This window comes from Uloborus diversus, chromosome 2 (genome assembly GCF_026930045.1).
Source record: "Uloborus diversus isolate 005 chromosome 2, Udiv.v.3.1, whole genome shotgun sequence".
NCBI classification, from domain to species: domain Eukaryota; kingdom Metazoa; phylum Arthropoda; class Arachnida; order Araneae; family Uloboridae; genus Uloborus; species Uloborus diversus.
In genome coordinates this window covers 111,980,203-112,052,291 of record NC_072732.1, presented here as the reverse complement: position 1 = coordinate 112,052,291, position 72,089 = coordinate 111,980,203, and the positions used below count along the sequence as shown (strand labels likewise).

The 72,089-nt window shown below is 33.4% G+C and overlaps 2 protein-coding genes across 2 annotated transcripts; one reads left to right on the top strand and one right to left on the bottom strand.

The window, feature by feature from the left end:
* Positions 1-17,148: 17,148 nt before the first annotated feature.
* Positions 17,149-35,818, bottom strand: LOC129217247 (PEST proteolytic signal-containing nuclear protein-like). The gene is made up of 4 exons (XM_054851523.1): positions 35,552-35,818; positions 23,829-23,903; positions 21,933-21,982; positions 17,149-18,003 (listed from the first exon to the last, which is right to left on the bottom strand). The coding sequence occupies exons 1-4, from the start codon at positions 35,795-35,797 to the stop codon at positions 17,883-17,885; spliced, it is 492 nt and encodes a 163-aa protein (XP_054707498.1). The 5' UTR covers positions 35,798-35,818; the 3' UTR covers positions 17,149-17,882.
* Positions 35,819-37,940: 2,122 nt separating this feature from the next.
* On the top strand, positions 37,941-70,913 carry LOC129216488 (serine/threonine-protein kinase Pink1, mitochondrial-like). Its single transcript, XM_054850703.1, has 5 exons — positions 37,941-38,503; positions 54,945-55,107; positions 58,135-58,239; positions 64,743-64,938; positions 70,724-70,913. Exons 1-5 carry the CDS (start codon positions 38,066-38,068, stop codon positions 70,911-70,913), a joined length of 1,092 nt encoding a protein of 363 aa, XP_054706678.1. The 5' UTR covers positions 37,941-38,065.
* Positions 70,914-72,089: the final 1,176 nt, after the last annotated feature.

Genomic DNA, 72,089 nt, shown 5'->3' with positions numbered 1-72,089 from the left:
CAAAACGAGCAAGCTACATTTTTTTATAGGTGGTTTTTGACCTCCTTAAGTGGTTTCATGCTCAATGTTTCTTTTCAAAAAACCATCCTCATAATTTTCGAAACACGTTTCAACATAAATACGGTTATATGGGTACAATGACTGCATTTTTTTTTTAACTGGAAGGAAAAACTCTTGGAAAATATGATGAGCAGTAATCCCGTAGCTTTCACATTTTAAATGTAGCTGTTATCTAGTGATGTGACGGATATCCATATCCGGATCCACGGATATCCGAAGGAAAATAATAAAGATCTGTATCCGTATCCGTTACGTTTCTGACGGATCTTTGTCATTCTTAAATTTCAACACATATTTGAATTTCAAATATTGTAGATATAAGCACTAAAAAATTACATTTGAAACGGATTTATTTCTTATTGAAATTATAAGATGCCATTTTCGAATTTAAAAAGTCAATTTTAACCCACGATGCAATAAGGAAAGGGGTTATTAATTTGACGTGTATATCTGTATGCCTGTCTGTGGCATCGTAGTTCCTAAACAGATGAACCGATTTTGATACAGTCAAGCCCGCCTATTAGAACTTCGGTTAAAAGAATATCCCGTTTAATGTAATACATTTCCAATGTACCAAACCGCTGTTGTATATTATTTCAATGCCGTTTAAGGGAACAAGGGACTTTTGAATTTTACTTTTCAATTTCATAATTTTACACCATGTATTTGAAGTAATAGAACAAAAATAATATTTTCATATCAATATTAGACATTTTAAATGTTAATTTAAAAATTTTAGGGTTAAAAAAGGTGTTTTGTGAGGCATATGGAACGCAACATGGGCAGAATTGAAAACACTCCAGGCGCAATTCATGTAAACGAAAACCAACAATATTTTTTTTCCAGATGTAGTTTATCCGTATGAACATAAATGGGCATTGAATTCAATCTATGTGCGTATATAAACTAGAAAAAAAAAAGCAAATTATGAATAGAATTTTACGTTTTTTTAATACGTATGCTACTTTGCTAACAGCGGATAAATAGTAAATTTTTGTATTTGGGTAAAGTAATGCCCAGTTTTATGAAGTATAAGACTGTTAATGTGCTCAAAAAATTTTGAAGCGATACAGTGAAAAATAATGCGGTGGGAGCATTTCGAGCCAAAAATGATGATTAAAAACGTGTAAACAAAAATCAGCTAATACTTTTATCCCTTTAAATACCACGCCCCCTTTTTTAAAAATGTAAATAAAATGCGTAAAAATCATAATATCGCAAAAATGAAAATGGATTATCAAAGCTGGTACTAAGCTCTATTTTTTTGGCGCAAAAACAATTTTTGTGAAATTTGGTTGATTTTCCGAATGTATAAGGTCCCTTGTCCCCTTAATGGAATATCTCGCTAATTGGCTAAAATAATATTTCGTGGACAATGGGCTATTTCATTAAGCTAGCTCAATTGTAGTTCTTTTATCATTCAATTGGTCACTTGATCGAAAGTCCACAACTCCGCCATTGTTTGAGGAGTCGGACTTATTTTGGGATAAAAGAGTCGGAGTCAGAGTTGACGACCTCAAATTTCTAAGAGTCGGAGTCAGTCCTTTCCCTTCCGTGTCGAAAATTTTGTCAAAGCTACGGAGTCAGAGTTGGAGACATAGAGTCGAAGTCCGACTAATTTTCGGGTACTGGAGTCGGATTCGGCTGCCCTAAAATTCTCGGAGTCGGGAGTTATTCATCAAGAGCTATTTAAAACAAAATTTGTTATTGTTTAGCAAATACACCTTTAAGTTCAAGATCTATACTGACTTTTAATTTCACCGTAAGCGCTAATGCTAAGCGATTTGAACAGTTCAAAATTAAAAGGAAAATTGTTTAAATCTAAAAGATATTTTCAATACTTATTCTTAAAAGAGCTTTTTCTAACAAAGTTTGTTTGAAGCAAATTCGCCTCTAAGTTTGAGATTTATTAACCGATTTCAAAAAAGAAGATTATGATTTCGTCTTGAAGCTTTTTATGTATGTTTTCGTATTAATCCAAGAATACTGGACGGATTTGAAAAATTCTTTTTCTTTTTTTGTTTGGAAGGATATACTTTCCAGATGGTCCCATGTAAATTTTGTCTGGATTTGATGAGGGATCCCGGAGAAATCTAAGGAACTTTAAATTTCATACGTTGTGATTTCGTAGACCAGCTTTCGTCAGCTGCGCAACACGTCACAGGTCACGTGATTTTTGGCGTTAACGGTGCATTTTTTCGACGGAGGAATTTGTCTTGAACAGTATTTAATTCTCTCGCAACGGGACTTTTGATTTTCATGGCGCCGCCTTCTAATTTAAATTATAGTCTTGCTAATGTATTTATTACTCATGTAGCAAATCAGTAAATTAAATGTATTTTGCTAGAAAAAATAGTTGAATTAATTAATTTAATACAAAAAATTTTTTGCTAATAAATAACTTCAATTAGTCATCAAAGTTTTTTTTGTTTTTTTTAATATTTCAGTTTTGAAATATATTTAGTGTTCAATTCAAGGGGAATTGAACACTATCCCCCCCCCCCCACGCTGCCCCCTCTGACGATTAAATTTGTGTCCCTTAATAAATGTATCGTAACAGGTGTCCGATTTCTGAAGTTTGACAAGTATTCTAGATATAATATTTCATGCCACCGTCAGTTTAATTTACACTTATGGCAGCACTAATTGACAGACTTCGTTGGAATTTTTTTATGTACTATGCTCCCTGATTACTAGAAGACTCCTGGACTGATTAGGAAAAAAAAATTTCTGATTGAAACGGTATACTTCTCCCGGTCGTCTAATGGTCTTCATGTCCGGGTATGAGGGGTCTTGGAGAAATCGAGAAACTTCTTCAACTTTCATACTCGAGCTTTGTTGTTTGTAATTCATAATTTCTCACTTAATGAAACGATTTTTATGGTTTCTTTGTTTAATGGATAGGAGTGATCTAACTTAGGTCCTTTGTTTCACCACACTTGTTCTTTAGAAAAATGTTATGGGCAAAAAAACAATATTAAACGATTAAATATGAAATCCATTGTTAAAGAAAGTGCCATAAAACAAAGGTACTTTCTTTACTTAGTGTTAAAGAAAGTGCCATAAAACATTGATATAAAACAGAGGTGCCCCCCTAAAGGCGGGAGGATTTTGAGGGGTATTTTTCCCTTTTAGGGGCTCTTGCTTTGGGAGAGAACCCCACACCTTTAAATATTTCCCCTGCATTTGTAGTCATATCGCAAATTTTGAATAAAGACCCCTCTGTAGCTAACAGGAAATTCATTTAGTATCATTGCTCCAGTATAGTATTTTGATCTTCATATATACATCATCACAGTTGATACTGTTTCTAGTGTGGTGTTGATCTAACGGGGCCAAGTAAAGAGAAATGTGACTTTTTTCACGAGATACGTGACACGTATTATTATCTTTACTAATATTATAAAGAGAGAGGGCGGACTTTTGTGTGTTTATATTTTCGAGGTAATCTCCGGAACCACTGCACCTATTTGAAAAATTCTTTCACTATATGAAAGGTGCTTTCTTACTGAGTAACATAGGCTATAATTCGAAAAAAATCCGGTAAATAGTTTTTTTTTTTTAAATTCAAATATAGGCCCAAATTTCACGTAAATTGCCTATTATTGGCTATTAAAGGGGTGAAAAATTACTTGCACATATTAATATTATATATCGTTAAAAAGGGTAGAATTTTCTGCGTTCTAAACAATTTATTTCAATGCTCTAACTTAACTACGGCGAAAGTAATTTGCGTTTTTATCTCGAACTTTTTTAGGCTTAGCTGAAATTTAGGCACTACTTTCTTAGTTAAATCTATCAGTAAAAAGTGAAGGAATTGTCATACAGTTTTCTTTTTGACAGAATTGGAAAAAGCGAGATTTTTTACTCCAGATCTCTCTCGACATACGACCGAAAAAATTAGCTTCTATCTTCAAAGGAAAAAAAGTTACAAGCGTTTTTAAATCAATTTCGAAATATGTCATTTTGATTCAGGTTTTCAACCATTTTATTTTCGCGTTTCCATGGTTACGTTTTTAAAATCCATCTTTCGCATTTTAATTTCTTAAAAGTATTTTAATATCTGTCGTCATTGTTTGTAAGGGTAATTTTGCATGGTGTTTTTTTTTTCTTTTATGTAAGTTATTCTTTAAGTTATTAAGTTATACTTTTAATTAATTGTTGAATATATGTCACTTGACACAATTTTTGTTCTCAAGGTAGACCGGGCAACGCAGCTCTTAATATATAAAGATTTGAAAGCTACTGTTAATGTGATTTTATACCTTTTAGTTTGTTTGGCGAAACATTTATTATTGTCAAAGAAAAAACATCCGCTTCACTCGCAAAAGGGCTGGGTTCCGGTAGCGTGGTCGCTTGGCACGTTAGGCGCTGAGCAGTTCAGTCTAGGATTATTGTCTTAAGGCAACCGTTAATGTAATTCATTGTTTTAGCGATTTGTTTTGAAAGAAAAGAAACTTTTGATTTGTTTTTATCCGAGTGAAATGTACGACATTTTCTTCTCACGACATGTTCCACGGGATGTTTTTTTTTTTCGTTAGACGGATGGATTAAGTGTAGTTGCTGGGCAAGTTTGGCGATAAACAAGAGTGCTGCTTAATTATTTTACATTTGAAAGATATTATTTGATGTCTTTTTTTGTTTATTTGGCGAAATATTTTAAATTGCAGTAGAAACCGCTTCACTCGTTAAATAGAGTTTTAAAGCAACTGTAAATCTAATTTAATGATTTGACGAAAAGTTTTAAATTCCAAAGAAACATAAACAGTTTGAAAAAAAAAAAGGTGTGTACGCATTTTAGACAAAGAAAAACGACACATCAGAGGGGGAGGGGGCGTCAATTTTTTTTATTCAACGGACTTTCATTAAATTTTTAGCACGGGCATCGCTGTGCGGGTACTGCTAGTGAAATATAAAATAGCTAGGAAAACCATTGACAATTAAATCGTTCTAATTAAATTAGCGTACAAATAAATCCTGGAGAGGAAAGATAAGTTTTAGTGCCAATCATATAAAATGTTATGCGCATTTAGATTTTTTTCTTTTTTTAACTGATTTCAAAAGAAACGTTCTCGATTCGTCTTGATCTTTTTATGTATGTCCAGGGCCTATGTGCAAGGTCGTGCGAGCACGACGGCGCCAGAGCCAAAAAGGCGCCGAACTCTACCGATCAAAAATGCTTCAAATGAAGGGAAAATAAACTCTAGCCAAAAAGTAAAATGGAATTCTTCATTATGTCTAATGGAGGCAGTGAAATTATGCTGCTCATTGAAACAATTAATCTGTCTCGCTGAAAATCTAAAAGGGCAAATTATGGACTTGTTGTATCTAAACCTGGTATTCAAAAACGCTATCTTTTACACTGAAAACAAGTGATTTTAATTAATGCATACTTTAACATTTTCCTTCATAATAAGGAGCCATGAATACTATTTCGGTATGTCTATATGACACAAAGTTGAGCATACGAGGAGCAAGAAATTCGCTTATCCCCATTTTGGATAGTGCGGTGAAAATCTTGTATTATATTTTGTGCAATCAGTCTTTTTCTGATTTTTAATTCGTTGTAATTCCACTGTTTCATGTTATCATACATTAAAAAATACGGTAGTACATTTGCATATTACTTAGCGTAATACATTGTACATTGTACAATGTTTGTAATGTTTGTAATACATTGTTATACATTGTAGACAATAATTTAGGTCAATTTTTTAGTTCAGAAAAGTAACGAGTTGACCATAATTGCTTCATTATCTCTCCCCCCCCCCCTTTTACATCTTTAATTATTTGTGCATTAAATTGAAAAAAAAATTAACTTCGCAGAGACTATGTGTTTGTTTTGGATCTTAAATTCAATGCCTTTTGTAATGGCCGGATTTTAGAATTTTTGACTTTACCAGAAATGTGTGATTTTAGTTTCAGATTTTAAGGGGAAATACTCTCTACTTCAATTTAGAAATCTATTTAGTACTCTGTTGTCCTGTTTAGGCAGGTTTAGGCTTTGAATAATTATTTATCAATTAGAGATATACAGAGCGGTGTTAACTTAGATATTTGAAATATTTTCTTTTTCCAAAAACCCATCAACTGTAGTACCTAACGTAATTGACAACCACCAAATCCTGAGTGAAACACTAATTTAATAAAACGCGCAAGTCTTTAAAACTGAAAATCTCAGTTACGTTAGGTAGTAGTTTATAGGAGGCGCCGACTTCGAACGGTTTTTAAAAATTAAGAGAGCGTATATAATTTGCTAGGTATTAAAATAATTTATCGTATAGTGATTAAAATCAGTATTTCTTTTATAATTGGGAGTTTAGTTTAGTTGATTTTTGTACTAGAATTGTAAATTAAATTTGATTCATACGTTTGGGTAGGAAATCGTATGTAAGTATGACCAATTACTTTTTACTTTTTAGTTTCTCTTTGTTTTTTTTTGAAGTCGGTTCTTTTTTTTATTTGAAAAAAAAATATTTTTGCCTTGGATTTCCCCGCAAGCGCTAACGTTAAGTTTTTTTTAACTGTTCAAAATTGAATGAAAAATTGTTCAAATCAAAAAATGAAAAATGGGAAGAATGAGATATCTTGCGGAAATCTTTCGAACAAAAAAAAAAGGTGTTCGAATCGGACTATTCACTTAGAAGTTATTAGGCGGAGACAGACAGACCGATAGACATTTCTCTCCCATCTCAACACCCTACTTTCCAATTTTTAATTTTTCAATATTTATTACCTTTTTTTTCCGCGATATTTTTAAGATGCATTACTTCGTACTTTTTTTTTTCTTTCTCTGACTTTACTAGATAAATAGGCTAAAAAGCACAATTCCGAAAAAAATGACCGATGCCTTTTTTTTGCAAATCACGACTCATGCGAACTCTGAAACTGTATATTGAAAGTAATCAAAGTTTAATCTTAAGATTTCATTGCCTCGGTCAATAAAGTTGACGTTTCTTTGAACACATTGAATTAAAAAGTCGTAAAGCTTCTAGTTCAAGGAATGCTTTTATTATGCTGTTGAGTTTATACTCAATGCCCTTGACAGAAAATGGTCACAATTGAACTGACATATCATTCCCACGGGCATGGAACAGCGCTTTTTTGATGAACGGTTAAATAAATCATGTAAAAAAATTTTTCTCTCGAAGATGAAAAGTTTTTTTGCCCTTGAAATATTCATTTGATTATTAAAAACTATGAATTCCTTTTTCTTTATCTGCAATATTTGTCGCCCAGTCTGTCATTCCTGTATTTATCATTCAGTCAACAAAGGGAATCAAAAATAAGGAAGGACACGTTAGTTATTTCTAGTCGAAATTAAATTCCGATGGATTAATCTATTAATATATTATTATACAACTAAAGGGTATATTTTATTTCTACTGAATCGTGGTGATTTGCTGTAAATAAGATAAATTAACACGAAGGAATGAAACTTTCCCACGAAAATTGCAAATAGCAGTTCATAAAATTTATCCCCCCCCCCCCTTATACTATATCTTATCTCTGTCTTCTCTACTAATAATGAAGAGGATCTTCGCCACTTCTTCTTTTTCACATTTTCCATATCACCAACTTTTGGAGAGGGAGAGAATTGAAGAGACCATGCTCACAACACACACAAACTAATTTATTTTTCTACTCACTGACACAATATACATGATGGGCAGTCAAGTTGCCCCTTTTCCCGAATAGCGGTCAAAAGATATGCCATAAAGTTCTCCAGCTATTCGGTCAGGAGGTTTTTTCCAGTCATGCCTTCATGACTGTCTATAGCCATATGAACTCAGGCGCTCTCATGCATCTGCGCAGTAGGTAATCGCGGAAAGCCCCTTTACGCAATTATGGAGATCCCAGTTATTAATCTTGGGATCCCTGTCAATTGTTACGCAATGTAACAGCGTGGAGCATATAATTTTTTACAAATAATAAAGCTGAAAATCTATCTGGATCTCTGTGACGCGCATAGCGCATAGACCGTTCGGTCAATTTTCATGAAATTTGGTACAAAGTTAGTTTGTAGCATGGGGGTGTGCACCACGAAGCGATTTTTCGAAGATTCGATTTTGTACTTTTGCTATTTCAATTTTAAGAACATTTTTCGGAGCAAAATTATCATAAGATGGACGAGTAAATTACGAAATTATCATGACGTGGAACCGTAACATGGGAAGAGCGAATGAACATAGCCAATTGGCGAGAAATTCATCATCTATTGTAATTTGTAATTATATTTGTAATATTGTAACTTGTATTCTATTTGTAAATATACAGGCAAACCAAATGAGCTTTTGATTTTTCTACTACGGGCAAAGCCGTGCGGGTGCCACTAGTATAAGAATAAAGTGACAAAAATTATTATGGGACTCAGAGTACTATTTTCAAGCATTGAGGAAAGAGCTTTTTATTTTCAACTCTAAAATTCCATCGACTAAAGCAGCGGTTCCCAACCGGTGGTTCGCGAGAGGTTTTCAGGGGGATCGCGAAAAAAATATTGCAATGGCGAAGTTTTAACAAGGCTGTTTCTGATGCAGTTTCATTTTCAAGTGGTTTCAGGCAAATTTTCCCCTTTTTTTATTAATTTGTCTCTCGCACATTCGGTACTCTTCACATGAAAATATTTTCATACTTCCTGACATATTTTACATTTAAATAGTTAACTCTGTCATTGCAAAGTGCCGGTTTTAGCGCTTCCACTAAAAATGACAGGCCTGAAGCCACGCTAATAAAGCACTACTTATGAGTAGGGGATACCGGGGCAGGTTTTCGAGCGGGGCACGTTTTCGATTTGACTTTAACTCGTTAGCGAGTCGGTAGAGCGAAGCACCGACCAGACTATTTAAAAGGCAGCGCCACTAGACGACAACTATGAGAGTTTCAGTTGAATGGCTGTTCACATCGCTGTGTAACGTCAGTTTCATATGTTTTTATATAGGTAAGTAAATTTTGATGACCTCATTTAAACTAAAAACAAACATATACGTCTTAAGTTAAGTCTTTTGTCTGTTGTAACATTTCGAAAGAGCAACATTTAGGAGCTACCAGTGATGTGCTAGTTTGTCCATAAAATTCTTTTTTTGAGCGTCTGCGTGAACTTAAAGGAAAAATATGTAGACGGGGCGCGTTTTCGAACACCAAGCGGGACATATTTTCGCATCGAAAACGTGCCACGTCACATCGAAAATATGCCCCGCCCGCTTCGATCGCTACTATTTATCGATGTTTATTATATTATTTACTCTTAAATGAGCATAAATAGTTAAATACACATGAAAAGGTAAGCTTTTTATTTGACAACTTATATTTTTAAACAAACTTTGTAGCCAATGCTCGATGTTCTCAAGAACGTTCTTGTCTTCTCTTATTAGACAACCATGAGTCCCATTTATCTGCTGAAGTTTTAGACTATTTAAAAGATAATGGTTTCACCCTGCTTTCTTTCCCACCTCACTGCAGCCACAAGCTTCAGCCGTTGGATCACAGCGTGTATGGGCCATTGAAGAAGCACGTCAATACTGCCTGTGATGCTTGGGTTTGCACAAAAGGCTTATGAAAATATATGATGTCCCATCGTTTATGGCAACAGCAACGCCTCTAGCTTTAACGCCAAACAATATAATGTCTGGCTTCAGGGTGTCAGGGATTTTTCCCTTGAACCCAGATATCTTTACAGATGCCGACTACATGCCAGCCTATTTCACTGACAGACCTGCCCCAGTGCAGGCAAAGGTGTACAGGCCTATAACTGGGCAGCACGAAGAGGCTGATACTCAAGTTCTAATACAGTCAAACGTAGGTTGTCCCACTCCAGAAGAAGTGAGACCTCTGGAAAAAGCGGATCTGAGAAAACAGATCGGCAAAGGAAGAAAGAAGAGAAAGTCGGCCATTTTGACCGATACTCTGGTCAAAGAGCAGCTTAGACTAAAGCAGCAACAAGCTAAGCTGAGAAAACAAATGAAAAATGAGAATGAAAAGAAAGATAGGAAAAATGTAAAAAACAGTTTATTTAAGAAACAAATTGGAAAACCTAACAAGCCCGAAAAAAATGAAGAATCAAGTGATGAAGAGGAAGAAGACTGTGCTTGCATTTACTGCTTAGAATTTTACAGTAAATCTAAGACTAAAGAGATATGGGTAACGTGCACTCGTTGCAAAAGATGGGCCCACGAGTCTTGCATCAAAGGAAACCCTATGTTCTTTGTACGCATTAATTGTGACAGTGACGATGACGTTTAGTATTTTTAACAGTCTTACATGTATTAAAATTATTAAGTAGCCAAGTTGGTGATGAGTTTTTTTAAATGTATATTTACTGAAAATCAATAAATTACCTACCTTGAAAATATTTTGTTTGATTTTCTAAATTATAGTAATATAAGTGCATGCGAAAACTTGCACCTGTCTATTTATAAGGTATGCGAAAACTTGCCCCGGTCACGGGGCACATTTTCGCACGTGACATAACGACATTAAAAAGTATTTTTCTGTAAAATAAAGCTTAATTAATTGATGTAAGTAATTTCACGTTGTAGCCAAGGTTTCTCTGAATGGTGTAGTACAGTTTTTTCAAATTTAGGTAAATAAATAAAAAATAAAAAAAATAATTTCAAAAAAGCACGAAAACCTGCCCCGGTCTCCCCTACAATGTCCTTAGATGAAAGAATTTGAAAGTTTTCGTTTCTTCAGATGCTTTTGATCGGAAGGATTGATTAAACTTGATGAAAACATTACATGGAGCATACAAGCGTCTTAAATATTTTGATGTTTAATTTCTGTACTATTTGAGTCCGACGAAGAGCTATCGCTCTTCGTCGAGGTCATGCTGTTGTTTGTTGCTATGATTTTCACACTACAATGACTAAAATTTACTTCGAGCTTTATAGTTGAAAATGGTAAAGAATGGCTAGTAATCCAAGAATGAAACAGAAAGTATAAAAAATTAATTACTATAGAAAATTTTCGTGGGTGAAAGTTTGGCAGTGTGAGGTTACACAGTAAAACAAAATCAACGGAATTTAACCATGCAACTTAATTTGCGCTTTATGTAAATAAGAAATTTATGAAATTTGTGTAGAAAATTTCTCTAGTAGTAAGTGAGCTTAAAAATATTTTTCTTGTTAAAAATTACGTATTGTGTAAAAATTGGAGTAATTGCGTACATTGAAAATAGACGCTTCCATTATTTTTAAATATACGCATTATAGCATAATTATAAGAAAATTCTTCAGTAATCAAACGATTAATGTACGCAATATATCTTTATCAAACAGCTAGGCTCGTAGTCCTTTTCAAGGAGACTTAAACCTAGAGATCTTTATAATTTTACTGTAAGAAAAAAAGTTCATTTAGTTAATCTGAGAGTTCCCTGAAAGGTATTTTAAAGATCATTCTGTAATTGAGCAGTGAGAAGCAAAAGGATGTCAGTGGACATTTTCAAGTTTTGAGTAAAACACATTTAAAGATCCAATCCTAGATTGGCTTTCATTAAAATTTTTTTCTAAATCATGCTGTATAGCAGCAACTACCGGGTCAACTAGTACCATCTCTAGCCTCAAAACAGAGGAGAGGTTCACCTACCATGTGTATTGGTCATCTCTAAATTTTTAATTTTTCCACTTACACCCCTTTGCTTCTCACTGCCTTAATTGACTTCAGATTTAGTGATTAGATATAAATGTTCCCTAGTGTCAGAAAAATTTCAGCTAAACTTTTTTGAGCCTCTTTGTTTCACAAATATCCCATTTTCAAAATTTTTTCAAAGTTGATTGAAACTCAACACAGAATAACCACTGTGTTTATTTTTTTGGTAAATTTGTTTCGTATTCATCTTTTAGCGATCATTTTAGTTCATAGCAATATTTGTAATTTTTATTTTACAATTGTTTTCGTTCTTGTCATAAACTACGGAGCAGCATCAAACTCAAAAAAAAAATAAAAAAATCTCCCAAATTTTATTATCTATGCGTGTGTGTGCGCGCGTTTTTTTTTTCTTGTTACTTACTACCTAGTACCCAAGGGGTTCGCCAACTTCTTTCGGAGTTTGTAAGGGGTTTGCAGGGGGGGGGGAGGTTGGGAACCGCTGATGGACTAAAGTAATTGAAAGAACTACGTACTTTTCCAAGTAAAATATTATTGCCAGTACATTGTTTCTTGAAGACTGGCGCATAAAAAACTTTTTATTCCACTTGTCCAATTCAACTGCCAAAAACGCAATCGTAAATAACTTTGAAGATTTATACGGAAAGAGGAGTGTAGAGCTCTCCCTTGGATTTTTTTTTCAAAATTTAAGTCCAAAAAACGGAAGCAATATTCTATGATATTAGAAGGAGAGGTTCAGAGGCTATTCCACTTAAATTTTTCTTAAGTCATGTTTAAAAAACCTAATTTCTGCAATATTAAAGGAAAGCGGTTTTGAGGCCCTTGCCCGAATATCTAGAAAAAATAAAAATAACAAGTAAAACGAAAAGAAGTAGGATGGAGGGGGGAGAGGGATAGCAGACCAATTAGCAGTAAGTATTGAAAATTTTGGCACGGATCTGGCCGTAGGTCGTACCCCCCCCCCCCCCCCTCTTTTATGAAGGGCAGCGAATTTTAACTTCTGATGTGAATGAAAAAGGGAAAAACCGTTACTAAACATTTTTAAAAAAATGACAAAATAAAAATAATTGCATCAATTTGTCCTCCGAGTTGAAAAGGTAAATTGAAATATTAGTTTCGGAATGTTAGAAAACGTTTTTGTAATGAATCTGAAACTGTCGAAAGGTGAATTCAAACATTTTTCTTTTATAGAAAAGAAAGTCTCCTCGAAAACAACACTGTTGTAAAAATTTCCCCACCAAGGAGACCATTAACTTTTAATCGCAAAACAAAAGCCTTCATCCTAAACCCCAAAAATCCTCAGTCTTAAAAAGTTATGATACCTAGTTTGTCCACCAAGTGTTTGCCTAACTACCATCCTCATGTTTTCCTCTTTCATTATATCTGTTTCCACTAGAACGTCCCCCATTGCCAAAACCCCGAAGTAAGTATGGATAGATGCTTTAATTGTTTGCAACCCTGTTTGATGGGGAAGCATTGCAAAGTGAGGTGGTTATTGCTTGGTGAGCAAATATTTTTACAAGGGATGCGGCAACTCCGACAACTGTACCAAAAAATCAATCTGACTCTGAATCCGCAGCCTTGGCAGAAATGGACTTGAAGGGAAAATAACCGCTCCTACTCTTGGAATTTTGAAGACTTCGACTCCCTAACAGCAAAAATCAGTCCAGCTCCAAATCTGAAATCACAGCCCTGGTTTTTATTGTGAAATAATAATCGTTGAGATTATTTGCTTTTATTTTCATTCTTAATTTTTAATTTATTTATTTTTGGCAACGAGAAATAAAAAAAAAGAAAATTCGGAGTGTTTTATTTTCTAAAAGAAAGAAAGAGCTGTGCAGAAAATTTAGTTCTTTCGCAAAGATTATTTATTTAAGAGGGCATTTTAATTTTGTATTTTCCGAAGTATGAAAGAAGGCTTAATGCATCTTAAAAATGTCCCAAAAAACAAAAGAAAGTCAAAAATAAATGAAATAGTTAGATAAATATTGAAAAATTAAAAATTGGAAAGTAGGGTATTGAGATGGGAAAAAATGTCTGTCGGTCTGTCTGTATGTCTATCCCCCCCCCCCTAATAACTTTTGAATGAGTAGTCCGATTCGAACAATTTCGATTCGATTTTTTTTTTGTCAATGAAAATTATTTTTTTAAGTTGACATTTTATTGTTTTTATTAATTTTGGTAAGAGCGTTAATTCATTAAAAAAATTATTTTTGGCAACAGGGGAAAAAGAAAAATTTTTTTTTTTTTGTTGATATGATGTATTTATTTTAATGAGCCTATTAATTTCAATTATTATTTTTTTCGTTTTGAAAGCTGTTAAAGAATTTTTTTTAATGGAAAAAAGTGTATCAGCTGCTTTGTTTAAAAGGTGCTGCTATTTTATTTGTTCGTTCTTTTTTAGATGAGTGAGAAATATTTTATTCCTAGAAATCAGCTTAAGATATTAACAAAATATGTTTGGAACAATTTGCGATTTTAGCTATTTTTGAGAATATTGATCAGGTACTAGAAAATAGTATGGATATAGGAGAAAGTAGGCTCGTTTAGTTCTAGACGGAACTTCTTGTTTATTACCTGGAAAAGGGAGCAAATACAACCAGAATGGTTCTATTCCCCCCCCCCCCCCAAAAAAAAGAGGGCAACAAACTAGTTTTTTTTATAAAATACATTTGTTTTAATGTGCTTATGATGATTAACATCTTTGTTTTTTTGGAAAAAGATTAAATAATTTTTTGTTGAAAACAATATATCAGCTGCATTGTTTAAAAGGTGCTTCTACTTTATTTGTTCGTTTATTTATTTTTAACTTTTCTATTTCCTCAAACGAGTGAGGCATGTTTAGCTTTTAGAAAGCAGTTTAAAATGTTAAAAAGGTATGTCTGACAGAATTTGCAGTCTTAGCTAATGAAGAAAATATTAATCAGATACTAGAAAGTCGATGTAGGAAAATGACAAAGTAGGCTCTTTTAGTTCTGGATGGAACTTCTTGCTTTGGAAAAGTTGCTATTAGAATCTTATTTTTTTTAAAGGAAGATAATTCTAAGTTCCAAATAAAGATGACAGTAAAAGTAATTGTTTTGATTGAAATAGTTCAAAATTTTAACAAATGTATAAGTACTGAAATCATTTATACTTAAAGTTTGAAAAAACAAACAAACGAACAATTTGAGATCTGTAGTACTGCTAACAGGCGGAGTTATAGGGCTAGTTTCATTTGGCCCGCATGGGACTCGTGGGCTCGATTATGATATTGGGGGAGGGGGGGGGGGGGGAGGGCTAGGTCAAACCTTTTGAACACAAACATGCAGTGAGAAACCAGGAAAGCAGACTTAAAGGGTGCTGTGGGGCTCAAACACTAACTAAAATTATAGGTTGATGTGCATATTACACCTAAGTAAACAGAAGAAAGGAAAAAAATAAAGTAGAAGATTTCAACCTTCTTCCTTTTTCGAAAATAATAAGTGACATAGGTAGTGGCTTCCCTGAGGCAAGTAAAGTTTTTCTGAAAATCAATTGCAAACATGTCTCAACAGCTAACAACCAAAGAAACAGCTTCCAAATTGGAAATACATGCAGTGATTCAGTTTTGGAGGGCAAAAAAGTGCAACTGCACTGATATTTATGGGCAGAATGCAATGTCAGGTCAAGCTATTGCAAAACGGTGCAACATGTTTGAGAAAGGACATGAAGATATTGACGACGCTGAGTGCGAGGAAAGATCAAATTTAGGTGCAAAGTGTGGGATCCCCCTTCTTAGCCACTTAGATCTATTATTAGGCTTGCCAAATGTCTGAAATGTTCCACCGGGACATTGGAGTGCCAAATGTTCAAAAGGGTACAGACCCCTGACTGATTTTTAGGATGTTTTATGGTGCAGTTCATTCTCAATGCTATGAATAAATGGTTACTAATAATGAACCTAAAACGGGGTTAATAAGAAATGACACAAGTAAATAATTTTTAAACAATTTTTTTTTTTGGCCCTAGCAAAATGTCAGCATGAATAATCAAACTGTCTATAACGATATTTTTTAAGGTCCCGACAGTATCATTGTAGACAGGTTTTAGTGTACTTTTCATTGGCTTTGACATTTTCTAGAGTCCTTTTTGGTTTTACTTTTGTAGTAAAAATCCTCACAAGCTAATCTGATATTAATTTTACAAGTCAATGTTACAAATGAAAAAGTAATTATCCTAAATAACCCCTCCCAGTCAGTTATTTTTAGACTTTTTTGTTCATCTGTAATCAAATTTATCTTTTGCCAGGACGTGAAGTAAACCGGCCCGGACGCCAGATTTTTGTCAGAAAAATGCGACTGGCCCCATTAAACCGGGATCTCTGGCAAGTTTATTATTCACTAGCTGCGTTACCCGGCTTTTCCCGGTCCACCTTGAAAATAAAAATTGTGTCAAGTGACGCATATTCAACAATCAGGCGTAAAAAATAAATTTAAAAAACATCATGATTTCCCTTCCAAACAATGACGACAGATATTAAAATACTTTTAAGAAATTAAATCCAGAAAGATGGATTTAAAATATGTAACCATGGAAACACAAAATAAAATAAGTTTAAGAACTAAAATGCGAAAGAGAATAGTTCACAATTTGAAGAGAATCGAAATTTCTTAAACTTGATTAAAACAGGCTTGTAACTTTTTTTCTAACTGAGACAGTGGGTTAAACTTACGACCTTAGGTCGAGTGAGATCTGGAGTAAAAAAGCAGCTCTTTCCAATGGTGTCAAAAAGAAAACTGTGGGACAATTCCTTCACGTTTTATTGATGGATTTAATGAAGAAAACAGTGCCTAAACTTCAGCTAAGCCTAAAAAATTTCGAGCTAAAAACGCAAAAAACTCCCGCCGTAATAAAGTTAGAGCATTGAAACAAATTGTGTAGAACGCGGAAAATTCTACCCTTTCCAGCGATATGTAATATTAATATGTGCAAGTAATTTTTAACCCCCATATTTGAGAATTTATGCGAAAATTGGACGTACATTTGAAAAAAAGAACTAGGCATCGACTTTTATTCGAACTGGTCTGCAAACCTTTTCAGGACTTAAAGGAACAAACTGTGAAAATTTCAGCGCAATCGGCCGGGTAGTTCTCGAGTTTTGCGAGTTCAAACACACAGACGCTTTTTGAGGACTTCATTTTATACTATGTAGAGATGGGTAAAGAAGAAGCTTGATTTTCCATCGCGTCAAATCAATGTGTTTTGAGTTTTTTTCAGTAAAAACACAAAACAAATGAAAGTAGCAATTGTTTCTCATAATTCTTACTAACCCAGGCAATTGCCGGGTATTTTTGATAGTATTTCTATATTTTTGAGAGCATGCATGAAGTAATTTTTATTAAACATTTATGCATAATATATCATTGCTACGTTTTACCCTTTTAAAAATCTTTTTATTACAAAGTTGTATCTGGATGTAAACTTTTAATGAAATTAAAAAATAAAGTATAATAAAAACAAGCAATATAAATTCAAATATCTTTATTTTTAAATGGCCACAACAGGATAATTTTCATTGAATTTACAGTTTCAATAATGCACAGTGATGTTGACGTTTAAAAAAAACAAAACATCTGTATAACAAAAGAAAATGAGGGGTAGTGGATGCAATTGATTGTGAATGAGATTTTTATACAACAGTGACACATCATACACATTCAAAGGATTTTTTTTTCTTCACTTAATAAAACAATGAAACAAAGAATCAAGCATGAACTTTGAAAGCCCTGAAAACACTTGTACAAGCAGTTATGCATTATTCAAATGATACAATACTGCGCACAGTATTTAAACATTTAATGAATTCCTGAGAGAACAAAATTCATTAAAGTATATTTACCTATTCTTAAATTACCAATAAAAATCTTAAAATGAAAAGCTGAGGAAAAAGAATAGCTATACACAAACTTTGTACCATACAAAAATTAGCTTTAAATAAATTGGACGTATAAATTAAAAGCTAGTTAAAATGTGCGTAAAATGAAATCCCCCACCACCTTGTTCTTTACTGCTTTAATAATACCAGACGTAAAGACTTTCATTTAATCAAGGTAAAGCTAAATTAAATGCGGATTGTAATGTCTAAGCGAAATCCAGTGTTTCAGAAGTTGGCGCAGATGAAATTTTGCTATATCTACACAGATGTTTTTTAAACAAATACGGTGTCCAAAATATACAGATGGCTAAGGATTTGATGAAACTCATTTCTCTGAAAGTTCTTCAATTTTTTCTCTCAATTGCCTTTCAAACACTTTTTTGGAATCACAAAATCCTTGGCGAGTTTTCCCAAATGAATTTGGACCAGCAGATGTTGGAGTATCTCTGGAAATTTCAAAAAAAAAAAAAAAAAGAAGAGGTTTCACATAAATTCAGTTGGTTTTGATTAAGCAGTTTAACAAAGTTTATACAATTATGTAGTACATAGTTTTTGATTATCATAAACAGAGAAAGAATTTAAATAGTAAAGTAATATCACACAGATGTAAGCCTATTAAATTTTTCTTTTGTACGTACACACAGGATTAGAAACTTAACACTAGAATTATGGAAGGGGTCATTTTGACTCCAAGCAAACTTTTTTTGCTAACTGCTCTTCTATATTTTTACTAAATTCTTAATTCTTTCTTGACTTTTCAAAAATCATTGTGCTGTGTGGTACTATATAGATTTAAAGAAAAAAAAGTTTTTTTGGAGCCCCAATCAAAAAGTTATACTTAGAATTATGGGAGGTGTCATTTTGACCCCTTTGAGGAAAAGGAAATGCTAATGCATTTCATCGGAGTATATTTTTGTTCTGTAAGCTATATTTGTTTTTGCCAACTAAGCAGGGAACAAAAAAATAATAAAAGGGTGTCTGCATAACATCACACCTGCCTGTCACATGATCAGTAATACTGGAAATATACTTTCTAAAGGAAAGAGAACAGTGAAAAGATATTAGGCATAGATGAATAATTGTTTGTAGGTTCTGCTAGATGATGTTTTTTTATTCATTTTCGATAAAATAGTTTGTTTTATTTACGTGACTTACGTGTTAATATTGGAAATGGCAAGTAAAGTACTGTCTCTCTCTTCTTGAACACATTTTAATCTCATTCCCAAGCACTTTAGAGAAAGCACATAAGCAAACAGATGATAATCGGACACTCCGTTTAAATTTGTGTGTAAAATTTATTTTCTTCAACACCAGCAAGATTTCAGTCTTTCGTAAGATAAATCAAAATGTTACAAGCAGCAGCAATTAAACAATTCTCTTTCTGAACTAAATGAAGGGCAATAGCAATGGATTTTACTTTTTACAATGATGGATTTTCATTTTATAGTTTACTTAAACAAATATGATTAAGTAACTACTAGAACTATTAAAGACATTTTTTTAGTTTTTGTCAGTTTCTGCTGGTTTCTTCCGGTTATAAATAGTTTCTGCCACTGGTCATGTGAAAACCAGTTTCTGTCGGCAAAAAGCCAGCCCTGGGTCTTCATGGATATTATTTAAGATTTGGCTATGCATTTTGTGACGTAAATTTGATATTTAGTTGTTTTGGTGGATGAAAGGAATTCATGTGCTTGGGCACAGCTAATTTTACATTAATTATTTTGTGGACTTTTTTTCTTTTTTCATTTTAATGAAACTTAGAGCCTTGTTTTAATTTCATTAAAAAGCCAAAATACTATGTGACATCACCAATCAATGAAACATCATCGCCTAGATTTAAAATGAGACAAGTGACATAAAACGGAAACATACCTGATTTTGTACTTACCATACATTTTTTATATATGTAAGAAAATGTCTTAAAAGATATTCATTCATGAAATATTGCTTTCAATGTTCATACATGAGTAAACGCATCCATTCTTTTAAATTAAGAAACATATTTTTTAACAGAGGTAAATGGAAGTTGAGGTCCACATCAGATTTTTTCTATTTAAAAGTGAAATTCATACTACAATTTATACACTGTGCTGTAGTCGGAAAAAAATATTTGAGGGAACTCGCCTTTTTATAAGATAGTTGTTTTCGCTGGGACCGTTTATTAGACAAAAATAAATAAATAAATAAATTACTTAGTCAGCTTTAATTTTAAAACTTTGACATTACTATTATTATTTTTTTGTAAATTGCAGCTGAAACCAACTTATATTAAATTTGTGTTATTTTTAGAATAGCAAATTATTTGATAGAAATTTTTAAAAATAATAACTGGTCCTCTAGACCAGTAAGCATGAAGATATGTTGGTCCGCAAAAGATTCGCTGGTCCACTTAATAGGAAGTGTGGCTTATGGTGAAATACGTTTCTACATAAAATTACAGCCATTAAACTTTGACCTTGCCTATTTTCACATAATCTTCAGGGCCGTATACAAGAAGGGGGTGGGGAGTTCTTAGGGTTACCCCTCTCAAAAGTTAGGTTTGACATTTAAAAGTTTGTTTATATTTAAAATTACCAAAAAATATTGTTCCAAAACTCAAATATCTTTCATATGTATATTAATTGCATAAAACGCTTTCATAATAGATAACCCAGCGACTTGAACATTAGCACAAATAGTGCAAAGCTCCGCATTGGGGTGTCTCTTATTTTTGAAGTATGAAAATATCATCCTCTCACCCCCTACTTTGGTTCCTTTTTAAGAAAAAAAAAACTCAGACAAAATTTAGAGGTAGCTCAATGAAAGCTAAGTTAGGAAGGCATGTGATGCATACATGCAATATAAGGAAACATTTTAAATAACTTTTCTATCCATTTATTATTACTTTTGTTTTATATTTTAAGGGACCACCTTAAGCATTCGCCAATGCGCCAAATGCGATAAAATCGAAAATTTGGCGGAAAAAAAATCGAATTTGGCGAATTTATTGGAGAACAGAAATTTCTCCAAAATTTAAATACAAAAAAAAAAATCCCTTCAGACTTCAATCTAGATAAAAATTAGGTCCGTTTATAAAATTCGGACCCTTCACAAAATTCCGACCCCTAAAAACGGACCTTTCACAAAACTCCCAGATAGCAGTCACTGAAAGTTGTTTTATCCTCTGACCATCTAGCCACTCTGAGCAAAATGAGGTGCACGCGTGCACGTTGGAATCGGAGGAAGGATGACGTAAGCTGGAGATGGAAAACTACTTAAGGAAGCCAAGAGTGCGAAACAAACTGGTAGCTAATATAGAATTTTCCATCTCTAGCTCAGTCACTTTCCTATGCCGGGCTGATGAGTGCTAATAAGCACGAAACTGCAGTCCTCGGCTGGAAATGACTGAGCTGACGGTGTATTTCACGTATTTCTGCTTTAGCCCTGGCTAATGGGCGGTAATTTACTGAATATACCTTGCCTCGCGTTCAATCTTCGAGTTGAACCGAACCATGGCTTTGGTCACTCGTCTGGTGTGCTAATTCTATATTAGCTACCAGTTTGTTTCGCACTCTTGGCTTCCTTAAGATGTTTTCCATCTCCAGCTCAGTCACTTTCCTATGCCGGGCTGATGAGTGCTAATAAGCACGAAACTGCAGTCCTCGGCTGGAAATGACTGAGCTGGCGGTGTATTTCACGTATTTCTGCTTTAACCCTGGCTAATGGGCGGTAATTTACTGAATAATTCAAACTAGTTCATTGATTTTGAGTTTATTGTGTCACATGTAATCCTACTTTCTGTTACCTTTTCAAAATTTGGAGGTGCTTGAGCTACCCCTAAATATTTAAACATATTGCTCAAACTTGACATGTATTGTTTTTGAAGTAAATGTAACCAAATAAAAAGGTAAGACCTGTAAAAATATGAAATTTTTTTTTTTATGGCTCTTAAGAGACACTCTACTCCGCATGAAAGTTTTTAAACCCTCCCCGAAATTATTTTCTGGTTACGACCCCGGATTTTCATAATGTAGCTAATTGACTTTAAAATGTAGCTAATTGGATTTAATTAAAGATTTATTTCAGAAAAAATTGCTTAAATTTAATTGAAGAAAATTACTGCAAATGTAAAAAAAATAAATAAAAATTCAAATAATATGAAATTTCTTATTGACGCCGACCGAAGACTAGCCCCATGGACTCTTTTTTATAGCTGTCTGAAGCAATTTTCTCTAGTTCCAGACCTGGACCAGCGGAACACCAATGAGTTTGAACACTGAAATCAAATATTTCAGGTAACATTCTTCCCTTTAAATATACCACTTTTTTATATCATCATAATCAACCTCATTGGGATTAATATTCTATAATGCTTTCGAAACAAAGAAAATTATACCTTCCAATGTTTCTCATCCTCATTTTAGCTTCTGGAGGCATTTCTTCTTCCTGTTAAAAACAAAGGATCATTTCCTAACTATCAAAATAAACTAAATACAAAATTATTGAATAATTGATATTTATGAAAAAAAGGGGGAAAGAAAAAGCTGATTGGAATGTACAGGTCATTTCACAATTTGTTAAACATTCATTTTTAAATGCATATAAATTATTCAGTTTCACAAACGTAGCATTTGAAACATCTGATTATTATTTATTATGAATGTCTTAACATTTATAAGCAATATTCAGTAAATTACCGCCCATTAGCCAGGGCTAAACCAGAAATACGTGAAATACACCGCCAGCTCAGTCATTTCCAGCCGAGGACTGCAGTTTCGTGCTTATTAGCACTTATCAGCCCGGCATAGGAAAGTGACTGAGCTGGAGATGGAAAACCTCTTAAGGAAGCCAAGAGTGCGAAACAAACTGGTAGCTAATCTAGATTAAGCAGACCAGACGAGTGACCGAAGCAATGGTTCGGTTCAACTCGAAGATTGAACGCGAGGCAAGGTATATTCAGTAAATTACTGCCCATTAGCCAGGGCTAAAGCAGAAATACGTGAAATACACCGCCAGCTCAGTCATTTCCAGCCGAGTACTGCAGTTTCGTGCTTATTAGCACTCATCAGCCCGGCATAGGAAAGTGACTGAGCTGGAGATGGAAAACCTCTTAAGGAAGCCAAGAGTACGAAACAAACTGGTAGCTAATATAGATTAAGCAGACCAGACGAGTGACCGAAGCAATGGTTCAGTTCAACTCGAAGATTGAACGCGAGGCAAGGTATATTCAGTAAGTTACCGCCCATTAGCCGAAATACGTGAGCTGGCGGTGTATTTCACGTATTTCTGCTTTAGCCCTGGCTAATGGGCGGTAATTTATTGAATATACCTTGCCTCGCGTTTAATCTTCGAGTTGAACCGAACCATGGCTTTGGTCACTCGTCGGATCTGCTGAATCTATATTAGCTACCAGTTTGTTTCGCACTCTTGGCTTCCTTAAGAGGTTTTCCATCTCCAGCTGAGTCACTTTCCTATACCGGGCTGATGAGTGCTAATAAGCATGAAACTGCAGTCCTCGGCTGGAAAAGACTGAGCTGGCAGTGTATTTCACGTATTTCTGCTTTAGCCCTGGCTGATGGGCGGTAATTTACTGAATATACTTTGCCTCGCTTTCAATCTTCGAGTTGAACTGAACCATTGCTTCGGTCACTCGTCTGGTCTGCTTAATCTATATTAGCTACCAGTTTGTTTCGTACTCTTGGCTTCCTTAAGAGGTTTTCCATCTCCAGCTCAGTCACTTTTCTATGCTGGGCTGATGAGTGCTAATAAGCAAGAAACTGCAGTCCTCGGCTGGAAATGACTGAGCTGGCAATGTATTTCACGTACTTATAAGCAAGTCTACATATTTGAAAATAGTTTTTTTGCTAGAATATTGTCCCTTTTTTACATCATGAAAAGACTTTTTGAGCTGAAGCAACTACTTCATAACTCTTCCCAAACTATTAATAAAAAAGATGAAGTATGATAAATTAAGCAGAGTTAAAAAAAGTGTGGAATGGAAAACAAATATTAAAGCATAAAATGATCTCTTTTCACAGGAAAAAAAAAACATTGTATACATTTAAAATTTTAACTGTTTCATACATTTAATTTTTGCCTGATATACATTTTTTCCTTGATAAAAGGGGGGGGGGAATTCACAATAATTTTCTTTTTACAAAAATAAAAAAACTCATGAAAACATTTTGCTTTTTCACAAAATGGGGACCGAAAACCTAAAACCTGGATCGATCCCTGCATATATGAGAACATATATGAAGTATTTACAAAATAAATAAATAAATAAACTTACATCACTTTCTTGATTAAATGCTGAAGCAACAGAGGCACTTGTTTTTTGTAGCACAGGCTTGCTTTCCTTGGTCTTCTGCAAAAGTAAAATGTTCGTAGTAAGGAAGCTATTCAATAATTACTTAAGAATAAAAGATGAATAAATATTTAGTTTGGACAAAAAGTAAAACGGTTGAACTTGCAAAAATTTCAATTCAATATTGAAATATAGAGCCATTTTCAATTCAATATTGAAATATAGTAGCTCATCCTTAACACAATATTTTTGTTAAATAGTAGCACACAAAATAGAAAATAAAAATATGTCACTTTCTGCTTCACATAAATATACTTCACACAGGTATGCAATTTAAGTAAAGTGTATACAACACACACGCAAGTATAGCCTCGAAATAAAAGAGTGAAATATTGCAGTAGGAAAATAAAATGACACACACATTATATAGTATGATACTTCAGAATCTTATTTAATCTGCATGTCTGAGTTTCAATGACACAATTATTTTTGTAAACCTAGTTATTTTTCAAAGAAAAATGGCCACATGGGGTACAAAAACTTTTTTACGACAATTTTGACAGAACTTGTCGTAACCTTTTGTACTTGTAGAACAGGAGTTAAGCTGAAATACAAAACTACAGGAAAATTTGGAGCATTTATCGATATGAAAACCAAGAAATATTGTTCTTAATATACTACTTAAAAACTGGGTTTGTATCTTTTTTTTATGTTAAAAAAAAGCCAGATTTGTTTAATTATTTTTTTTTAATGTTCAAAAATTTGTAGATATTAATGACTTTTCATTTATAAACATAATTTATTTCATACAATAGATGAATCCATTCAGCAAATTTTCAAAACTAAGATAAGTTCTTATAATAACATTATAATGCAAAGATAAGATGTGATTTTGTTTTATGCTTTGCTTACAGATAAGGTTTCCATCATTGTGTACGTTTTTAGTGAATAATATAGTAGCCCCTCATTATATCGCTCATGTCGGAAGACAATAAAAAAAGTGTGATATATACGAAAGTGCCATATAACCAAGGTCATTAAAATCTGATCCTTTTAACCTTCAAGTAACTGATATGTACATCTAAAATTAATCCAGCCAATTCCTATATTAAGCTGAATTTCTGAGGAACAGTAGGGTAACATCCCCAGTAATTGGCACGGCACCAGTAATTGGCACTTCCAACAAAAATGTCTTAAAAAAAGACTTGTATCCAATTTTTTTAAAAAAGAAGGCTATATACCAACTGAATGTACATTAATTTTAAAGATTATAACTTCAATTCATGTTACTAAATGACAGCAGTTCGTAGGAAAGAGAAACAATTGTGGCTTGTGTCAAATCAGCCATTATACTGGGGGCTCCGTCCTCTGCTCGATTCCCTCGCTAACCCCCATTCGCCACCCACGATATCTCAATGCCGCCTGCAGCGGGTGGTTTTTCAAGAGAAAGAAAACTGACTTGCTGCATTTCATAAATAAAAAAGAGGAAAACTTATGCAAAAAAGTATGCTATATGAGTTTTTAACTATACTTGGGGCAAACCTAACTTGGTAGCATTCGTAAAATCAAAACTGTAAACCGAAGGATGAAACAGCATTAATTTCAATTTCGTTCCATGGCACATTCCAAATTTATGTTTTGATTTCTCTAAAATACTTTTCCAACATGAAGAAGAGTGATTTAGCATTAATTTATATAAAACTAGTGGAACCCGCACGGCTTTGCCTGTTATAGAAAAATTAAAAGGTCTTTTGGTTCGCCTGTGTGGCGAATTTTCTCTCCAATTGTCTTGTACCCATGTTACGGTTTTACGTTATGATAATTTCGTATCTCGCCAATTGGCTTGTGCCAATGTTACGGTTCCACGTTATGATAATTTCGTAATTTACTCGTCCATCTTATGATAATTTTGTTCTTAAAATTGGAATAGGAAAAGAACTACATCGAATTTTCAAAAACTCGCTTCGAGGTGCACACCCCCATGCTACAAACTAATTTTGTGCCAAATTTCATGAAAATCGGTCGAACGGTCTAGGCGCTATGCGCATTACAGAGATACTGACAGACAGACAGAAATCCGGACGGAGAGAGATCCGGACAGAGGGAGATCCAGACAAACTTCCAGGTTTATTATTAGTAAAGATAAAGAAGAAGAAAGATAAACACATTCTTCCTCATATTATCAAATTTATATGAAAAATGGGCTTAAAATTGGAATAGAAAAAGAACAAAATCGAATTTTCCAAAAATCGCTTCGAGGTGCACACCCTCATGCTACAAACTAACTTTGTGCCAAATTTCATGAAAATCGGCTGAACGGTCTATGCACGTCACAGTGATCCTGACAGACAGAGATCCGGACAGAGAGAGATCCTCACAGACAGAGATCCTGACAGAGAAACTTCCATGTTTATTATTAGTAAAGATAAAGAAGAAGAAAGATAAACACATTCTTAGATGAAATTGGCTTTTCAATCTTTTCAAACACATTCTTCCCCATATTATCAAATTTATACGAAAAATGGGCCTCAAATTGGAATAGAAAAAGAACAAAATCGAATTTTTGAACGCTTCGAGGTGCACACCCTCATGCTACAAACTAACTTTGTGCCAAATTTCATGAAAATCGGCCGAACGGTCTAGGCGCTATGCGCGTCACAGTGATCCTGACATACAGAGATCCGGTCAGAGAGAGATCCAGACAGAGAGGCTTTCTGCTTTATTATTAGTAAAGATTACCTACTTTACATTATCATTACTTATGTTTCTTATGATGATAAAATTTGTATGTAATTTAAAAGTAAAAAATAAAGTGATTTTCCATTTCTATTAACATGTGCCAATTACTGGATCACAAGGTGTCATACACTGGGGTATCAGGTGCCAATTACTGGGGATTTTGGTAACTTTTATATACATATTTTTATAAAAGTATCGATTCAAATATTTTTGATTTTAGTGAACCAAATAGATGCACAGATGTGCACTCTTTGAGACAAAAATATTTGCAAGAGAGTATTTTTTTTTTTTTTCTAAGTACTGCAAACAGAGGTAAGTTTAAGGACAAACTCTTAAAGTGCCAATTACTGGGGTCGTTACCCTAGTAAAAGAAAGTTATCTTACCAAATGCCTAGAAAACAAAATAAAAATATCTAATATTTTTTTGTTGAAATAAGAATTCAAATTAATACAGGGTATATGCTACATTTCAAGTTTTGAAATCCTTGACTTTCCCTGACTTTTGCTTGTAACTTTCCATGACTCATGGGGTGCTATTTTTCTAGAAGAAACATTGATTTTTCACAAGAATATCTAAATTTTTGTTTGTGAAAATTAAATTGCGACCATCTGATCTACACTTTGGCCATATGGTCGCATCAGAGCAACACTAAGACATATAATTCCAGAAATGACACTAAGATAACCATCCTACTGTTGCCCTGAGACGACGATATGCTTATAAAAATTCAAATTAAAGAGAAATGTAACTAGCTCTCAGCTACTATTATAACTAAGAAACAATTTATGCAACAATGACTAGTGATATCCATTAAAAAATTTGAGTCTCAACTACAGATGTAAAATTTCCGGAAATTTTGAAGTGGTGGAAAAAATTGTTTCTTTTTTCGGTAAAAATAGGAAAAAATGTTTTTTTTTTTTATGAATAAAAATAGGGTTTCTTAATAACTCTGTATTTCTTGGAACATATAAAGGGTTAAGCATTAAAAATATATGCAATCCACACATCTCCTTTTTCTGCTTGACAGAAATACACATGAAAGTAAGTTTAATTAGAAAAAAAACCTTTTTGTTTTATATAACTGAGAGCTTCCCTGCTCAAACACCAGAAATAAGTCAAGTTGTCGTTCAACCAATAGTGTTGGGTAATATGAGTCTAATCATAAAAATTATATTTTCCATTTCAGATTGTCTTTGAAACTTGAAATAATAATTTTAATTTTTGACTTTCAAACATGATTGATATTGGTTGAAAAAAAAAGTATGATTTCCCTTCCTTACAATGTAACTTTACTGTCTGAAAATGAAAGCTATTGAGTTTTGATTTTTTCCAATCCAGTCTAAGTCAAAATGAATCAAAACTAAATTGGTTTTTCTTTTCCTTTCCAACAGAAACCCCACCAAAACTGTGTAATTGTTTCTAAAGCTGAATCAGAACTTACACTGGAGTTTCAGTTTATTCATACGGTCGTGCTAAGCACATTAGTAAAACTAGTCATGACTACACTTTTGAACGAAACTGAATTATTATAACCAAGTTTTTCTCTATTTCGTATTTTACTTATATATAAAATGTTTTAGGGTCATTGCATCAGGAACTTTTTTTTTTTTTTTTTATAAATTCTGAAAGAAAAAAAAAAGACATCTAAATCAAGTATATGGAAGAACCAAACTTCAAAACACAATCTCTCTGCTTGAGCTCGATTGCAGATTCCACTTTTGTGCTTAGCACAGCAGTATACAGGGTGTGGCAAAAAAAAAAAAAAACTCTGATAAACATTGCATCATCGAATAGAAGTAAAGTAATTTCATTTTAATGAGTGTCTTACTTATTTTTGTTTCTAACTTTATTAGAAAAGAATTTACAATGTATCTCCTAGTTCATGTGCATTGATTTTTGGTCTTGTTTCAATTTTAACAAAAGACCTGCTATTTTAAAGTTGTTGTTTAAGCAAGTAGAATGACAGTTCGTTTGCTTGCTGTGCCTCGACAAACAGTATTTGATGTGGTATGCCGCTTCAAGTGGCTTAGAAATTATAGTTGATGTCCGGAAAGTGTACAAATACGAACAGTGAACAATTTAGTAAAACATCGCCGAAAAATGTAAAAATATTTCTTCTGCAGTCTAAATGAATAATTTATTAAAAATGTCAAACCTTAATAACACTGTACTGAAATCAGTTTATATGAGGAACTTATCCTGCTAAACCATGGGGAAAATATCTGAGCCCTCCCCCCCCCCCTTAAAATTTGGCATATGGGCACCTTTGGTCTGTGATGGAATCAGCACAAGCGACAAAAATCTTTTTTTTTTTGCGTATGAGAGCTACAAAAGGAATCAAAAAGTGTACCAGAAGCTGTTGTACTTCTGTGGACCTAAGAGTATTTCAGCACAGCAATGTGGACTGGAGATTTCAATTTGACTCCACACCAGTTCATACAGCCAGAAAGACAAGAGTATTACTGCAAGGTGCATTGTTTTTGCCATATCAACTTTAAAGTGGACGCTCTACTTGCTAGATTTCAATCACATTTATTACACTGTATCGCCTGTTATAGAATGAAAGGTCTACCCTAAAGTACACAAAAGTTTGGACTCTCTTTGATTAAAGGTAAAAGATTTGTGGACCTTGAATAAAAATTTCAATAAGCAGTTGCAACTTTGAATTACTGCAAAAGGTGAGCAATTTGAAACCAATTAAATTATTGATTGCTAAAGGTCTTCTCATATTATTACTTTTTTGTTTTGTTAATTTATTTATTTTTAATAAAGTTACATGAGAAATTGCTTGCCCAGGTTTTTTTTTTTTTTTTTTTTGCCACACCCTGTACATTTGGTTCGCACAGTCAGCAGTAACATAGTTCTGTGATTAAAGTAAGCTTGTTTGCTTTATGAAGAAGAAAAATAAATTCTTCACTACGGATATTGCTTTTTTTCCCGAAAAGTATTAAATGTTTTTCGATCTATATGCCAATTATATTATTATACAGCATTATCGAAGTTAGACAGAATTTTAATATACAAGGGGGGGGGGGAGGAAATTGCATCAGAATGTTAGTATGAGAAGTTTCTAATCTCTTTTTGCTGAAAATTTTAATTAAAATTTCTTGGAAAGTTGAAAAAAATCATTTTTTCAATTTTTCCGAAGTGGAAATAAACCCCTTTTCCGTTTTTTTCCCCCGACTGTTTTCATCTCTAGTCTCAACTCAATTATTTTGCTACCAAGGATATACATTAATAAATCTAAAATTTCTGAAAATATTTTTTGAATTCCAATAAATCATACAATTTTTTTTATACAGGTAAGAATTTTCATGAAAACAAAATTATCATGTTTTCTAAGTAAAATCTGATGTGACACACAATAATTTTACAATCACTAAAAATATCGAAAAAAAGTTTTAGTTGCAAAATGATTTTTCAAAGTAAAAGAAGCTTCAAACATGCAGCAAAAAGAATGTAAAACTACTTGTTAACAGCAAACAATTTAAGCTAGTTTTTTTTTTTTTTGCATTTTTTAAAACAAATATTTTATTTTATAAATAATGAATTTGAAACTTATTATTTTTTTAAAGCTAGTAGTTTTCTAAAAAAAAACTCTGTGACTAGCAATAATTTAGTAAATACTAAAATTATAGCAGACACGTGTTTCGGCGTTACAGGGAACGCCTTTTTCAATGCAAAAATAATGAGCTTATGGATGAAAAGACATCCGACAAAAGCTTTTGTCGGATATATCCGACAAAAGATTTTGTCGGTCAAATAGCTTTTGTCGGATGTCTTTTCATCCATAAGCTCATTATTTTTGCATTGAAAAAGGCGTTCCCTGTAACGCCGAAACACGTGTCTGCTGTAATTTACAAATTTGTGCTTCTACTTACGTTGTTTGGTCTGACTTTACTATTCAGCACAAAGGTATTTATTTATCTTACTAAAATTATGTTTACAGGAAATGAAATAAACAAAGAATCAGAAAAAAAATAAAACATTAATTTAAAGAGTACTTAAATATTAAACTATACTTAAGCAAACCAACTATACTTAAGCAAAAGTTTTTGAATGCTACAAATATTAAAAAAATTACAGGTTAAAAATTTTACGATTTCTGTATTTTACCGATGTCCTAAACGCCCTTAATTAATTCTTTAGCCCAATTTTATTTTTTTAAATGTTCAGTAACTTTAGACACTGCTGAAAATTAATGATAATTTTTATGAGACTCTTGAATCAACTTGGATGCAAATGACTTAAATTTTTTTAGTCGAATGAGAGCAAAAAAATTAGAAATATACAACCAAAATAAGTCCCCAACTACACAATTCTAGACAAATAAGGAGGTTAAAAGAAATGCTAAACGTACAAATGGTAGAATAACATCCCAAAGAAAAACGAGCAAGTATTATAGCAGCGGATGCAATTTGATTTCGAAATGTGCGAAAAATCGGGACTGACGGGTAAATGTGTAAGAAAGGGCTAAGATACGTACATTTTGCACCTAATTTCTAGAATTTGATATATATGCACATTCTTGAATCCAAAATCCTTGACCAGATGTCAATTTCCATGACTTTTGATCATTTTTTGCTGAAAATCATGACTTTTCATGACCATTTTCGATCATAGTCAAAATCCATGACTTTCCATATGCGCAGAAATACAATGATTTTACAATTTAAATGGGCTCACTTTAAGTTAAGTTTTATTTAATTGATTTTTTCGGGAGACAGAAGAAAAGGGCAATATATCCGAATGAGCGATATAGTGTGGGATTTGTGTATGCTGAACAATTACTTTTCTTAATTATATTATGTAAGAAAAACTGCAAATTTTTATTTTGTTCTAAACTGTAATTTTGGGGTAAAAGCAATATTGCAAGAGTGAAAATCTGTTAAACACACAAAAAGAGGGATCTATGTATTTTCTTTTAAAGTTAAGATAGCATGATGCAGTGTAGTTAAATTTAGAGCAATATATTCTAAAAATGCAAAATTAATTTATAAAAAGAAAATCATCTGATTTTAATTCATGATTTTGTTAAAAAAATCATTTGATTAGAATCAATGGTTTTTTTTTATTTAAATCACTTGATTTAAATCATGATTTGAATCAAGCTGATTTATATCAACAAGCCCAGCTTAATAATACACTAGCTTCAAAAAGTTAAGGTACATTTTTTTCAAAGCTCACCATAAAAAAATGGCAGTAACAATAAAATGCATAGTTTACATGAATGATAATAACGTACTTTAAATCCATTTATGAAAAACAAGTTGCAAGCATTTTTATTTTATAGAAAAAAACATATTTTTACGAGTGAGAAAAAATATGCTAACATCGAGCTTTTGTACTTTTGTGTGTAGTTGTGTTAATTTTCAACTGTTTTTCAGTTTTGGTGACAATAGTCAATAGAGTTTAGAAAACATCTCACAGACGTCGTTTACCTGATTTGTTGAGGGCAGTTGGATGGAAAGAGTATCGTCGCAGGCTGATGCTGCTAGACATTTCAATGTGTCTCGTAGTGTTGCTCAGTGACTTTAGCATCGATACCAATCTGAAGATTTTGTGTCCCTAAAAACTGTTCCAAGCTAACCACGAGCTACAACACCTTCTAGTTTTTTTAGCCCAAAGGAGAAGAACCACTACTGTGCCGTAGCCCCTTGCAGACCACTTTGTAGCAACAAGAAGAAGAATCTCGGCTACTACGATGGAAAATCGTCTTCACAATGCAGGTCTCTATGCAAGATGACCAGTTGTGTGTTTCCCTAAATGGACCACACCGAAGGATCCGCTTATGCTGGGCAAGGAAACATGTTTCCTGGACTCAGCAGCAATAAGCTTCTGTGCTGTTAACAGACGAGTTCAGATTTACATTGGAGAGTGATTCAGAGAGTCTACTGATCTGGAGGGAACAGGGCAATAGATACTATCAATCCAAAACTATTGAAAGACCACAGTTATAGAGGTGGTGGAATCATGGTTTGGGCATGGATCTTGCTCAGTCGTCACACTGACCTGCATGTGTTTCCATGATCGTGATGAGATCCTTGATCCATATGTTTGCTCATATACTGGTGCTATTGGTAATGACTTCATTCTGATGGATTATAATGCACCTCACTGAGCTTCTGTGTCTGGACTTTACTTCTTATTCCAGTATCCGACAACTTAATAAACAGCATGGAAAATCGATGACATAAATGAATTCAAGTTAGAGGGGGACACATTTCTTATTAGAACTCATTTTTGTATTGTTTCTCTGACATTTTACTACATAATACTGTGATGTTCTGTTTTCTTCAAAAATGGATTTTCCTGCAAAGATTGCTTTTTTTTTGTTATAAATAAAGGTCAAGATTTAGAAAATTTCTAAGTGGCCAGTGGCGTGTCCATTTGACTCCAAAAACAAAGTTTTGAAATACAAACGAGGCAGGGGGGGGTTAAATTTTTATGAAAAATAAATGAATCGAATGTTGCACATTCTAAAACAGAATGATTCAATACTGTTTTTACAAATAGAAAATTTAAGTAAAAATAGGTTTTAGAATTTTTTTCAAAAAAATGAATAAATAAATAAATGAGAAGTCAGCAAGAAATTGCATTTTAGATGAAATAGTTTCAGTTTATAACAAAGCTTCCAAAACCATGAGGATTAAATATACAGATAAAATTTCCCTTTTCAATAAAATTATTTTTTAAAAAAACATAATTTAATGCAATTCATGCAATTTTCAATAGGGTAGTTTATAGGTAGTTGTGTAATTTTCAATAGTTTCATGGCATTGGGATGAACATCCAGTTGTTTTGGATATGACTAATCTTGCGAATGACCAAACATGGACACTGCACGAAAAATTTAAGATAATAAATAGATTTTCAAGTTTGTTCCATAAAAATAATTATAAATTATTAATATCTTGAAAAACTACAATGTTGACAAAATAGTTTTAGCACATTAGTGTCTAAAACAATGTGGATAAAATAATATTCTGAAGAAAAGAACAAATTTTGCATTTTTCAAGAAATAATTAAGAATTATAAGAAAAAAAAAGTTCACTTTGCGTTACTTTCAACAGTTTGCATTCCAATAAACATCCAATTCCGGTTTTGGAAACTTGGGCACTTAGAGTCGTGTGTACTTTCATCTTGGGAATAACCAAAAAATGGTTAGTCACTGCGCCAAAAATTAAGATATAAATTTTTGAATTTTTAGCATTAAAAAAAAAAAAAAAAAAAAAATACTTTACTATCTAAAAAAAAAATTAAAAACTACAATTTAGTTGAAAAGTTTTTAGCACATTTGTGTCCAAAGCAATGAGGATAAGTTTAAGTTTTAAATACAAAATTCTTCATTTCTCAAGAAAGTTATTTAAAATACTCAAAAAAAAAAGCAACTTGCAGCACATTTTGCATTAGTTACATTAGTTTTCAGTTAAATAAAACTTCAGTTCTGCTTTGTCTTTGACAACTTAGGCACTTAAGTATCTTTTCAACTTCCATCTTGTGAATGACCAAATATGGCAGCTATATTTTACACGTAGCTGAAATGCTGAAAGTATCGCCTTTCTGATCAAAAAATTATGTTTTCCGTTCGACCCTCCTCCTCTGTGTTGATTCTCACGCTTATGCTTCCAAAGCAATAATATGTCTTCTCCCCTGTTGAGTTTATGAATAATTCTTCTTCACCCCAGGAATTTTTTCTTGGGAAAGAGGGAAAAAATTTCGACGGAAGTTTTTTTTTTTTGGGAGTAGCCCCTTTTTCAAATTCAGTCCCTACTTGGTGAGTGGTGACCGTGAATCTTGTCCTTTAGTTATAAAACATTTTTGAAACACACTTACACAAATTTCTATGATGCATTCAATAAAAAACCATTTAAGGCACATATCCCCCAAATTTTTTGTTTCTACATTCATTCATTTGCAAATTAGACGCAAGAAACCGGTTGTACTTAACCTTTTGAGGCCAGTGTACATGAAATAAAAGTTAGTAGTACATTTGCTATAGTAAGCTAATATTTCTCATCACAAAATAACAAAACTAGTCATTATGTTACTTTAAAAATCTATATAATAATAATAAAAAGCTGAAGAGTTTGTTTGTTTTTTGGTATGAACGCACTAATCTCAGGAACTACTGGTTTGAATTGAAAAATTCTTTTTGTGTTGAGTAGTCCATTTATCAAGGGAGACTATAGACTTTTTTTTTTTTTTTAAATCAGATTGACTGAAATATTTGGAATTGCAAATAAATGTTTAATTAATTGTTTAGTTCTATGAATTCCGAATAGATGGCGGGGTAAGTTCCAAAGGGCACTGGCCGACAGTGTTGATATTGCAAAGAAACTTTAATGGTTTTTTTTTCTAAAAGGTTTGTATGCATCTTATTTCAAGAAAAATGATCATTTCGCATCAGAGAAGGGGGGGGGGGGGGGTAATTCAATGGACTTCCTTTAAATTATTAGCATGGGCATCGCCAGGCTGGTACTGCTAGTTTTTAATGTGTAAGCATATTAGAGATTCAAGAATTAGAACAAAAATCAGCAGTTTTTTGGCAAAAATTTAAAAAGATGAATGCCTTACCCTATCTTATTCCTTGCTCTACATTAAATTGTAAAATTTCTTTGTTTACATCTCAAACCTTCTGCGGATTTAAGGTTGCATCTTGCCTTCTAAGGATTTAAGAGTTGACAATATTACTTTTTTGAAGCATGAAATAAGGCAAAGAACCAATGAAATAAATGAACTTTTTAGTGAGGGATTTGAAACATGATTTTAAGAAACTGCTTTAAAGCAAACAGGCAGGTAGTTCTCCGGCATTTTGTTTAAGTTACAATTATTTGTGTACCACCAACTCGGCTTCTGCCACTTGCAGTCTATAGTACTACTTAGGCAATAAATACAGTTTTTGAATTGATAAATCAAATTAAAAGAAGAACAGAAATTCAAGAACTGAAAAACTAGAAAAATATACCTGAGCTCCAAGTTTTATGGTGATTGGTGCTGGTCCTTTCTTTTCTGTAAGTCCCACACTTTTGACGCTTCCAAATGTTTTGCTGAAGCCCATTGAAACTTTCATCTTCTTAGGCTCAGCATCTTCCAAAGCTACTCCATCGATATCCTCCTCTTCGCTGCTGCTATGCTTTCTTTTTCCACCATCAGCTTCCTCATCATCTGTTCGGGAGGGCATCTTTCTCCAGAAACCATCTGCATGACTCATGCCTAATCAAGGTGAAATACACTGGGAAATTTGAATATTTGATCCAATTAATATCCAGTTGGAAAAAATGTTACAATTGCACATGAAATCGTTGGTCAAAACATCTTGGGAGTTCTGGATCGTTAAGATTTAGTGTGATCAAATCCAAGTTTTCTTTCTTTTTCTTTTTAAAGAAAAGTATCTCAGAACATTAAAAATTGGCAATCTTAACACAGTATGTGACTTTGAATCCAGAATGGATAGGAGTGTAACCCCTTCGGACATTGGAATTTTCTGATTTTTAGATCTCAACTCAAAAAATAGGTAAAAATATCGTATCACGCTGTTTTTAGCACGTTTTCCTAGGTTTTGCTAATGTTTGCACCAAATTCGTTTATTTTTTGATCAATCTCAATGAAACTATGCATTATTGTATTTAAAAAAAAAAAGCCTGAGATAATTTGCAGCAGTATATTGCGCAAATGTTGTTTTTTATTACTATCCAATGTATAAAATTTGCCAATTGATAGAATAAATAAATCATACTTATACCAAAATAGATTTGTATTTTAGTTGAATAGGCTTTGTATTGTATATTTATGGGAAAATGAGCTGGGTAAGTTACACATGACATCGAACAATCTAAAAAATAAACTGTTATTAGTATTATGTGTTCAACAACCAATAGTCAATGTTAAAAACTTTAAACATTCAAAATAAATTGTTTTTATTTATTTTTTTTGGAGGGGGAAGGGGGGGGGGGCAATTTAAAGAGAAAGTTCTGGGTTTCGGGGTTCTTCCGAATTTCAAAATTGGGGTCCCATACTGAAGTCTACTATCAAAGGTAGCCATACCTTTGCTAATTCGAATTATTTTCACTATCAGGTTCTGTCACAGCTTACAGTTTTTTTTTTCTATTTTTTGCATTGTCCACTCAGTTACAACCATTTAAAATATAAACTAAACAATTACATTGAATCTGGCAATATTTACAAGAAAACTAAGTAGTGTATCGTTGTATTGCAGGCATATAAATTTTAGAATCATGTAATATTAAACTTGTTCCGTAAATAACTTTCCTGTCTTATTGGATCGATTTTTTTAAAAGGCTATATTTGTGCATGGTTAACATGGAGTGGTGGAAGTACATTAGATAGAACCGTTTAAAAATTACTTATGTAGAAACCATAGATATACGTTATTGTGCAAATAAATGGAGAGTAATTTTAAAAAAATTGATTAATGGGTGCAAATTGTTAAAATAAACAAAACACAAAAGCGCTGCGGATATGATTTTATACTTTTTGTGATGACACATTATAACACGTAAAGTTCTAATCCTTTTAAAACTTAATTAAATTTTTTCCCTTTATCTTGCATTTCATTATTGAAATGATTACTGTTTATTTCCCAAAGTTGACAAAAATGCACAGTATATAAGCTCTTATTATTATGATTTGAATTTCAGACCTAAAATTATTAAAAACTTCAAACTGAAACTTGTGAAAGAAAACGAGATCGGCTTTAAGCAAACAAGAATGTATACACATGCAAATGATTTTTATAATGAAAGATCGAAAACGATTTTATATAGATATAAATTAAGTCTAATTTTGCATTCCACCGTTAATGGTACAGATCAAAGAGCAATATGTGTGTTGAATTTTTTTTAAACTACTCTAAAGCTATTTTTATATTGAAATTTTTTAATAACTTTTATTAAGAGACAAATGTAGTTGTGTCCTACATTGGATCTACATATTGCAGGAAGCTTTGACTTGAAAATAGACTTAATTGAGCACTCTAGAAGCTCTAGCACACAAACTAAGCACATTATTTATCATTAGAAGTGAATCAAACATCTTAATAAAAACTGACACTTTATTTACCTTCGTTTTTTTCCGATTCCAGCAGCTAGCCTTGTCGGAGATTCCGCCATGTTTACGATTTCACCATGTTGCCAACAAAGCTCAAATGTTTGGACGTTTCTGGTTTTCTAAGTGCAAATTAGCACCAATGAAGAAATTAAATGAAATCATAATCAAAGCAGAACATAGTTGCTCCAATTTTTCATCAAAGCTCCCAAAAAATGATATATTAATTTAAAAAAATGAGCATTCAGTAAATATTTCTACTCGACGGTTCTGCAAAACAACAACCACAACTTACAAAACGCGAAACGTATTTACAGTTCTATTTTTGTTTTCTATTTACGTCTGAAATTGCGTTGTTGCGTATTATAAAGAGAGAATTAAAAAATTGCGAAAATGGATTTCGGTTGATTAGAAGATGGGGTTGACGAACCAATTTGTCAAATCGTTCTATTCCGTTAGGTCACATTTAGTGCCTGATTCGGCAAAACAATCTTCTTTGCACTCATTGCTTGAGAATGTAATTTTAAAAACCCGTGAATTTTTTGGTGTTGCGAACAAAAAGTGTAATTTGCCATCTGGTTTTTGTAGATATCAGTACAGATTACCCGTAGAATATTTTCCTAATGTCTCAACTAATTCCGCAATACGAAAGTCAAAATTTATTTCTTATCGTCCAGGGTTTATTCAAAAGGTTACTTCAAAATGGGTTGTAAATTCTTTAGCCAAAAATGCTAGTAAAAATATATTGCATAGGAAAGGGCCATTTTTATGTTTTGTTGGATTTGCTCTCGCAAAGAAACCCTCCTTACTTACTGCTGATGAAGAAATTGAAGGAATATCCTTTAAAATTAGAGTAAGTTGAGCAATGTATGATATTTTATTTTATTTTTTAAATACCATTGAATTTTTATACATTCTTCATGTGTTTAATTTTTAAAGTTGAATAAAGGCCTATGAAACATTTTTTAAGTGTTCATACCTTCATACTTCACTAAACATGTTATATCACAGATAGAAAGTACAAGTCCCAAATTTGCATTTATACAAGATGTTTGATATCTTTGGTGCAATCTGAGTTTTTCCTGATGAAAGTAATGGTGCAAAATAAGATGCATGGAATGAATGAAGCTGAATCAGCTTATACAATGATGACATAGGTTTTAGTCGGACATCCCCACATTCAACATGTGTTGTCTTTTGACAATAGGAATCAGGGTTGCCAGACATCCCGGATTTCAAGGGACAGTCCCGTATTTTGAAAAATTGTCCCGCGTCCAAGGGAACTTCCATACGGGACAGCTAAAGTCCCGTATTCTAGTTAATAGCCATATTTGCAAGACGAGACATTATTTTAAAGGGGAAAAAATTAAAGTAACAAAACAAAAAATGTGAAGCAAAGAGCAATAAGAAAATTAAAGAGCAAAAAAAACATAGACGGCTGACTCTATAGTAAACTGCTTAATTAACTCATTGATTGAGTCAGACTTGGATTTAGTCAGTTTCATCATTTTCAACCGACAATATCAACGCTAATTTTGAAACAAAACGGTCAACATATACCCTACTTAGAGAGCAAAACAAAAATTTACTTATGTCAGGGTGTTTAGCTTATATTGTTAACATTGCATTTCGCCATGCTGCTGATGCTTTAGAAAAATTGATGTCAAAACTATTATTTTAAAAATTTATTCACATTTTTCTAGATCTGAAGCTAAGCGGAATGAGCCGAAGGAGTTTTTTGAGTTTGCTAACCTAGTGTTTAAAGAACTAGGTACTAAAGCATATCTCGACACGATGGCTAAGTTTAGCTCCTGCTGTAGATCGACTTATTAAATCTTGGCCTGCTCTCATGAATTATTTTATAAGCAAGGGAGAATCCATCTCTAAGCCTCTCAGAAAATTATTGCTTTTAAGTGAAGAAAGTACAGCAACAACATTTGAAACCAATGAGGTTCCATTAGTTTTCCATTTTCTTAGTAATGTGTCCCCCTGTTTTTGAAGTTGCCCGTAAAAAACTTCAAAATGAATCTACAACTGCAGCTGATAACTTTATGATACTATGACACATATGGCAAAACAGCTAGAGAGCAGATTTGCAGATAAGTTTTATAAATTGTTCGTCAATAAAACCTTTAAACATCTAGACGGTGGAAAAATACAATGTCTAACTGAGGGATACCAGAAATTTTTTGGAACAGCTGTGAATTACACGAGAAAAAGTAGTTTGATTTCACAAATAAAAATCCTCTTTTTGATTTAAGATCAATGGCTTGAATGGATAAAGTAGTTTTCTGATTGTCAGCTATTGTAGAACAGTTACATATTGAAAATAAAGTATCAGTTGATGATCTATACGATGAGTTTTCACAATAAAGGAAGTTCTTAATAGGGCAGTTCTCAAAAGGTGGGAACAAAAAAGTTAACTTTGAGCAATTTCAAAAATTTTCGAATTTGATATCAATTTTGCTTTTATTCTATAGTATGCATACCTAGAACACAATATATGAACATGAAAAGACAGCAGGTATTTGTAAAAATTGTTAATTAGCAAATTAAATTAGCAGTCTGTAGGTAACACATTTTGGACATTGTTGTCCTGTAGGTAACTGATTTTGGACATCATCATAATGTAAGTTTCACCATTTTGACAACTGTTAATCTGATTTTTAACTTTTCCAATGAAAATTTTATTTACTACTTTTTGAATTTTGCAATTTAATGATAAAGAAGATATTAATGAAGTACTTGAATGGCCATACATACTGCTCTTTACATATAATAAGTTTTGGAATGATTTTGAAGAAGTTGATGAAAGGTAGAAAAAAGCTTCATGGAAATAATTATATACAAACTTGTAGTTTGGTTTATTGGGACAAATAAGGAATAAAAATAGAGACAAATACGACATATATATTTTTAAAGGAAAAATAAATAAAATATGCTCTAAGAAAGAATGTAAAAAGTGACATCAGTTTTAATAATGAATATTTTTTCTAATGTCATAGAATTAAAACGATGTCTAAAAAAAATTATTGAAAAAAGAAATTCGTATTTCTTTTTGGAGATCGTTAAATTTTATGTTTAAAAGAAAGAAGAGAAAAAAAAATTCTAAAATAATAAAAGCGGCGGGGAAAAAAAAAATTGCTAGCGCAGGTGATAAAGGCGCCAAAACTGGTGCAGCTGAGGATTAACTACATTTGTCAAACTGGAATCCCTCTCTGGTAACCTTTATCTTATCGTATACTGTGTTGTCGCCAACGGAGGTTTGCTTGGCGATTTTCGCGCAAAATGGCTTTCGTTCGATCATAACAAGCCATGTTTCTACTGTAATTTATGTATTGTTCAATGTGTAACGTATTAATAATGCAAAATACCAATGGATTAAAAAAGATAACATCATAATAATCTTTTTTATTGATGTTAGAAGACAGTGGATTATAAAAAAATTATAAATAAACGGACAGAATTATCGGCGTCAAGATCGTAACGCCATTTGGACATGTCACATGTATGTTTAAGAAAAATTATTTTTCTTCTAAGATACTGCATAAAAGCTTATGAAAACACTTTTAAACAATTAAAAACTGATTCTGAGGATCGATAAATACCTTTAAAACGAAAACATCATATACAGTGAAACCTCCCTTAACGGACACTCCCGAATAACGGACACCTCTAATTAACGGACATTTTTGCAAGTCCCAGTCCCTCAATATAGGCCATTCCATGTAATTCACTCTGAATAACGGACACTCCGAATAACGGACAGTTATTTCACAAAAAATTTCGCTTGCGATCGTAGCACTTCCGGTTTTTTTTTCTTTTCACAGAATATCTTAGTAACTGCTTGCATTACAAAGCTTTTCATCCTCCACAACTGATATCCCCCCCCCCCGTTATTTCCTTATCACTGTTTCTTGGAATTAAAAGGGTGGTAATGGGCAGAGGCAGCGATTGGGGCTTAAAAGTTAGGGGCAGAAAAAAAAAGAACTAAAAGGCATGGTACTTTTTGCGGGCAGCAAAAAATGAAAAAGAAAATAAAAGTCATAATTTTGTAACCGCTAGTTTTGAAAGTATTGAAGCAGATAAGTGAAAACTGATGTCAGTCTAACAATTAACATACGTTTTTTTAAAGATTTTAATGAATTTTGTACACAATAACTATTCAAAAGTTACGATAAAAAAGAGGAAATTGGGCGCTTTTTCTAACTGGGGCTCTCAGGAGATGCAATTGAGCAGACCGGCGCCGGTAGTAGTTGGCTTTATGGCGCCGTGGTTTCGTTGGGTTGTTTAATTTTTAGACATGAAAAAGATTTGCCCATATTCAAGGTCATATTGCCAACTGTCAATCATACATCATGCAATAGTGATACTCGAGATAAAATAAATAAATTAACCATAAAAAGTGGGGGGGGGGGTTGCTCCGCCGAATCGCCGCCGTTGGTAATGCAAAAAAGAGATGTCAAACTGTTTTAACTGTTTACTTTAATTGATTAAATGCTTTTTAAGACAAATGTGTGCTGTCAGTATACTTTTATTAAGAAAAAACAGATTAATTACACTTGACGTAAAATGTAGTAAACCTTTCGCAATTGTTTCGATTGTGTTCTAAAAAGGGAACAACAGCCCATTTTGAAAAAGGTAAATTAAGTAGTTCCTCCTAATAGCAGACACCTCCCAATAACGGACAAAACTTCTAGTCCCTTGACTGTCCGCTATTGGGAGGTTTCACTGTACTTAGTTCTCAAATAATAGCATTGTAAAGATCGTAACTTTTGGACATGCATCAAATTTCAAACTTACTTTTTTCTAAAATCGTTTACAAATTAAATAATCTGTCTTTACTTTTGTTATTTGTATAAAATATTAACAAAAAATTATTCAGTGTAAGATTCATGCCTTTAATTTTTTTTTTGAAACGTATGGAAATAATTTAAAAAAAAAAAAATTTTAATGGTACATTTGCTCAGTTAACGTTTTGGTATGTCCAAAATTGTGCCATTTAGCAAAGAAAATATATTTTTTAAGGACATTTGAAGAGCTTTTTTTCCATAATTTATGTCAATTCTTGTCTCTATACAGCATTATAATTTACCTCAAAAATTTTAGAGTTAATTAAAATGAAAGTTATTTGGTGTTGAAGCTTCAAAGTTGAAGTCTGTGTTTGCTCCCACCTTTTTAGAACTGCCCAATAGCTTAGTTGCACAGAAAGCTATAAACATTGGCGATAAGTGGCAAATAGTACATTAAAATTATTTTGCTCATTCAGATTTCTCCATTGGCTGGTATGGCATTAAAAACCAAGTTTTGTTCCATGATTCCTTGCATTACTATTTCAGATAAAATAGTCACGTTTAATAAGAAAATTTTTCAATTGCACCGTCGAACTTATATAGCAAGCGCAAGTAAAAAACTAATTAGCACCTATTCCTATCAACGTCGATCTGTTTACTGAACTTCGTTCTATTGCTTGCTTTATTCTTTGAGTTAGAGTTTCTCCAAAAATGTGCTCACCCATAAACATACTGAGAGGAATCTTCCGAAAGCTATTAAAACTTGGTTGTTTATCACCCCTTAAAAATACATAACCAGTAATTGCCCTCAATCTCAAAAATATACCCCTACCTCCTTTTACTTCTCCAAACCTATCCCGTATTTACTGTTCTTAAATCTGGCAACCCTGATAGGAATGATGTCAATATGATTGAAATATCATGAGACTCTGTGTCAGCATTTATTATGGTTCATTCTTCTCAGATTGTAGCTCAGGCCCCTTTTATTCTTGCATCAAAAGTGGTGCAGAATTTATGCTTTGAAACGTGTATAATAATTTTCTTTATATTAAAAAAAAGATTTTGCTAACGCTGTTCCTTATGAAAACTTTGTTTCTGAGTCATTTGCTGTTATGGACTCCACAGCTCTAAATGTATTTTTGCCCCATTTTCTTGATTGGTGAAATTAGAAGACAAGGCCCACCTATCTGATATTTTTGATCCAGCTTGTGTAATAACTATTTGAAAGTGTGTTTTTTAAGTCCCTGGTTGCTATATCGTAAAGATAAGTCGGGGAAAAAAAATGAAAAACATGCCACTTGGAGCAAATCCTGCTATTTAACGTATTTCTTAAATTTATTAATAGCTTATGGGTAAATATTCCAGCTGTGAACAATAGCATCTTCATACTTCACTTGCTTTAAACTTGAATTAAAATAATCTTCTCTGTTTTTGACTAAAAATGTCAAGTATCTGTCAAAAAATGCATTTCAAGCTCATATGCCGGTTTTCAAAGGCATAGCGTGACCAAAAATGAAAAGGGGGGGGGGGCACCAGGGCTTTCACTAAGAAAGGTGTTGCCCCTCCCCCTTTCCCCAGTTTTTCAGAAAACCAAACTTTAAATGAAAAATTATCATATAAGCTTTGTGCTACAATATGATTAAGGTGAAAAAACAACGTAAATAAAGCACAAATATTCGAGAAAATGCTCTCGAGAAAATGCTTTTTCTCGAATATTTGTGCTTTATTTACGTTGTTTTTTTCACCTTAATCAAACCAAACTTTAGTCGAATAAAAAATGAATTGGTGAATAAACATAACTTCATAATTACCGTAATTATAATTACATTTCTATCTTCTTTTTTTTTCTTTTGCCTTTTTTTTATAAAAATATTGTGGAAATCGCAGAAAAATGGAGAAAAATATATGTGCCAACAAAATATGTTTTAAATAGAGAAAAAGTTGGAGCACAAGATGTTCTGCTTGTTTAAGGGGAAGGATGAGTCTGAGAAGGGTTTCATTTGCACTAACTGTGTTGAACTCTCAGAAATCAGAGTTAGGATGCTTACTTTGGAGGGTGAGTTAGCATTAGACTGTAGGAGTGTAGATGGGATAAACACTCCAGAGGGAAAGGGGGAAGTTAGTAAAAAGGAGGTGGGCATCAGCTGTGTATTAGATAGTGGGAATATTCCAGAGGTAAAGGAGGAAGTTAGTAAAAAATAGGTGGGCATTAACTGTGTGTTAGATAGTGGGAATATTCCAGAGGTAAAGGGGAAAGTTATTGCTGAGGCAACAGACTGGGAAACAAAGGGTATAATTTTGGGAGATTCAGTGGTGCGTGAGGTGGGAAACTCAATAGGCAGAGTTAGACGTAAGGTGGCTAGATGTTGTTTGTCAGGGGCTCGGGTGAGAGATGTAAATAGGGTGGCTGAAAAGAAGGGGGTATTTAATAAAGAGGATGTAGTTACTTTGTGGGTGGGAACTAATGATCTAGGCCATAGTAACAACAATGAGTTTACTAAGGAATGGGATTCCCTGTTGGACAAAGCAACCAACTGTTCAGCAAATGTCCAAGTGGTTGGTTTGCTTCCCAGATATGGAGTGCATAAGAGTTGGTTAATCCAACGGGCTAGGTGTATGAACCTGGTACTCAAGGAAATTTGCGTTAAGCGTTGTATCAGGTTTATTGATGTGTGGAGTAAATGTAAACGCGATTGGATTGCTAGGGATGGCCTGCATCTGAGCTCTACGGGGGTCAAAATGGTTAGTGGTTTGGTTTTAGAGGATTCAGAATCAAAAAACTAAGTTGGAATGGGGGACATGCTTTAAGGAGCAGAATTCGAATGGGTACTAACTATTGGGATTTTAGTAGAAACGGAAATAGGGTGGCTAGTAAGAGAAAATATTTTAACAGTTGGGATTCAAATAATCGCACAGCATTAAAGGTGAGATGGACTTACTTAAGGTTTTTTATACAAATGCTCGTAGTATTAGGAACAAGATGGAAGAGTTGAAAAGCATAACAATAGACGAGAGGTTGGATATTATTGGAGTTACCGAGACATGGCTACCGGGCTACCGAAAGCGATGATGATTTATTGTCTATTGCTGGGTATAATTTGTTTAGACAAGATAGAGTAGGTAAAAGAGGTGGTGGGGGGTTTTTTTTATGTCAGAGACACTTTAACTTGCAATGAATTGGTAATTAATGATAAACCTAATGAGATTGATATTATTTGGCTAGAGTTGATGAGCAATAAGGGCAATAAACTACGTTTAGGGAACATTTATAGGCCACCCAACTTAAGCCAGGGTCAAGATGAACAGATGTTTAGTATTATTAGTGACATTTCAAGCAAGGGGTCAGTCATTATAATGGGAGATTTTAATTTTCCAGGAATTGATTGGGATAATTTTTACCATAGTAATAACAGAGAAGAGGAATTTTTGAAAGTAATTGGTGACTGTTTTTTAGATCAAATTGTAACTCAGGGTACTCAACAGGACGTGATTTTGGATCTAGTTTTCTGTGATATGGAAGGTTCTGTTCAGGGGTTATGTGTAGGGGAACACATTGGAGACAGTGACCACAACAGTATTAGGTTTGGGATTAAATTTGATACGCACAAAGTAGAGAATTTTAGGTTTGTGCCCAATTTCAGAAATACTGATTTTGTGGCACTTAGGCAGAGTTTGAAAGCAGTTTTTTCTTCTGGATTGGACAATAGCGATGTAAATCTTCAGTGGGCAGAGTTTAAGGAAAAGCTAGCGAAAACGGTTGGGGATCATGTTTCTTTTAAGAGAAAGGGTGTCAACACTAAAATTTGGCCAATGTGGTTCTCCAGTGAAACTAAAGACGCTCTAAATTACAAGCAAGCTGCTTTTCATAGGTTTAGAGAAACTGGTCACAAATACAAATACAAATGTGACGACCAGCAACAGGCTCTGGGCCCAGCTAGGCTGGTGCTAGTCAATTAATTAGTCCCCAATGAAGATCAATGACCCTCTTATACAAATACAAATACAAATGTGACGACCAGCAACAGGCACTGGGCCCAGCTAGGCTGGTCCTAGTCAATTAATTAGTCCCCAATGAAGATCAATGGCCCTCTTAAAGCTATCCACTCCCTTGCTCATTACCGCCTCTTCCGGTAAGCTATTCCAAGTGCCCACGACCCTGCTAAAGTAGTAGTTTTTCCTGATTTCCAAGTTAGCCTGAGATTTAAATAGCTTAAAACAATGACCCCTTGTCCTGCTTTCCCCGCAAAAATTTAATCCATTTACATCTTTCATTTTGACAAATTTAAATAACTGAATCATGTCCCCTCTGACTCTCCTTTGCTCCAGGCTATACATGTTAAGCCTATTAAGTCTGGTATCATAATCTAAATCTGAGAGTCCCCTTACTAATTTAGTTACCCTTCTTTGAACCCTTTCCAATACAAAAATATCTTTCTTCAGATAAGGCGACCAAAACTGAACAGCATACTCCAAATGAGGTCTTACTAAACTCCTATATAAAGGCAGAAGAACTTTCTTAGATTTGTTTGAAATAGATCTATTGATGAACCCAAGCATTTTGTTGGCTTTGTTACTAGCAATACTGCACTGTTGACTAAACTTGAAGTCCTGATTTATAAAGACACCCAGATCCATAACATTTTCTGCCTGATTTATGACTGAACCCTGTAAACGATATCTCATACGCTTATTTCCATGACCTAAGTGTAGCACTTGACATTTCCCTACATTAACTGCCATACCCCATTTATCTGCCCACTTAGTAATATGATCTAAATCCTCTTGCAGCTGTTTTACTTGTTCTTCATTTTCGACGATCCCCATAACTTTTACATCGTCAGCAAAACAATTCATGCTTCCAGAAATATTTTCATTGATATCATTCATAAATATAATAAACAAAAGAGGCCCTAAAACTGATCCCTGAGGAACCCCACTTAAAACATCACTCCAATTAGAATGATTTCCTCTCACAACTACTCTTTGCTTCCTACCAGTAAGCCAATTTCTAACCCAAAGTAAAGTTTTTCCTCCTATTCCAATGTCAGCTAATTTGCTGAGAAGAGCAACATGCGGTACCTTGTCAAAAGCTTTTTGAAAATCAATATAAACAACATCCACACATTTTTTGTTATCTAAAGCTGAGGTAACCTTGTCATAGAAATGCAATAAATTAGTAGTACAGGATTTACCTTTCCTGAAACCATACTGCAAACTAGTCAACAGACTATTAGTCTCTAAGAACATCATGATCTTAATTTTGATCAAAGTTTCGAAAATCTTACAAATCACCGAAGTCAAACTTACAGGTCTATAATTCCCAGCAATACCTTTAGACCCCTTCTTGAAGAGTGGCGTTATGTTAGCCAGCTTCCAGTCCTCTGGCACCGTCCCCGAGTTATAAGAAGCATTGAAAATATTCAAAATAACATCCACTAATTCCTCTGCACATTCAACTAAAATTTTTGGATAAATATTATCTGGTCCCGGAGCTTTAGTTGCTTTAATCTTTTTCAAATGAAATAAAACCTCCTCCCTGGAAAATACAAAATCCTCAAGCTGTATAATAGCTTGTGTCTTGTTAGTGTCAACTGTTGAGATACAGTTATCGTTAAACACACTGGAAAAAAAGTTATTTAGAACATTTGCAATATCCCTATCGTTTTGGATTAAATTTCCATGCTCATCAACCAAAAGCCCAATTTGACTGTTTCGAGCTTTCCCAGAATTAGCGTAAGCAAAAAACCTCTTAGGGTTCCCATCAATGTCATCTGCCAGCCTTTGCTCCAATTCCCTTTTCTGAATCCGTACCAAATACTTAAAATTTCGCCTTGCCTTACCATACTGGAGCCTCTCCGCACTCTGACCAGTTTCTTTAAACTTACGAAAAGTGGCTTGCTTATAATTAAGAGCTTCTTTAGTCTCCCTGGAGAACCACATGGGCCAAATTTTGGTACTAACACCTTTTCTCCTAAATGGAACATAGTCCCCAACGGTTTTAGCAAGTTTATCCTTAAATTCCGTCCACTGCTGATCTACGTCGTTATTTTCCAACCCTGACGAAAAAACCTCTTTCAAGCTCTGCCTAAGTGCAACAAAATTGGTATTTCTGAAATTGGGCACAAACCTAAAATTATCATCTTTGCACACTTCAAATTTAACCCGGAACCTAATGCTGTTATGATCACTATCTCCAATATGCTCCCCTACACTCAACCCCTGAACAAAACTACCTATGTCACAAAAAACTAGATCCAAAATGGCCTCCTCTCGAGTTCCCTGAGTTACAACTTGATCTAAGAAACAGTCACCAATTACTTTTAAAAATTCCTCTTCTTTGCCATTACCAGGATAAAAATTATTCCAATCAATACCCGGAAAATTGAAATCCCCCATTATGATAACGGATCCCTTACTAGACATGTCACTAATAATACGGTACATCTGTTCATCTTGTCCCTGGTTTGAATTAGGTGGCCTATAAATGTTTCCAAAGCGTAGCTTTATGCCCTTACTGCTCATCAACTCCAGCCAAACCATATCAATATCAGTAGGCTTATCATTTATGACCAATTCATTGCAAATAAAATTGTCTCTAACATAAAATAAAACCCCACCACCTCTTTTACCTACTCTATCCTGTCTGAATAAATTATACCCAGAAATATGTAATAACTCTGCATCAGATTCGGTAGCCCATGTCTCTGTAATTCCGATAACATCCAACTTCTCATCCATAACTATGCTTTTCAATTCATCCATCTTGTTCCTAATACTGCGAGCATTGGTATAGAAAACTTTAAGCATGCCTAAGTTGCTTTTATTTAACACCCTGAAATTTCCTAAATTACAATTGTTAACATTACTACTCTTGTTTGTCACTTTATTTCCATTTCTAGCAATACCCAAAAACATTTCATTCTCTCGATACCTGGTGCTTGAACCATGCCCCCCATTCCAACTTAGTTTTTTGACTCCGAAGCCCTTAAAATTAATCCACTAACCATTTTGACCCCTGTAGAGCTCAGATGCAGGCCATCCCTAGCAATCCAATCCCGTTTACAGTGACTCCATACATCAATGAACCTGATACTGCGCTTTTCGCAAATTGACTTCAGTAGCAAGTTCATACACCTCGCACGTTGATTTAGCCAGCTCCTATGCACTCCATACCTGGGAAGCAAACCAACCACTTGGACATTCGTCGAAAAGCTGGTTGCTTTATCCAACAGGGATTCCCATTCCCTAGAAAACTCCTCATTTTTACTGTGGCCTACATCATTTGTTCCCACCCACAAAGTAACCATGTCCTCCTTATTCAATACTCCCTTCTTTTCAGCAACCATATTAACGTCTTTTACCCGAGCCCCTGGTAAACAACACCTAGCCACCTTACGCTTTACTCTCCCAACTGTGTTACCCACCTCCCTTACCATAGAGTCCCCCAAAATTACACCCTTAGTTTCCCAATCTAACTCCTCATTTGAAACTTCCCCCTGAATCTCTGGAACATTTATACCCTCTACAACTGGCTTACACCCTAATGCTAACTGGGCTTCCAAAACTAGCATCTTAAGTCTTAAGTCTGAGAGTTCAGCACATTTAGTGCAACTTCAAAAACAGACTCATTTTCCCCCTTATACAGGCAGAACATATGACATAAATCACAAGAGATCCACCTGTCCCCCTTCCCACTCTTTACCTCTTTCATAATGCATATAACACCCATTTCTACTCAGTGAATATGTTCCAAAAGGCAAAACAGTAAAATAAAAATGCAAAAAATCACAGAATAAATACTAAAAACAGCAGTAAATAAACAGAGTTGCTACACCCAATAAAGCACACAAGATCAAAAACCAAGAGATCACCACATGTTAGGCTTAGCTCCAAAAAATGCAAAAACACTTCAAGAATACAATAACAGCAAAAATGAGCCCCCAAAACACAATAAAACTAAATTACATGATAAAGTGAAGTAAAAAAACCTAAAACTAGACAGTAATATCCACTCCCTTGCTCATTACCGCCTCTTCCGGTAAGCTATTCCAAGTGCCCACGACCCTGCTAAAGTAGTAGTTTTTCCTGATTTCCAAGTTAGCCCGAGATTTAAATAGCTTAAAACAATGACCCCTTGTCCTGCTTTCCCCACAAAAATTTAACCCATTTACATCTTTCATTTTGAGAAATTTAAATAACTGAATCATGTCCCCTCTGACTCTCCTTTGCTCCAGGCTATACATGTTAAGCCTATTAAGTCTGGTATCATAATCTAAATCTGAGAGTCCCCTTACTAATTTAGTTACCCTTCTTTGAACCCTCTCCAATACAAAAATAAAACATTGCACATTGCAGATAGGCTCCAATATTGTAAGGCAAGGCGTAAATTTAAATATTTGGTACGGATTCAGAAAAGAGAGTTGGAGCAAAGACTGGCAGATAACATAAACAGGAATCCCAAGAGCTTTTTTGCATACGCTAATTCGGAGAAAGTTCGAAATAGTCATATTGGGCCACTGGTTGATGAGCACAGAATTTTAATTCAGGACGATATTGATATTGCTAATGTTCTTAATAACTTTTTTCAAGTGTTTTTAACGATAACTGTATCTCAACAGTTGACACCAACAAGACACGAGCTATAGTACAGCTTGAGGACTTTGTACTTTCCAGGGATGACGTTTTACTTCATTTGAAAAAAATTAAAGAGACTAAGGCTCCGGGACCTGATAATATTTATCCAAAAATTTTAGTCGAATGTGCGGAGGAATTAGCAGATGTAATCGTAAATATTTTCAATGCTTCTTATAACTCGGGGACAGTGCCAGAGGACTGGAAGCTGGCTAACATTACACCGCTCTTCAAGAAAGGGTCTAAAGGGAGTACGGGAAATTATAGACCTGTGAGTCTAACTTCGATGGTTTGCAAAATTTTTGAAACATTTATAAAAATTAAGATAGTAAATTTTCTAGAGACTAATAATCTATTATTGACTAGTTTTCAGTACGGTTTCAGGAAAGGTAAATCTTGTGCAACTAATTTATTACATTTCTATGACAAAGTTACCATGGCTTTGGACAATAAGAAGCCTGTAGATGTTGTTTACATTGATTTTCAAAAAGCTTTCGATAAGGTACCGCATGTTGCTCTACTTAGCAAATTAGCTGATATAGGAATAGGAGGGAAAACTTTCATTTGGGTAAAAAACTGGCTGACCGGAAGGAAACAAAGGGTAGTTGTAAGGGGAAATTATTCTAATTGGAGTGAGGTTTTAAGCGGGGTTCCTCAAGGATCAGTGTTAGGGCCTGTTTTGTTCATTGTTTTTATGAATGATATTCACAAAAATATTTCTGGGAACATGAATTGTTTTGCTGATGATGTCAAAGTTATGGGGACTGTAGAAAATGAAGAACAAGCAAAACAGCTGCAAGAGGATTTAGATCATATTACGGAGTGGGCTGTTAAATGGGGTATGGCTGTTAATGTTGGGAAATGTCAAGTGCTACATTTAGGGCATGGAAATAAGTGTACAAGTTATTATTTGCAAGGTTCAGTCATTAGACAGGCAGACAAAGTCACTGATCTGGGGGTCTTAATAAGTCAGGATTTAAAGTTTAGCCAACAGTGCAGCATTGCCAGTAACAAGGCCAATAAGATGCTTGGGTTTATCAATAGATCTATTTCAAACAAATCTAAAGAAGTTCTGCCCTTATATAGAAGTTTGGTAAGACCTCATTTGGAGTATGCTGTTCAGTTTTGGTCTCCTTATCTTAAGAAAGACATTAATGTATTGGAAAGGGTTCAAAGGCGAGCTACAAGGCTAATAAATGGACTTTTTCACTTAGACTATGATTCCAGGCTTAGAAGGCTAAAAATGTACAGTCTTGAGCAAAGAAGAGACCGAGGGGACATGATTCAGTTGTTTAAATTTATTGAAATGAAAGATGTTACAGGGCTGAAGTTTAGCACTGAAAACAGGACAAGGGGTCATTGTTTTAAGCTATTTAAATCTCAGGCTAACATGGATGTTAGGAAAAGTTATTATTTTAGCAGGGTAGTGGAACCTTGGAACAGTTTACCGGAAGAGGTGGTAATGAGCAAGGGAGTTTTAAGAGGGCCATTGATCTTCGCTAGGGATTGTAAATTGACTAGGACCAGTCTAGCTGGGCCCAGAGCCTGTTGCTGATCGTCACTTTTGTATTTGTATAAATATAAAAAGTGAAAAAAAAAAAAAAAAAAAAAAAACAAGAATTTTACAGCAATAGTCAGGAGGCATGACATTTAAAATAAAAGAATGTAAAAAGGTATCTCTAAAAAAAACCATGTATCAGCTCTAAATCTTGAAAGTTTTTTTGACGGGGGCGCAAACGCTTGTATTTCAAACAAAAAATATATATATAAGGTTGTAAATTGAAAATTTCATTATAAAAAAAAAAAAACCAAAGCAGTTAAATAATTTTGGAAAAGAAAAACTGATGGAAAGTTTTTCAGAACATTTTTATCAATAATTTAATCAAATAAAAAAAAAGATAGAGACATTGCCAAAAAAACAGAGGGGGAAGAGAGGTCCCGAACTGTATCCCTTCAACTCACGCTATCAAAACTTGCCTAGAAGAGCAATTTTGAAACTTTGACTTTGAAATTCTCCAAATCCCACGTCTTCTCCTATCGCCATCAAAGATGATCTAGAATTGTGTATAAGGACTTGGATTTCAAGAAGCATCAAGAAGTGCGCCCCTGCCCAAACTTTCAAAATACAGCCCTTCCCCCATCCGTAAACATCATCTAAAATTCCATTTTTAGGACTTCGAGTAAATTCCGAAGGTCCCCTAACCTTTCCTACCTCTAATATCACCAAGGACTCTAAAATATTGCATTTATGGCTTAGATTCTGATAACATTTCTGGGAAGAGTCCCTGAATTTTCTATGATAATATCATTGAACATCTTTAATATGATTCCTCTAGCCTTGGGGTTCTCAACCAATGGGCCACGAACAGCATGTCACTGGGCCATGGACAGTGATCGAGAATCTGAACCATTAAGATAAACCTCAGGAACTTAATTTCTGTTTTTTGCGAAAATTCACTTATTAGATGTGCCGTCACTCAAAAGCTTTCCATGGCTCTTTTCCAAAAAGGAACTTTAAGATTAAGATTTAACAATATTTCTAAGGAATTTTCCTCTACTACTGAAGATGAAATCTAATGAATCAGAGGCTCCTTTAAAGAAAATTGCTAAAGAAACTAAGTATTAGCTTCAAGTTCAAAATGCTCCTCTTTTGTTGTACGGGCATGACTATCCAGTGAACTGAGATATTTGAGGGCCTTTGCGAGGACCTACCTATTTAAATGAGACTTTTCCTTGCAGTTTTTGAAAAATAACATAGAAATGCATAGATTGTTGCGAGTTATTTGACGCCAAAATTATCCATTTCCAATCCAGATATTAACTCCCTCGTAGAGGAAAAACAGCGTCGAAAATCCCATGCAGCTTTAACTTTGATGACTTGTTTTTGAGTTTTCTTACGGCTGTGCCAGTTAAGAAAATGCAATAAATTTAAAAATTATTTTGAAAATTGTTCTTGCACAGTATTTTATGTCAGTAGTGGCAGCAAGAGGGGAGAAGGGGACTAACATCTCCAAAACTCTTGTTTTTAACACTTTCAATCCTAATACGGTACGTTATTTACACTAAAAGACAATTATGAGCAGTTGTTATGAGATAGTTATGAGCCCCCCCCCCCCCCCCCCACGATCACCGAAAGTAAATTTTAGCGGTGCAAATAATCTATAGCAGTTAGTAAGCCTCAATGATGATTTCTATAAAATTGTTGGGCTGCTAAAAAGGTTGAGAACTGCTGCTCTAGCCTCTTGTTCTGTCCCTTCTTGAAAAACAAAATCCTGGGGAAATGCCCCCAGACCGCTTTTCCACACTAACATTAGCAAAGATCGTCTAAAGCATTTTTAAGGCCATACCAATTCAAAAAAATAGATACTCTTCTTGATTTTTGAGCTAATTTCTTTATAGTTCTTGGGACAAAGATTACGTGTCCAGCAAGTTGGGGAGGGAACCTTCCCCCTTTTGCCCCCCCCCCCCCCCCCGACGCTATGCCTCTGATGGTTTTAGCACATGTATTACGGATATCACGCATGCTTTTGGAACAAAACGGTAGGACGAGTTTGCTTCTCTAATACGGTGGCAATAGCCTCAACTAAAGCTAAACTATAATGAAATTTTATGTTCTTATATGTAGCTTTGTCACAGAGATTTGTTTTATATTTTTGAAAATAGAAAGCTTGCCTGTTATGGACTTGACGTCCAAAGACACAGAATTTTTTACTTGAACTAAGTAGAAGTTTTTGGTGAAAGTATCTACTGTTCATGTTTCTATCTAATGAAGTTTTTTTTTAATTATATTTGAGCTCATCTAATGTTTTTTCATACCAAAATAATAGAAAACTGAGACAAGACCTAAAATAACTTATTCTCATTTTTCAGGATGCTTTTTCAACTTTGCCATGGCAGATTGACACACCAAGTGTTCTTAAAACTGTTTTAAATGGAAAAGATTTTACTTTTGAAGATTTAAAAATTGGAAAATTATTAGCAAAAGGAAGTAATGCTGCTGTTTACAGTGCTTGTCTTGAGCCAAAAGAAACAAGTAATTCTTTTTAAATGTGAAATTAAAATATGCGTAAAATGAGTTCTAGCATAGATTTTTGATTTTTTTTTCCATGATAGTTCTTTCAAATTACTATATCCAAATTTACAAATTAACATGCCAGGATAAAGTTACTTCTTTTTATCAGACGAAAAATGTTCAAGAAAATTCACCTGTCTGATTGGGCAAAATCAAAAAAATATTGCCAAGCTACTGTCTGTGTTTCACAAGAAAAGCTCCCGCCGTCAAGTCTGAGCCCGTCTACTGCCATAGAAATGGACTTCGTTCATTTTCTACAAGGGTTAGACAGAAGGCTTTCTGTTGCCATTTCACCACTCGTCTTCTTGCCTTTGTGCAGTCATACGGGTTTTTCCAACATTAAGCTTCTCTTGGAAAAATGAGATGCGTCTCTTTGCTATAGGGGCATTCCACGGTATTTTTTACATTATGTAGAGTCCGTAACGTGACCTTTTTTTGCCATAACTATTTAATTTACCGTTTGATTTGCAAATTATTTAATTTGAGCTGGTGTGTTGGTAGGAAAAGATCAAAATAAAATAATATGCTAATCAAACAGTAAATTAAAAAGTTATGGCAAAAAAGGTCACATTACGGACTTGACATAAATGTCAAAAATGCCTTGGAATGCCCCTATAGCAGTAGACAGGCACAGACATTTCGACTGGGGCTTTTCTCATGAAGGAAGGACAGTACTAATTGTTGGGAGAGATTAGCGTAACTTTTTGGCAACACTTGTTTTAGAGAAAATTTGAAGATGATTTTTCAGATATAATATTGCAATTTGCAAATCTTTTTAAATTGATTTTTTGAATACTAGCTTTTCCCCGCCGCTTTGTTCTCTGAAATGTAGATTTCGCTAGGAAATTCTGGTTGTTTGTTAATGTAGGAATCATTTACTTAAAAGCAATTACCTAGCTCATTTAATTCTGGTAATTTGGTCAATACAAAAAAAAGCTGAATAATTACAAAAAAGGAAGAAAAAAATACTCAGTATAAATCAGGAATAAGTGTAGGAGGCAAAGAGAAATTTGTATGTGCTGTATCTAAAAAATTTCACTTGAATGAGGTCAACAGTTCTTAAATGAAGTCAACATTTCCCTTTAAAATTCGATCCTCATTAGATTGTGCCTAGTGCTGTGCAGCTTATCTGCAGGATTGTAGCTTTGCTCCCTGAGAGAAAAAGGAGCAAAGACTGCATGACAACTGTCCCTCTTGAATAAATAAGGCAAAATTTGCCATTCAAGCTAAGACAACAGTTCTAAAATGATGTCAGCAGTCCCTACTAATCCCAATTTGAATGCAGTTCTTAAGAAGCCCTATTAGAGTGAACATTAGTCCTCAATAATCTCCATCACAAGAAAGTCAACAGTTCCTAAATAACATCAGCGGTTCAGCTAGAAATGCTGATCACAGAAAAAACAATTTTTAAAAAATTCTCATTTGAATCTGGACAATGATACACAAAAAGAACATTAGGAAAAGAAAAACATTCCCCAAAATCCCCATTAGAGTAAGGACCATCAGTGTGTGGAAATCTCCCATACAATAATTATAACAGTTTTCAAATGATGTCAAACACGCTGTGACAGTATCTGTCTGGAATAGCTCTGAAAATCTTCAACATCAGAGAAGAGCAATAGCATAAATAGAACACCCTTTAAAATGAGAATAATGTTCCTGATTGTTGCCATTAAAATAAGGACATTAGTCCCACAAAACTCTAATCAGTATCATCAATCCTTAATAAAAACACAAAGAAACATTAACTGTTCCATTAAAGTTGAAGATAATTTGCCATATTTTTGGAGCTATGCAAACGTAATCACTTGGCAATAAATAATGGATTTGGTGTATTATTTTACATTTTAATGCAACTTTTTATTTATTAGTAAAAAAAATATAAACTTTAATAGAAATTTCAATGATTTTTATTTTCACTTATTTCCCAGAATTTACATTTTAGTACAACCAGAGTGCATAAAGACTCCTAGGAAACTACTGAGGGGAGAAAAAAAAATGTTTCCAAGATACTTGGAATTGCTTGGATTTTCAAAATGGTCTTTGGAATTATTTTGAATCAAAACCAACACAACTTCGATCATGTTTGCAATTCTACAAAAAGAAATTTCATTTTCATTGCTCAAAAAGTAAGAATAACTATAGCTGATGCAGGACAACTATTGAACCATTATCATTTGAACCACAAAACAGTGTCAGCATATTTTTGAGGCAAAGCGAAACTAAAATTCAAAAAGTAACAAGTTAATGAGGTTTTGAAAATTTTCATTCCTGTTTTCTTTCTTTCTTTTTTTAGTGTGTGTGTAGTGTAAGGTGTTTTTGCTGTTTTTATTCTAAATTAATATGAATAAAATTTGACTGTTGACTTTCTTGTGTTCTTATTACATTTGTTAAATTAGCAGGAAGTTTGTCCAGAGCTAAAGTTTCCATTTTGTCAGTCCCCATTTTGCCATCATACATTTTATAGCCGTAGCTATACCTTTCTTTTATTTGTCTCAGACTTCAAATAAATCAAATACAACTTCTGAAGAGATGAGAAAATATGATGTATTCTGTCATAATCTTGTGCATTAAGTTTAGCTATGTTGGCCAGTTGCCACCTTAGCCAAATCGCCCACTCTTCCACTTCAGTTTATTTTTCCTGATATTTTTATCATTCTAAATTATTTCACAGTTTGCAAAATTTTATATAAATTATAATTGATATGAATTATTTTTGATTAATGTTGATATTAGTGTAAACTTTTGACAACCTTACTTATTGTTTTGCTATCTTTCATTGCTATATCTTACTATGTAAGTTGTTGAGATTAATGTAGTTAGAGCCACCTATAACTACAATTAACCAAATTTAATATCTCGTAAGACTGCCTAATTTGCGCCATGAAATCGGCATTTGATATTTTTCCAATTATTGTGTTTGATACATTCTTATTTGACTCGATAATGATAAACATGTTTCTTGTATTAATTATTTTATCATTTCAGAATCTGAATCAGAAAATAAGGAACAAAAGTTGGAAAAGAGTTTTTCAGAACTTTTCAAGGATAATTTAATGGTTAATTCAAGAGTCATTATTTCTCATTCAGAAGGTGAGCCAAGTAAGTTGCAAGGGAAATCTTTTTTGGTTCATGTTTACATACCCTCCAATATTGCTCACCCAGTCATCTGTTGCACTTACCGTAATATGAGCAACTTGATATAAAAAGGACCGATATCTTCAGAAAAACTCTTTTACAAATGTGCATGCTATAAAATTTCAGACCATTTTAATATCAGTATTTCCGAATTAATTTAAACATTTATTTATTTTGAAATAAAATTTGGCTAAGTTCCAAATACTGATACCATGGCCAAATTAAAATACAGTCAAAATATAATAACCCAAAAATTATTTTATTCATTTTAAAAAAAATATATATGTATTTTTTTTTTTTTTTTCCAGCTTTCATACTCTGTTGAAAAAATGCAATATTTTTACAACTGCATTTTGAATTGTATTTTTTTTTTTAATTTCCATTTTTGAACGTTATTAAGCTTTGTCAAAAGAGTAGCAAATGAAATTTTCTTATTTTCATTAAAACCTTAATTTTGAATATTTAAACAAAGTTCTGATCACACACACATTTTAGAGCAAGTTTTTAAATGTTATGAAGTTAAATTCTGAATTGAGTAAAATTTTATAAACAATGTTTATTTTAAAAATATTTTCAGTTACTGTTTTTGCTTTTTTTTTTTTTTTTTTCTTAAAAATCTACTGTTTTTGAAGTAACATCTACTGTTTGTGTTTCTTTCAATAAATAATGGCAAGACATGCCATTGTAATGCAGAGAAAAGCATGTTTTTAAAATAATTTCGTTAGGTAGTATAAGGTCTCTCTAGGTTTTAAATATGAGCAATGTTTTTTTTTTTTAAATAATGGGTGTAACTTTGTAATGAATACGTATGCAGATCAACAATCTGAAATGAGCAAGTTACTAGAACCTAGGCTGTGTGGATTTGCGAAAGATGGTTGTAATTTTGCTAAAGAAACTTTTGTTACTAGAGATAAGAGACAAGAGTATTCTCATGTTGAGAGTATTATCAGAGAATAAGAGTGTTCCTTGATTCCTGAATTTAAAATTTAAAGGATATACTAGGGAGCTCTGTTTTCTAAAAATAAATATTAAATCAAAATGTCGTTTATATTATGAAGTAATTTTCATTCAACATTGTTAAAGCATGCAAATGAAATTATTTATGTCTTTACCTTATTACTTTATAATGATGTATTTCATTTAGGAACATTTTCTGTGAAACAATGAGAGAAGACTAAGATGAAAAAATAGTTTTTAAAAATTTCTTTTGAGAAGATATAAAATATTATCTTTCTAATTAATTTTATAAATTTTGAAATAAACAATTTGCCTAATTACATTTATGACACTATTTGCATAAATGTTTTTTAATTAATTACATTTTGAAACCAGTAATATTAAAATCTTGCTTTTTGTTTCTTGCCTGTAATCTTGCCTTTTTTAGGGATTTGAAAACTTTAACTTGTTACTCATCAGTTAAACTGTCATTAAATACAATAAGAACAAAAGATACAGCATGTTTTGTTTTGTTTTTTCTCCTCTGTGACAAAATTATATCTATCTTTGCTGGTTGTAAATTTCGGAAAGAGAAAATGGTGCTTTTCGGAGGAAAAGTTAATAAATAAGCAAATAAAATGAAGTAAAATGGAAAATAAGAAGGGAAACCATTGGATGGTTTTGTTATTCTTATCTTTCATAAGTTCCCAAAATATTTATTTCATGGAATTTAGTTCCAGCCAAATTTGTGTATACTTGTAGTCAAGGGCGCCCATATAGGGGAGCAAGGGGGGCTTGAGCCTCCCCCTTAGAAATTAGAACTCCCTTGCTTATAGTACTTTTTTCTTTGCAAAAATGTAAAATCATTTCTTCTCCAGCCATTAAATGAATAAGTTATTGAAAATGTCAAGTTTTAATTACTCTCTGTCCTGAAATCTGCTTCCATGGAAGAAATATCCTGCTAAACCATGGTTAAAATATCTGAGCTCCCAGGGCCAATCCTAGCAGATGTGCAGAGTGTGCACCGCACAAGGGCCGCCAATACAAGGGGCGGCCGCAGGTCGCATCATATAGTTCTTTTAATCAAATAAAATTCCTCAAGAATTTCTCACAAGATGGCATAAGTTGAACAAATATGCAGAATTTTAAATGTTCAATTACAGGGTGGCGACAGATCAGGGAAAAGTCAGGGAACTTTATCACTCAGGAAAAAATCAGGGAAACATCAGGAAATTTTAAAAAAATAACAAAAATCAGGGAAAATTGATTAAATGAAGAAGAAAAAAAAATTTTTCCTTTGCAAAATGAAGTACATTGATTCCCTATGAATTTTCCGCCAATTATTTGTATATAAAAAAAGTAAAATTAATGAAGTGCGATCATGCAATGCCGCATATTTGTGCATTTTTCTCCTCAACATCAAAGTATTCAATCTTGAATGAGCTTCCTGAGATTGCTTCTATGTCTGTAAAGTTCTTTATTTTAGCAAGCTTAAATTTTCCTTCCACGCATTCCATGCTACGTAAAATAAACAACCTTACAGGCAAAGAGGAAACCATCATTAATGACTTTGCTCCCTCGCTTTTACTCATTGTCTTGAAGTAATTAGCATACTGTTGTCGCGATTTCAAGAAAAAAAATTTTTGTTTCTTAAATTAATGCTGATAAAATCTTAAAAGTTATCACTTGGCGTTTTTACTTTAATTGCTAAAATTGAATGTTGACTAAAAATCAAATTTGTGTTTTGCCATGGTAAAGATTTTGATGAATTTTGTACACAATAAATTTCCCGAAGAAACGCTTAGACATGAATTAGACTTGCATTATTTACTCCAAAGTATTTTGAGATGTCACAAACACTTAAAAGTTTCATTGAACAAGTATGGCTTGTTTAAGTTAATCAATTGATTTACTAATATTTAAACAGTGAATACGTAACCTAAAAGTTACTGCTTGTGTTAAATTCACAGACATAAACAGATTTACAAAGTGAAACATATAATTATGTTCTGAAAATGTTGACATTTCTGCTTTTTTTTTATAATTTCTGGTTTGGATTCCTAAATTGGAAAAAAAAAAGAACCTCGGTTGCCTTAACCGTTTTAAACATTGCATTTTATTTAATATGCAATTCTTTTCATGTAGGGCAAAGAAAGGAATCAATTATCATTGGTAACGTAAATCAGGGAAATTTGGTGAACTTAATCAGGGAAATCAGGGAAAAGTCGGGAACTTTTTTTTCCAGTTCCTGTCGCCACCCTGAATTATCAAAATAGGTGCCAGTTTTCCAACAGCATAGCATATTAAGAAAAATGGAATGTTAGAGCACATTGTGTTGCTCCATTATCCATTAATATCAACTCTTTACCGACATGCTTCATTTGGTTGCAAAATTTGCGACAGAACTGGTAATCAAGCATGAATACAGGGAGAAGCAATGACGGAAATCCCCCCCCCCCCCGAAAGCACGAAAGGGTGCCTTCTAAAGGCCACTAATGCTCATCCCCAGCGTCCCAAGCTTTTATTGACCCTTAACAATGAAGACATATTTTATGTAAAAAAAAACTATGCTGGTAGGATTTAGGCTGCAAGTATTTCAAACAACAAATTCTGTGTTCAACAGTCGTGGATGCGTGGAGACTAGAGAGACAATGGAAAATTGCGACTCCCCTGAGAGTCAAACATATATAATCAACGAACTAAAATTTTTAATTTTCCCCCTTTACAGCATTTTTTTCTAATTAAAATCACGAATAAACTGCTTGGTTTCAGATCAGGTAGGAGGACAGGGCCCTTGCCCCGGGTTACAAATTTTAAGTGTCGCTCCAAAACGAAGATCCAAAAGGATGCCTTGACGAGACTAAAAAAGGCTTCAAACTGCGTTTTTAGGAGTTTAATTGCAGAAAATTTCGCTGGTTGAACCACCGATTTTAAGGATCCAATTAAGTCTCTTATTCAACCTTTCTACCTTAATGTAATCAAACATAGCCTAAAAATGACGGCTCCAAATACCAAAATTTCTTTTCTGGGGACAGACCTTCCTAACGTCATCCAAAATTGCTCAATGGTACGAGGCGTGTTTTTAAAGTAAGTTCCGTTTTTATATAAAAAAGGAACGAGTACAGATAGAGCTAAGTAATTTAGTGCACAAAAATCTACCACCCTCACGCTATTTTTCGACATTGCTCCCGTGATTTTCCAAGCATTTGTCATAACGTGGTACAGGTTTTTGTATACCTATTCGTACAAAGTTACCGCCCGTTTAGTCAACCATGAGGACTCTTACAGGGCTTTGGCTGGGGCGTTTTTGAACATCCTCTGGTCTGCCCTCACCTCGCTCGCAGCATCTTTCATTTGTTTCGGCATCTAAAGTCTTTCCAAGATGGTCTGTGGCACTACAGCAATAATGAGCTCAGAGAACATGTTATCCCATGGCTGACTACACAGGCGGCAATTTTCTATGAATAGGTATACAAAAACCTGTACCACGCTATGACAAATGTTTGGAAAATCACGGGAGCAATGTCAAAAAATAGCGTAAGGATGGTAGATTTTTGTGCAATAAATTTCTTTGCTCTATCTGTACTCGTTCTTTTTTTATATTAAAACGGAACTTACTTTAAAAATACGCCTCGTATTTTTTAAATTTCTTTTTTGAAATTTTTGCGGTAGAGGGCCTTGAAATTCATTACCTTAGGTTAATAGCAAAGATGGTTTGAATTAGCGTCTGTAGAGAGACCCCCAATCCTACCCCCTCTCACTTAACGTATTCTAAAACAAACTAAAATTGTGTTTTTCAATTATCAGTTTCGAAGAACTTTGGGGGAAATACTGTGGATCCCCCTTTTCTTCAACGTAATCACTACAGCTCAAACGTTCGTTTTAGATGCTTCCGTGAGCCACCAAACCCTTCCTGCCTAAACTAGCCTGAAAATGACTTCTGTTTCATTCAACCGCTCTTTGTCCCATCGTTATCAAACAATGCCTAAAATATGAATTTGAGACTTCCATTTCTAAAAAATTCCGGATGGCTTACGTAAATTTTCATGGCGCTAGGGCATCCAGCATCCCTCATCAATCGGAGACAAGTCTTTAGTTGTATTTTTCAGATATTAATATCGAAAAATATTCAGAAAGATCCGCTGAAACGTCTCGGTTTCCTTAACATCACCAAAGGTAGTACGAAATTGCGCTTTTTAGAGCCCTAAAACCCTTCCCTCACAAAACTAGACTAAAATTGATTTAATTCCGAAAAATATTTCTCTCAGTTCCGAATATTTTCCCGTTTCCCCTATCGTGTCCAAATCTAGCAAAAAATGTGTTTTTGAAACAATAGTGCCGATAAATTACCAGAGGAAAGATGCCAGACCCCCAACCGTCACCAAAGACAGCCTAAATTTGAGTTTTAAACTTCAATTTTGAAAACTTTTGATAGGAGACTACCAAATCTCCCTCCCTCCAGCAACGTCAACAAAGATTTCCCAAAATTGCTTGTTTAAAACTTCCGTTTCAGAAAATTTTCTGGAAGAGAGTCGATCCTTTCTAAACTAAGGTCACAAAAAATAGCTGCAATTTAACATCAATTTTTAAAGAATTTTAGGAAAGAACTCCAACATTATTTTCCCCTTAAGTCTCGAAAAATTTCCTAAAATTGCAATTTTTGACGTCAATATTGAAAATTTCTCCATGGACCTTGAATGTTCCCGACTCTTTCGTCCTGGCAACCAAACACAACGAAAGATTAATTGCAGCTATTTTTTTATACGCCAGTTTCGAATATTTTCTGGGAACGACCCCCCCCCCCCCCCGTTTCTCCTTCCTACGTCTTTCATCTGATGTCACCAAAGACAGACTATAAAATGCGTTTTTACGACTAGTAAATTTTTTGTACCTATTACTTTCTTCAAAGATATGAATTGTGCCTAAGGAGTTTTTTCTAACTTTTTACATCAATTCATCCTTCTTCTGTATTTTTTTAAAATTAGAACTTGATACAGAAATTTGAAGAACGATTTATATAGATTTATATGGGCGTTATAATCAAAACATGCAAATTGGACTTCAGGGGCGGCACATCAGGTCTTTGCACACGGGCGGCCGACACCTTAGGATCGGCCCTGTGAGCCCCCCCCCCCTTACTATTTTGCATATGGGCGCCCATGCTTGTAGTGCACAGTGTTCCCATAGGGTGTACTCCATATACGCTGTATACTCTCAAAATTTTTTTACCCTCAAGCTTCAAAAATTTTCATACTATGACACATTATGTATGTATACACACATTGTGTGTAATGGATTACTGTTAGTATACCCTCAGAAAAATTGATAGGAACATCACTGGTAGTGCAATAATATGTGATATTCATATTATTGTTTCACAAAATTAAAAAAAAAAAATAAATCTTCGTTCTTAATGCTTGAAATTATTTTAAGAAATAAATGAATATTTTTAAGTGACTTAAACATGTAGACTAATTAAATTGTAATGGAGTTTCAAACTTACATTTCAAGGACTTTTTCAGATATTGCTAAAACGGTGATGAAGAAAGAAAATTTAAGTCATCTACAGAATTATGATTCAAATGACCTTGCTGTCAAAGTTATGTTTAACTACAGTGCAGAATCGAATGCTTTTGCCATATGGCGGGCTATGTACAAAGAAAGTTTACCATCAATTTCTGAACTTTCTTTGGGAGACTTTGCAAGGAACAAAATTAGGTAATTACCTTCTTTTTTGTATTGGTTATGATTTGTTTTGATTCTGTTTTCCAACACTATATTACAAAATTAGGTAATTGCCTTTGTTTCATATTAATTATGGATTGTTTTGATCCTGTTTTCCAATTTTACATTATGAAATGAGGTATTTTGTGACAAAACAACCAGCTCTATCTGGGAATATTCAAAAGTGCTTTTTAATATTTTTATACTTTTACTACCACTCCATAGAGTGATTTGGGACGAATTTTTATTATCCCTCTCAAACAACTATTTTACATCAAAAGCAGCTCAATTCATGTTCTTAATAAAGATGTATGCAGGTAACATCAACAAAATTATTATAAAAGTCTGCTTAATTTCCTCCCATTTTTGATTGCACGGAGTATGAAATGTTTTTTGTTCTTCCGTAAAATTTTAAAAAGTGGATTGAGCTTGTTTTGGTATTGGGCATTTCATTTGCATAACTTTTCTTGTCCTCATTATTCAGACATGGTCATGGAATGTAGAATATAAAAAATGCTATTTTCATCGACTTGATTATAATTCTCTAGATGTAAAATTAGAGTTTGAGTGGATAGGTTTTCAAAGAAATACTGTGAAATTGTCTGTTAAGTTTTACTTTGATAATGCAAAATACTTGTTGCCAAAAAAATTTTAAAGGAAAGTGAATGAATGAAAGTAAGCTGTTTGTAACAGTTTTATAAACTAAGGAATCATATGGAATTCTCTGGGCACATTCCTCAATGGGATGGTTCCATAAATGGACCATTCCACGAAAGAGTCAACCCTTTACAGGGTTCCCATGGGTCCTTAAAAGTGCTTTATTTTAGTTACAGTTGCAAAGAGCCCTTTAAAGTGCTTTATTTTGTGCTGAAACTCTTGATTTTTTTTTTTATTTTTACAGTGCTTTATTTTTGTTCTGAAAGTCCTTTATTTTTGCTGTTAGCGTGTGTTATTCCCTGTTTTTTTTCCCCAATTGTTGAAACCCCTATGCCACTTTTTTTTTTAGAATTTTTTTTTTTTTTTTTTTTTGCTTCTCGCCAAAAAAGCAATAATTGCGCAAAATGAAGCATAGGATTGTGTGAACTGTTACAGGAAACAACCCTAAAATACGTAGTTGGGGGAAAACACCTGATGTGGTTCTTGTCAAATTTTGTATTGACCTTGCAAATTTAAAAGAAGAATTGAAAACTTGAAAGAGGAATCATATATTGCTCTCAAAACAATAAAAGATCCACATAATTTTCTGTGGGGTTTACTAAACATTAAAACTACCAAGGAATACTTATCCTCAGATGTAAAATCACGTCAAAAATTTATGGAGTATGTGGAAAATAAAAATTTAAAAAATGATGCTGTTCCAAAAAAAAAAAAAAAAAAGAAACAGATAACTGTTGAACTTAAATTTGAAGAGAGAAAAAGAGTGTTAGGAGTTGGATATTTTTTCACTTTTAAAACTGTCTATGAACTTTCGGAAAAAAGTAGAAATGTTAAGAGATATAACATTTTGTAGTTAAGCAAATAATTTGATGAAATCTGCATGAGAAAAAAAGCCCCAAATAAAACAAATAGAAAAAGAAATAAATGAAAAATTTGATGAACTGAAAAATGAAAACTGTCTCATTTAAAAAAGCATTCAGCATAACAGATATGTGTTTCCTTACGAGTTGTACTATTGTTAAGAGTAGTACTATTTTGTTTCTTTGAATTTGTTCTTTATAGTTAACTGTAAAAAATGCTCCTTATTTTTATTTATTTAAGTTTGAGAAATTACATTAAGTACATTTTAACTGGAGGAAATAAAGAAAAATAAATACAGTCGAACCTCCACATATCGAAGTAGCAAATTGTCCGGAAAAAATTCGATACATAGAAACAATCTCAGTTTGTCATAAAAACCCTCCTAAAATATTAAAATTAAAGCTAATTTTTGCCAACTGTAATGCTGTGTCATGTTTTTGAGTGAGTTTTCTGTCAAGTTTTAGTACTTTTATCACGGCTTTCCAATTTCTTATAAAAGCTCGAAGTCTGCTTGAAAATACTAAATTTATCAGAAATGACATTTTTGCTCATTCATACATCTTTATTCTTCAGCAATTCAACTTGATCCGCAACAAGGAATTTCATTTTGACAATGAAATCGAGAAAAAAGTAAAACATCACTTTACTTAACTTGAATGATTTCCACTAAAGCTAAAAAGACTAGGAATGATAATCAACAGACAATAGGGATAAACTTGAAACTTAAACAGCAAACTTGAAACTGATTTTGCTGTATAACTAGTTACAACTAAGATTTGAAATAAACTTGAGGGAACTTCAGAACTTCAGAATGGAACAGCAACCTATCTGCACGCCTCTTAACCCCAGATTGCTTGTGAATTTCAAAGCAACCTTTAGTGAACATAATTTTCTCCCCTAACCTTCATTTTTCATGAGACAAACGGTCTAAAAGAGGAAAAAAAATCTACGAATGTCTCAAATTTTTTTGATGTACAGAGATCTTTGATATATTTTTAAATATATTGAAACAATTTTTCAATGTAATGGACATGGAAATTTACTGGGACTTAGATATGTAGAAAATTTCGATATATAGAGGTTCAACTGTAGTTATTTTAGGGGTGATAGTGATTTGAAACTTTTGGGTTGCTGTTTCCAAAATGTTCAGCTGAAATTCTAAAACTGAAATAAAAAAAACTATTAAAATGTCTTTTTTCAATGATTTTTGCATGCATATTTGAAGATTTTTTTTTCCGGAGGGGGGTATGGGGGGGGGGGAGAGCTTCGTCATAGTTTCCGAAAATTTCACACTGTCTTCAGAAAATTTAACTTGAGTCCACTATCACCCCTGCAGTTATTAATTTTTTAATTTTTTTTTTTAAATTGTAACTAGTATATTGTCGTCTCATAACAACAGTAGGATATCTTAGTGTTATTACTGGGATTAGATGTCTTACTGTTGCTCTGAGGTGACGATATTAAGAAAGTTTTGTGTGAGTTCGGTTATCCTAGGTATTTGTTCCATGACTGGTGTCACATGCAATATTTAACTTCAAAATTTGAATATTAAAAATTAAACTTAGTAGTAATAAGAATTTTGAATCCAGCTAGTGTTCAAGCAAGTTCTTACTTTTTCTTTTACAAATACAACTGTAATTGCAATGTTGGCCTTAGATTCTGTTAGTTTTTTTTATTCTCTGAATTTTTTTTTTTTTTTTTTTTGCATTAAAATCATGCTTTTTTTTTTCACCTATGATGCAAAAGATTCAATCAAATATCCTAAGGGTACATTATAAGTTAAGAGGGGTTTTTTAGCTTTAATCAAAGGGAGTGTGAAAGTGACTTTTTATCAGTTCATTTCATATTTTCCATTGAAGTGCTTGTTTAACCCAAGACCAATAATTAATGTGTAGTGTGTTTGCTTCCAAGAGTGCCAAGGAGGGGGAGGGGGGCTGATGCGTCCTATGTACTTAAGAAAGAACTTTTTTATTCCTCATAAATATGCTTTCTTTTTGAATTAAATTTCCGTTACTCGTCCTTCAATCTTAATAAAAATGCAACGTTTTGGCTGGATAGCGCCGTGGACCCCCATGGGTCCGCGGACCACAGTTTGGGAAACTCTGGTTTAACCCTTTTACCCACTTTTCTTTTCTTTTTTTTTCTGAATTACTGTTTTTGTGAAATTTACAGTAAATATTTATCCTGCTCGTGTTGCTTCCTATGTTTCATTAAAAAGTAATAATTTTAAAGGGTAATGACAAAATTTTTTTGCTTAAGAAATCATACAAGTCTGTAATTTGTTAAGCAGAAAAGATTTGTTCATTGATTATTAATGTATTATTTTTAATGAAATACATGAGACCTCTTGTGCAAGACAAAATGACCGTTTTACATGAAATGGCCCAAACAGAGATCAATATATATCCAGGGTTGTACATAATCATATGCACATAAACTTGGAAATTTTGTTCCTTCAAAAGGATCACTGTTTGAAACAGACCAATGGGATTTGCCACACTGGGGGGCCAAAAGGTGAATGAGGTAGGACCGACAAGAGGCCATGTCAGCCTAGTCAGAAACTGGGGCCCCCATAACCAAGCTGGCACAAGGCCCTGGAATAAGGTGTTGGGAATGCTCATATTCCCAACTGGTTAATGACTTGCTGTTGTATAGAGTAGACAAAAGATGAATTTATCCTGGTGCAACAGTATGTGAAGAACTAGGCTAATTGTGTTAAGTGATTTTAAGAGGGACATTAGACTAGTTGCAGATGCAATTTACTTTTTCATTTAATTACATGTAAGCAATGTGGCAAAGAAAAACAATATGAGCAAGGGAATTTTACTTTTTGTTATAGGAATCAAAATCTAAAGAATAACTGAGAAATTTCTAGGTTATTTTCTGACCTAAACTAACTTTTTTTACACTTAAAAAAAAAAAAAAAATGCTACACTAAAGATCCTGTTCAACCATTCAATCATTAGAGTCTTTAATACATCAGCTGTATCTGTGCTTGAGCAATCAAGGTGGGCTTGATACTTTCTGTACCTTAGGGCCAGAAGGGCGTAAGTCACTTTATGGTAATTTTACAGGAGAGAGGAAAAAAATTTCTGGCACATGCAAAGGATGGGAAGTGCACTCTTTTAACCCTGGTAAAAAATTGAAAAGGATTTTTTTTAGAATTACGTTAGCACGGCTCAATACGCAATAGACTTCTATATACAGTGCACTAATAAGTGGAAAATCACAGTTTTTGGACTTGCATCATTCTGGCTCTTAGGTACAGATTTAGGCTAAAGAAACATGAAAATTACTTGAAAAAATAAAAAGCTATCAAAACATCAATTGTTACCTTTGTCAAGACACAGGTGACAAATGTAAATTTTCCGATACCAAGATTATTTCACAACCTTCCATTGTTGGGGAGTGAGAAGTTTTTTTTTTTTATTATTGCTTTTGTGTTTGCAAAAATCTAAAAAATATTTGTAGCAAGTCTTTTCCTTCCCTCATCATTTCTCAGAATTCTACTAAATTGCTTCGAATTGGCGGTTTTCAATATGCCTACAGCCAATACTGTTGCATCATATGATTGGTTTTGTAGCCGTCTGTTAAGTATTTATATGCTTTACACTTACAATAATTGTTTTCTTTGCTAGTCACTGATAAAGTTAGCAATTGCACTTGAAACCAGCTTTTTTTTTCAACTCTTTGCACCTAATGATGTTATTTGTACTATTTTTACATTTTTGTACTGCTTTTACAAATATTTTTAGCAATGCATAGTATGGATGTTCTCAGATATCGATCATTTTAGAAAATTCTCCTAAAAATTTTTTTTATTATTTTACAAAAGAGAAAAAGAAAAATATTAAGCTATTGACAAAAAGTTTGTGTCAAAGCAGTTATTTCACTTTCAAATACAGAAATGCTATTTTATTTACATGATTTTTTTTTTTTGATGACTTGACCATCCCTATTTTAAATTGTTATCTTCTGTTGTCCTCATACTGAAAAGAGAATTCAGTTTTACATATTGGTTATAAATTTAGGAAGGACTTTAGAAATATGAAAACACTGATGCTACAAACATTTTAACTAAGCATGGTTTCATGCTATTGATTTTGCTGCACTGAAATAAAAAAAAATAACATAATTTTTCTTTTGCACTGTAAAATCAATTATTTAAAAGATCTTACGGCAGAAAGTTCAAGAGTTAATGAAAGTTAACTTAAATATTTTCAACTTTAATGCCATTTAGTTTTTTGTTTCATTCATATAGAAAAAAACATTTGAAACCTCATCCTAATATTGTGGAAATGTACTTTGCCTTTGCTAATCAATTACCTTTGCTTCCTGGTGCTTTTGAAAATTATCCTCAAGCTCTTCCTCAAAGACTCTTGGATGATGGATGTGGAAGAAATATGACTCTCTTTCTTGTGATGAAAAGGTATAAATTTTCTACAGCCTAAATTTTTCACTCTTTTACTCTCAGCATTATGGTTATTAGCAACTTAAGAAAATGCTCTGTTTTTGGGGTTAAACTTTTTTTGTTACTATTAGCATTAGGGTGTCCCAAAAGAAACAAATTCAGTGTTTTGAGTCACACTATCTTAAATTTTTCCTTTTATGTCAAAACTATTGTCAAAAAAGTTTCATATAATTTGAATAACGGCATCCCATGCCGACTTGCGCCTGAAAGTGTGAACCATCACTGTAGTTGACGGAATTAGAAAAAAAAAAATTTTGGAAGTTCAAAACTCCTTGTTGATAAAACGTTGCCCCTCTCGCCCCAGATGTACCACAAAAATATTTATTATATCAAAAAATATTTAGGTGTTCTGCAAAAAGCCTGAAATTTGTACTTTTCTTCAAAAAATTGATTTTTTTTCTATAAATTTTGTGAATGAAAAAAAATGTAGGGCAACTTTAAGAAATTATCAAATTGAAAAATATAAACAGTAGAGTCAATAATTGCGTTATATAGAAATTTTTGCTCTCTTGTAATATTTAAGTCTCTCACATAGTACTCAAAATGAGGATTTTTTCAATTTTAAGTTAAATTTTTCAGTTTAACTATATTATTTTTCTATTACTTATTTAGAAATGTTGATTTAAAAATGTGTTTGTTTACAATTTTTGAGCTGATAATTTATTTATATGTAGGAATAATTTTTTAAAAGATGAATTGAAAAAAATCAATTTATTGAAGAAAACTATAAATTTTAGGCTTCTTGCAGGCAGGGGCGGATCCAGACAGAATTCTCAGGGGTGGCCGTTTGGAAAAATATACTTTGGAGATTTTTGAATTTTACAAATATCAATATATCCCACCTTTAACCAGAGCATTTTTTAAGGAATTTTCACTAGGTGACACAAGTTTAACATAAAGGCTATAATGTTCCCAATAATTTTCTTCTTTTCTTAACAAACATGTGCATATGTCGTCGCCTCAAAGTGGTATTCCTGTAATCAGTACTGTTTGTTCTGAGGCAACTTTATAGGACTTCTGATTTAAGAGGAAACCAATATAAACCAACTGTGAGTATAATATTAAATCTGAAGTAAAAGTGTTCCAGGGAAAATTTTCAAATTTGTGGTCTTAAAAACGCATTTTAGACAATCTTTGGTAATGTTACGAAAGAAGA

Bases quoted from the DNA above. Each gene is read 5' to 3' on its own strand.
- LOC129217247 (XM_054851523.1), bottom strand. From the start codon at position 35,797: ATGAGTCATGCAGATGGTTTCTGGAGAAAGATGCCCTCCCGAACAGAT. The intron at 23,904-35,551 runs GTATATTTTTCT...TTACTTTTGCAG, and splicing joins CCATAAAACTTGGAGCTCAG to AAGACCAAGGAAAGCAAGCC. The intron at 18,004-21,932 runs GTATAATTTTCT...TGAAATTTCCAG, and splicing joins AGGATGAGAAACATTGGAAG to AGATACTCCAACATCTGCTG.
- LOC129216488 (XM_054850703.1), top strand. From the start codon at position 38,066: ATGGGGTTGACGAACCAATTTGTCAAATCGTTCTATTCCGTTAGGTCA. The intron at 38,504-54,944 runs GTAAGTTGAGCA...CTCATTTTTCAG, and splicing joins GAATATCCTTTAAAATTAGA to GATGCTTTTTCAACTTTGCC. The intron at 64,939-70,723 runs GTAATTACCTTC...TCATTCATATAG, and splicing joins TTTGCAAGGAACAAAATTAG to AAAAAAACATTTGAAACCTC.